The 66,257-nt window shown below is 44.5% G+C and overlaps 1 protein-coding gene across 2 annotated transcripts; it reads right to left on the reverse strand.

Moving 5' to 3' along the window:
* Window positions 1-14,556: 14,556 nt before the first annotated feature.
* On the reverse strand, window positions 14,557-45,679 carry PMP22 (peripheral myelin protein 22). Of its 2 annotated transcripts, none has more exons than XM_083725942.1 (5): window positions 45,355-45,679; window positions 41,890-41,990; window positions 40,533-40,632; window positions 22,367-22,507; window positions 14,557-16,333 (listed from the first exon to the last, which is right to left on the reverse strand). In XM_083725942.1, the coding sequence occupies exons 2-5, from the start codon at window positions 41,965-41,967 to the stop codon at window positions 16,167-16,169; spliced, it is 486 nt and encodes a 161-aa protein (XP_083582068.1). In that variant the 5' UTR covers window positions 41,968-41,990; window positions 45,355-45,679; the 3' UTR covers window positions 14,557-16,166. The 2 variants fall into 2 exon arrangements, with proteins under 2 accessions (XP_083582068.1, XP_083582067.1); XM_083725941.1 differs by lacking the exon at window positions 45,355-45,679 and adding an exon at window positions 43,794-43,939.
* Window positions 45,680-66,257: the final 20,578 nt, after the last annotated feature.

A 66,257-nucleotide genomic window follows, 5' to 3' on the forward strand; every position in this document is an offset into this window, starting at 1 on the left:
CTTTCCTCCCCCCATCCCCTATGATGGGATAGTTGCTTAATTAAATATTCAGCGGGGGTGGATTGAAGAAACAACTGGCTGCCAACCGCAGCTGAATCCGGTAACAATATTTTGGGATATCTAAAACTTCAAGGACAGAGTAACGTCTTTTGATTAGTCACATAACAGTGATGCATATTGATTGCATGGGAAATGGATAGGATACCTTCAATAAAGCAACGGAAGAAAATCTGGGACATGATGTGAAAGAAAAAACTATGGGTGGATGCTGTGTTACTGAGTCCTGGGCCTTCCTTGCAGGAGACAGTCTGCTAATTCGTAAGCAGCAAGCTGAACACCTTTTATCCCAGGGCTGCTGCTGCTGCACCATTTGCTCCAAACATGCATTTCTCTATGACATTGCAAAAGATTCTGGGGTGCACCTTCTAGATCATGTGCTTCTTCATTGGCACCATGGGCATGGCCAGGATTTTTGTCAAGGGAGGCAGGCTTTTGTTAGGGGGGGAGCAGAACATCAGATTTGTATTGTTTTTGATTGATTGGGGGGCAACTGCCCCCCTGCCCTCCCTTGGCTCCGCCCATGATTGGCACCCCTAAGCTCTTCCCCACCACCCCACCCCAAAAGACTGCTTTAGTTTTTTGTTCACCTGGGCCAGACTTGGATAAGTTTCTCTGGATTCTCTGCAGTACAAATATTTTAAAAACAATGTCAGTGAACATCCCTTTGCAATTTTGAGAATCAAGACAGGCGTCTGAATTAGGGTGATCGATTACACTCCTAGAAAAGCAACCCCAATTCAACTCTTTTCATCACCTAGAATAGATTCTGCCGAAAGCAGCTGAGCTATTTCTGATTTTTTTAAAAAAATGGTTTCCTAAACACAACAGTTTTTGATGGGAGAGTTAAAGAAGCAAACAGCACACCGCCAGCAGCAACTGGGGGTGTTGTGTTTTGGGGTGGTCCAAAATCCTATTAAGCTCCCTGAGTTTGTCCCCCCCTTTCTCTTTTAACACTGTTTCTAAAGATGAAAAGTGTTCTTTGATGGATGAAGCTGTGAAAATGAGTGAATTTCAAACAGAGGCCATTGGAGGGATGGGAGGTGGAGAGTGGCAGGCAGGGCCTATATGCAACTGAGTTTTCTTCAGATATTATATACCCATGGGATGCTGTAATTAAGCCATCTTTAGGGGCAGGGGTTGTCTCCTTTCTTCCACCTGGCCTCCACTCAGCCACTTCTCTGAAATACTGGAATCAGGTCTTTATAGATAAGGTGGGGGGAATGGGAAAGGGAAAGGGCAAAGGCAGTTATAGATAGCAAGTGACATTGATGGATGCAAAATGGGAAGCAGAGATCAAAGCCAAGAGGGCTGTATGACCTCCTGCTGGTGGGATGCAACAGCTAATGCAGTGTGGCCTGAGCTCGCTCTCTCCCTCCCTCCCTAAGCGATGGCATCCAATCAAATCTCTCTTCATCAACCCTGCAAGCAGAGCTTGTATGGATACCCTGAGCTCCAGCACTTTGGACTAGACTCAGGGTAGGACACACAACCCCTTTCTTTCCCCCACAGTGCATATAGGATATGTGCTCCTCAAAATTTGCTCCCCCCATGATTACAGCAAGAATGGCTTCTTCCAAGTCCCCCGCTATAATAAATATTAGTGCAGGTCACACAGCACCATGGCCAACCACCTACTAACTAACTTTGCTGTCAACATGTATTGGGCATCTGGGCTGGGATTGATGGGTTTCATCTTGCCATCAGCTTTGAAGTGCTGCAATTCCCATGCAGATCAGCGACCAAGAAAATTGTAGGAGGATGAGCACTGAAGGCAGAAGAGTTAAGGAAATCTGGGTGGGAAAATCCTGACTTCCTGATGACTGTTTTTCTGGCAGCAAGGCACATGATACATGGCTTTTATATCCCAACATTACTACAGGGGAACCTTGGTTCTCAAATGCCTTGGCTCCCAAACAAATTGCCTACCAAACGCTGCAAACCTGGAAGTAAGTGTTCCGGTTTGCAAACGTTTTTCGGGAGCCGCACATCCAACCCGGCTTCTGCTTTAGTGCAGGAAGCTCCTGCAGCCAATTGGAAGCTGCGTCTTGGTTTTTGAATGGTTTCAAGAGTTAAAGGGACTCCCGGAATGGATTAAGTTCGAGAACCAAGGGGTCACTGTATTGTCTTTTTCACCTGCTGTCATTGTTCCCATTTTCCGTTCTCCTATTAATTGCTTTTATTGTTTTGCTTTCCTGTGTTTGATGAACGGTGTAAGCCACCTTGCTTGATTCTTATCAGACAGTGATGGGTAAGTATGCATGCATACTTACACATATAACCATTGCTTTCAAAGCAATTTCAGTGCCAACATTCCTACTCCACCCCCCAAACCCTGGAAACTGTAGTTTGATATCATGCAGAAAATCAAAGCCAGATTTAGAGGCCAGTGATAATAATAATAATAATAATAATAATAATAATAATAATAATAATAATAATAATAAATTTTATTTATACCCCGCCCTCCCCAGCTAGAGCCGGGCTCAGGGCAGCTAACACCAGTAAAATGACAGTAAAAACATAATAGGGGGGGACAATTTAAAATACAGGTTAAAATGCAATTTAAAATGCAGCCTCATTTTAAAAGTAGCCCATAGATGAAAACCATAAGGGGCGGGAAACATAAGGGTCAGACTGAGTCCAAAGCAAAGGCCAGGCGGAACAGCTCTGTCTTGCAGGCCCTGCAGAAAGATGTCAAGTCCCGCAGGGCCCTAGTCTCTTGTGACAGAGCGTTCCCCCAAGTTGGGGCCAGTACTGAAAAGGCCCTGGCCCTAGTTGTAATCACCTTGTAACCACCTTGGATGATGAGTTTGCTGGCTTGTTTCTTGTACTTGTTAGACCCCTTCCTTTCTCCTACTGGTGCTCAGGGTAGCTAGCAGGATGGCATCTTCACTTGTAACGCTGGCAGCATTGACCTGCCTGACCAGTGTTGCCTTAACAGTCATCGTTTTATTTAAATGTGAGAAAAATGTGTGCAACAGCAGTGCTGCTTCAACAAACTGTGTGCACATGAGTGTTCGTGATCAGATCTAAAGGTAAAGGTAAAGGTACCCCTGCCCGTACGGGCCAGTCTTGACAGACTCTGGGGTTGTGCGCCCATCTCACTTAAGAGGCCAGGGGCCAGCGCTGTCCGAAGACACTTCCGGGTCACGTGGCCAGCGTGACATCGCTGCTCTGGCGAGCCAGAGCCGCACACGGAAACGCCGTTTACCTTCCCGCTGGTAAGCGGTCCCTATTTATCTACTTGCACCCGGGGGTGCTTTCAAACTGCTAGGTTGGCAGGCGCTGGGACCGAGCAGCGGGAGCGCACCCCGCCGCAGGGATTCGAACCACCGACCATTCGATCGGCAAGTCCTAGGCGCTGAGGCTTTAACCCACAGCGCCACCTGCGTCCCCAAACAAACTGTGTGCACATGAGTGTTCGTGATCAGATCTACGTGTGTGCAAATTTATTGTTTTATATGACAGGAACAAAACATGGCATGCAAATCATGTATCAGTGTTGTGAAATTGGTTTCAAATAGTACTCGAAAAAGAAAGCTGAAACAAAATGGCAGAGGGTGCAAAAGATACTCCTCATATGGGGCACCAAATAGTCTAAGGCTGGACCCACTGAGAATTATTTTGCACATCCCGATCCCAACTCCCAGAACTACAGTTCACATGATTATCTAATGAGAGGGAATGAGGTGAAGCCTTAAGGCTGCTGTGTAGATTTTACTTTAGGCATCCTCTAGGAAGAGGATGCTAGCCAATCAGGGCCTGGGGAAAAACACCATTAAAGGTGTTAAGGAAAGATGTAAAAGCTCTGCTGTTTGGGGGAGCACATTAACAGGCACCTACCTCTGGTGCCCTGGGGTGTGATATTACAAAACAAGGGTGCTTGGGGAACTTTTTATGAATACTGAATGCATTCAGCCACTCCATTCCCCCATTTCCCTTTAATTGTCTTTCCTTTATTGATCCTTCATGTAGCTGTTTATTTTTATTTTTATTATTATTATTTTGAGAAGCCATTTAGATCAAGCCATTGGCCAGAGAAGCAAAATGTTTTCTTACCGAAGGAATGCTATGCTTCCTGCATCGTGGTTGATTTTCAGTGGCAATAAACCCTATTGGTGAAAGTGCCACCATAAAATTTTATGCCACATGAAACAACAAGGGTGAGAAAAACATCCTGCTAAAAGATAGCGATAAAAAGCGTGTGTTGTTGTAAGCTCATTTTATTTGCCTAATAAAAACTTGAGTAAGCTTTAACCAACGGAGTCAAGAAATTGCACTGAGTGGGATGCAAGGTGCCGGTGTGGAAAGTGGGGCACTTCGTCTTTCCTGATTTTGTTTGGCTGATTAATTACGTGTGGCTAACAAACTTCGTTGCTTTGCTAATTGAATGCAATAAATCTTGTGCAGTGACTCATTGGCAGCATAAGCTGTGGCAAGGTGTATGCAGAGGACTTTGGATGGTGTACAGAGCAGCCATTGCTGGAGGTGTTTGTCAGGAGTAATGGGGAAATGGTGGCAAGGGCTCCTGAGTCTTGGGCAAGTCAAGCTGAATATGATCAAGGGTCTGGAAACCAAGCCTTATGTGAAATGGTTGGATGAAGTAGGGTTTGTTAACCCTGGGGAAGATAAGACTGAGAAGTCATATGATCACCATCTTTAAATATCCCAAAGGATGACATGTTCTGATAGAAGATGGATCAAGCTTGTTTTCTGCTGCTCCAGGGGGTAGGACTCCAACCAATGTACAAGAAATGGAGATTCTGGCTAAACATTAGGACGAATGTTCTGGTGGTAAAAGCCACCAGTTTGTCAGTGGAATGGACTCTGCTCTGAAAACAGACAATGTATGTGCTTTTGTAACCCAAGAAAATCTTTAATGAAAGCAATTTTTAAAAATTGGAGGTTGGATTCTTTCAGGGATTCAGCTGTGATTCCTGCATTGCAGGACATTGGACTAGATTACCCTTGGGGACCGTTCCAACTCTACAGTTCTGTGATCTTATGAAGAACCTTGTCCAGGGAACTGAAAAATGCCCATAGGACTGGGATAAGATGCAAGGAGGGAATTCATGAACATTGTTATTTATATAATATTTTATGGATTCGTTCTGACTCCGAAAAGCACTAAAGGACTTGCTACCAAAGATTTAACAGTGTGTGTATAGTATTGATAATGAAAACAAGAAATGATTTTCGTCTTCAGTTTGAGGACCTATCTTCCACAGGAGTGTCAGGTTTGGGAGGTGGGCTGTCAGTTTTCTGCACCAAGCCTCCCTCTTCCTCTGCCCCACCAAGATATCAGGAAAAGACTATACAAGGAAGGAGGACTGTCAATGGAATGAGGCCGTGTGAGTGTAAGACAGGTGGGATCATTAACCTAGAGTTGAGAGGAAGAAAAATGAAAAGGTGAAACTGTGTGCAGATGACAAATTATACTATGCCTAGAAATCAAGGTGCCTTGGCGTGTTTGTCAGTGGTTCTCTATGCCAGATTTGGGAAGTGGCTATTATCAAATTCTGCTTGCACAAAAGCTTTCTTGTAATGGTCCTCCACAATGGACAATGCTTGATCTCCTCACCCAACTTCCTTCTTTGTTCCCAATTGCATGGAAAGCCTCTTTATGTACATCTGGGTAATAGGCACACACCTCACTTCTCTGTGCACTGTGAGAGGTCCCAGGGGATGTCCCTGTGTTGGTGTGTGACGTCCCCCCTCTCCCCAAGCACCCTCTCAACTGATGCCTCTGATTCCTGATATCTCCAGGTAAGGCTGGAAACAGTTGCTGTCTGGAATTCTAGAAGGCCACTGCCAGTCAAGGTAGCCAATGATGAACTGGATGAACCAATCATTTGATTCAGTACAAGGCAGCTTCCTATGTTCCTATCCAATGAAATGATGGACAAAAGAAAGGAGGTGGGGCCACACAAGAAAACCAACAAGTATAACCCAAGGGGAACGCTGGAGCTTCAGTGTACTGTTGAAAAGTTGTCCATATAAGTCACCTGATACATTTTGGAAATACTGTGATGTACACCAGTTGTTAGAGAAACAGACTCAGACCAGAGTTCATATCCCTCTTCAGCCATGAAACTCATTGGGTGACCTTGGACCTGTCACTGTATCTCCTCCTAACTTACCTCACAACGTATGAGGATAAAAGGGTCTATGTGATAGACAGAGTTGTGTAACCCGTCCTGAACTTCCTGAAAGAAGACAGGGATACAAAGGCAATAAAATTATACAGCTGATGTTCAGCCACCTTCCTCGGGGACAGTGCAAATGAATAACGTATATGAAATAGACATTAAAATGAAAGCAACATCTTAAAGCAAATCAATGAATGTCCAACTTCAAAAGGAAGATAAATACAAATGTGGTGTGTCGTGTCATATATGTATATTTCACATGTGTTGTTCATTTATACTGTCCCATAGGAAGACGGTTACTGAATGCTTTGGACAATTAACATGCAACAATAAATTACTGCTTTTGAGCACAAGTTTGAGGTTTCACTTCTCCTCATGTGCTTTTTTGTTTTCTAGCACTACACAGTCTTTTCTTACCCAACGTGGATGTTGGGGAGGAGGTGGCAAATCGGACTACATAAAAGGAAGTTAAAGAACAGGTTACCTACCACTGGAATACTGTTGCACAAAATGGGTTCTGAGAGATCTTCAAACACATAAGGTACAAGCAATTGTGAGTTTTGATTTTTAAATGCTATTTTATGTAAATGGGTTTACATATCTAATGATATTCATTACCAAGACTTCTAAGGCAACTCATGGGACTTGTGGCTCCTTAAAGACTAAGAAATCAGAAAGGTTTTTTAACAGATGTTGGATGGCCAGATGGTCTGGGAATTAGCATGTTTTTACATGAGTAAAATGCATCTCAGGGTTATTTGTGGGGCCTGCCTGGTGTTTTTACATGAGTAGAATGTGTGCTTTTATTTAAAATGCATCTCTGGGTTATTTGTGGGGCATAGGAATTTGTTCATTTTTATTTTTTCAAAATATAGTCTGGCCCTCCACAAGGTCTGAGGGACAGTGGATCGGACAGTGCTGAAAAAGTCTAGATAACCCCAGTGGCATAGCGTGGGGGGTGCAGGGGGGGCCGGCTGCACCGGGCGCAACATCTGGGGGTTAGGGTTAGAGGGCGCAAATCCATGGTTTAGGGGGCGCAAATTACTTGCCTTGCCCCGGGTGCTGACAACCCACGCTATGCCACTGGATAACCCTTGGGGCTCCTTCCAACTGTGCAGTTCTATGTTTCTGTGAAATGTATTGTAGCATAAAACATCAATGGACTCAAATCTATGACACAAGATGCATGAAAGGAAATTGTAGTTGGCAAGCGCATAATGGAGAAAATAGTACGGTGGGAGTTGAATGGCAGTGAGGCCAAAAAAAAAAAAAATGCAGCCAGTGATTATTAGAGCTGAATGAGCTTAAACAAGCCACATGTTAGTATCTTACAATAGTGGATCAGTGATCATTTCTGAGATGATTGTATTAATACCTGGGAGCAGCCAGCATGGTGCGATGGAGTAGGGGCAGACTTTGGTCATCTTTGGTAATATGGTAATATGAGTGAGGCCAACATTTGGCACCCCCAAATGGATCTTCTCAGAGCCAGAGTGGTGTAGTGGTTAAGAGCGGTAGATTCGTAATCTGGGGAACCGGGTTCGTGTCTCCGCTCCTCCACATGCAGCTGCTGGGTGACCTTGGGCTAGTCACACTTCTCTGAAGTCTCTCACAGAGTGTTTGTTGTGGGAGAGGAAGGGAAAGGAGAATGTTAGCCGCTTTGAGACTCCTTCGGGTAGTGATAAAGCGGGATATCAAATCCAAACTCCTCCTCCTCCTCCTCCTCCTCCTCCTCCTCCTCCTCCTCCTCTTCTTCTTCTTCTTCTTCTTCTTCTTCTTCTTCTTCTTCTTCTTCTTCTTCTTCTTTTGGGTGACCTGTGCATGGGAACCTCCTGCTGCACCACCCTAAATCTGGCACTGCCCTCCTACCAGAGAGGGTGCACTGGCAGAGCCAATACAGTGATACCTCGGGTTAAGAACTTAATTCGTTCTGGAGGTCTGTTCTTAACCTGAAACTGTTCTTAACCTGAGGTACCACTTTAGCTAATGGGGCCTCCCGCTGTTGCTGTGCGATTTCTGTTCTCATCCTGAAGCAAAGTTCTTAACCCGAGGTACTATTTCTGGATTAGCGGAGTCTGTAACATGAAGCGTATGTAACCTGAAGCATCTGTAACCCGAGGTACCACTGTACAGGTTTCCTGTTAGGGTGCCTGTGTAACCCCAGCCTCATGACTACCCTGCTCTGCTCTCTCACCATCCTCATAAGCAATGTTACTGTCAGCATGGCAGTTCCACAGCAGGAGCCCACTGCTCCTGTTTACACCTGTAGTAGAGCAGGGAATTAGTCACAAGAAACATAGCGTTGGAATCCTGGAGTTGGAAGGGACCTAAAAGAGTCATCTACTCCAATGCACATGCACACACACACACACACACCCCAGCAATGTAGGAAACTTAACTAGCATACCCATGACAGATGGCCACCCAACCTCTGCTTGAAAACATCCAATGAAGGAGAGTCCACAACCTCCAGAAGGAGTCTGTTCCACTGTCGAACAGCTCCTACTGTCAGAAAGTTCCCCCTGATATTTTGTCAGAATCTCCTTTCTTGTAAGCTGTTGGTTCGGGTCCTACCCTCCAGAGCAGGAGAAAACAAGCTTGTTTCCTCTTCCACGTGACAGCCCTTGAGATATTTGAAGATGGCCATCATATCTCTTCTCAGTCTCCTTTTTTCCAGGCTAAACATACCCACTGAGTTAGATTGGCCAATGGTTCCACTCTAAATAAGGCTTTTCCCATGTTAAGAACATAAGAACAAAGCCATAAAAACAGTGGTGCCTCGCAAGACGAAATTAATCTGTTCCGTGAGGCTCTTCGTATAGCGGTTTTTTCGTCTTGCGAAGCAAGCCCATTGACAGCTTAGCGGATTAGCGCTATTAGCGGTTTAGCGGCTTTTAGAGGCTTTTAGTGGTTTATCAGCTTAGCGGATCAGCTGATAAGCGGCTTAGCTGCTTAGAAAAGGGGGGGGAACCTGCAGGAACTCGCAAGACATTTTCATCTTGCAAAGCAAGCCCATAGGGAAATTCGTTTTGCGAAGCGCCTCCAAAACGGAAAACCCTTTCGTCTAGCGGGTTTTCCGTCTTGCGAGGCGTTCGTCTTGCGGGGCACCACTGTAGTGGGGAACATCTTATAATCTGAGAACTATTCCTAAACACATTCATTTCTGGATACACTGCTGACAGAAAAAGGCCTTCTGTTGCCTCATTCAGGCTTTTGCTCACCTTATTTCTTTGTGACAGTGTAGTGGAAATGTGGAAGACAATTGTATTTCGAGGAGTTAGGTGGCATGTCGCTTTCCCTTTAACATCCCCGGTTTGAGGTCTGCTGGATTCTTGTGTTTCACACACACCTGTCTGGGGTTTATTGGGTTCTTCTTTGTTGCAAGTGCTGGCTGGATGCCGGATGCAGGTAGTGGGAGACTCTCAGTCACTCTGTATTAATCATGAGTAATGCCAGGTGCACTTGATTACATCAAGGCAGGTTATAAAAGCCATAGGTGGGAGGGGCCCGGGGAACTTCTGCCCAGATCAAAGGACCTGATGCTGGGAGACCTACGGTCAGGGTCTTTCACCTGCTGCTCTACCTGGGGCTCTGGGCAGCTGAAGGGGAGATTGGGTAGCCCCTGTCAGGTATGTTTTATTTTATGCTTTGTATGCCTGTGGTTTGTTAATAAAACTGTTTTGGTTCCCCTTCACCTCCTCATTCCTATTGTCCTGATATCCTTGGAAATAACTGCTGTATTTGGCAGCACAGACAGCAAAACACACACACACACACACACACACACACACACACACTACAAAGCATTTGCTGCTGTCACTCCTTTCACATCCACTGGGAAGTCTTCAGAGTCAAAGAAATAGTAATTCAATTACAGTGCCTTCCATATGTGTCTACACCCAGCTAAATCTTGCCACCATGTGGCCAAACAAGGAAGTACTGTTGTTGAGGTACACATGCAACAAAAATGAAATTAAACAAACACAGAGCATTGCAATTATATGTTGGCATTCATAAGGTGGTAAATGAAAGACAAAGGTATTTTCTCAAAACGTTTTGCAAAAGGGTTTATTGTCGAGTGCAGGAAGGAGTTGTTAAACTAATTACTTTTAGGACGCAGCATGCATTAAATATTTTCCTCCAATAGGTCTCTTTCTTCCTCTGTGGATTGTTTCTCAACATATTGATGCTGTTTTCCTATCCGGCTGCTTTCCTAGGCAGTTTTGCTATAATTTAGCCATCATGGGAGTGCATTGAGGTTCCTTGGGTTCCAAACGTAGTTGCCTCAGATCTGCCTGCACATGGCAAGATCTGTTCAAGTGTCTGGTGGCCTCACCAGGAAATTAGGGGAAGAAATTGCAGGGACAGTGCAATGTATGTGAAGGTATGTGTGCATATATACATATAATTACCCTTATTTTCAGTCCAGAACTGTAGTCAAAAAGGAGAGTTCAGTTAATCTGACCTGGTATATACAGAGCAGCTGTTAACATCTCCACAATCAACTCAATATTCAGAAACCTGGCCACCCTTCTTGCTTACCCAATATTATTCCATATTCATATTTCCTTATTCTGATTAATTCTAGGTTAGTACCAATCAATAGCACCAAATACAATCAAGTACATTAAATGATAGCGTAAATATAATAAAGTGTAATGTAGGCCAAGTTTCTAAATACAATTATTAATCATCATTATAACTCAATACCGTTCCAAGTTAGTTGGAATGTGTTATCACAGTTGATATCTAATCCATATCTATTTCCCATAAGGTTTATAAACAATACCCAATTATCATAGAATTTGAGGGTTTTCCCTGCAACTGAATGTACTCTGCAACCTTTCTATGTTATTCCACATTTTAACCAACCACATTTTCACTGTTGGCGTTTCATAGACGCTCCACTTCGTAGCAATCTTTTTCCCGCCAGCCAAAAATAGGAGTGGCATACTTTTTTAAAGTAGTGAGGTGAATATGGGATGTGTGTGGAAATGTGGCCATAAAGACTGAGTACAGTGGTACCTCTGGTTACGTACTTAGTTCATTCCAGAGGTCCCTTCTTAACCTGAAACTGTTCTTAACCTGAAGCACCACTTTAGCTCCTGCTGCCGCCGCGCCGCAGCTGCGCAATTTCTGTTCTCATCCTGAAGCAAAGTTCTTAACCCAAGGTACTATTTCTGGGTTAGCGGAGTCTGTAACCTGAAGTGTATGTGACCCGAGGTACCACTGTACACTTGAGTGGACAGCCCTAATGGGGCTTTTCAGTTTGGAGAAAAGGTGATTAAAGAGGGGTGCAGGATAGATGTGCATGCACGATGTGGATAAAGCAGATAGTATCCCGTGAACCCCAGTCTCCAAGGGGTGAGAGATTTAAGGGGTGTGAGCACATACCTTGGATTGGGCTTCCTCAGAATGAAGCCCATCGGAGGCTGTGGTGTCTTTTGGATATATAGCTTTATTTACACAGGCTGAGCATAAGACCGAAGTGTCTGCAGTTTTATTGCTCCAACAGATCTTGCTCCCCTATTTGGTTTCCAGCCCTCCCTCCCTCTTGCAAAGCCATAGCTTTGCTTGCAACACAAAGAGCAAGTTGGGCCTCTCTGTGTCTTCCCAGCTCCAAAGGAGATCAGAGTTTGAATCCTGCTCAGTCTGACGGTGCATCCCTGTTCCTTGCTAGGAACAGGTGCACACAGCCAACACAGGGTTTAACCCCACTCTGCTGCCCAGCAGATGATGACATGAGAGATACAAATCAATGTATATGTGAAGTTAAAGTTGTTACATCTTACATCATGAAGACAGGTGCAAAAAGAGTTCATAAAACTTCCCTGCAATCTTCTTATCCTTCTATAGCACACCTTTAACTCTCTTGTCCAATCACCTCCCCAATTGGTTTCCTTTCTCATATGTTTAAATATATTTTTATGGTTCATCTAAATGTTTTCAGAGATACACTGCTCATATTATTTTCACGTCCCTCGGCATCCACTTGCTTTTCTTGTGCCAACATTGTGTTCCTTGTTGTTCCCATTTGGGCAAGAGCTCCATTTTCTGAATGAAGCTTACTTGCCTCTAATAGCTTCCTTGACTCTGTTCATTAATCATGCTGCTGTTTTCTTGGACTTCATAGGACTGCTCTTGCCCTGCTTCTCTTATTTAAATAGCATGTGAGCTTCCCGTGGGCATTTTGTTGGCAGAAGCAGATTTAGGGCAGTGCAATTGGTTGTGCCACACTGGGTGCCAGGCCTAGGGAGCACTGCAGGGCATTGCAACTATGACACATAGTGAACTGAGCAGAACATAAGGCGAGAGGCAGAGGCCCTGAATATTGGTGTTGTGCAGGGCACTGCTGAAATTTGAAAGACCAAAGTCTGTAAAGGAGTGGATTCATATTTCCAGAAAGCTTAAGCCATTTCCCTGTGGTCTTATAGCTCCCCCCCAAAATATGCATTAAAAACAAAACTATTGTAATGTTTAAAAGCTCAAAAGCAAAGCCCATATCCTTTCTTCCCATTTCAAATTACATCTGGAAGAGCAATTGCTGGTAGTGCCACCTTTCACCACGAGGTGGCAAAGTTTCACCATCTTTCCCATTGATAAATAAAGACTTAGAGTTGCTAAACTGCTATGGCCAAGCATAAAGGGGTTTGTTTGCTTTTTGCTCAAGCATAAACATGCTTTTTCTCTGAGACACCAAGCACAATTTTCTTCAGTGTAGCAATGTCTGTAATCCAGTCTAGTGCCTGCAAAAGGTGTATTGAATATCAGCCAAGCTTTTCCTCTGTGGAAATTCACAGATCAAACATTTCTGAATGAAAAGGGAGCATTTGAAAAGCTTCCCTCAAATGCATGAGGCTCTATAATTTCCAGGACTGTGCATGTAGGGCAGAGATTATGAGGAAGAAAGATAGTTTCAGGAATTCCAAGTTCAGCCAAGATTTAAAGAGCAATTTGAGTGCATTGTGGGGAAATCATTCTTTGCCCAATCCATTAGCAGATGTTTCAAAACCCAATGACATGTTGAATCTCCAGTATTTGACTCATAACTTGCCAGGGGCTGACAGGAGTTACGGTATAGTTCAGTAATATCTGGAAGGCCAAACGTTCCTCATACAAGCTGTTAACCTTTTTTCTGCCCATGTGATATTGAGTACATGCTTACTTTTTCTGACTGCCTTATAACATTGTAATGCCAACCAGCCACTTGGAACGTCAAAGCTGAAATCCAACTTGCCCCAACCAATTAACTCCAGATATGTTGAGCTCCCATCAGCCTCAGCCAGTGTGAGGGCAACAGAAAGGCCAAAGGCCAAATGGAGACTGTTCGTCTAGCACACACCCCCTAAAAAAAAAATCCATCTCAAAGTGTTCCATGCCACCTGTACCACAGCAGATTGTAAGAGAGCCTGAGTGGTGAAAGTGCTGGTGTTTTGGTGAGGCAATGTTCTTTCCATTTTGGCCTCTTAAGTCAGCTGTCCCAATTTAAGCACAAAAACAGTGAGTGGAGCATCACCAGTTTTATTGACCAAACTCCACCCAGGCAGCCTGGTTCACAAAGATGTAGGAGGAGCCCAACCAACCCCATGTGGGATTTAAGTCATGACCTCTTGGCCCCCAACACCCCCCAGAGAGGTAGCCTGCTTCAGCGGCCATATCAATTTCCCATTAAGATCCAGCATCACAAAGCAAAACGACTACAGTCATCTTTAGGCTATAACTCAGAATACAAAGGGTTACAGCAAACTTTTTCAGCACAGGGCTGGTTCACTGTCCCTCAGATCTTGGGGGGGGGGGGGGTTGGACTATATTTTGAAAATAAAAATAAAAATGAACGAATTCCTATGCCCCACAAATAACCCAGAGATGCACATTCTACTCATGTAAAAACACACCGGATTTAGAAGCAACTGGGCTGGATCTGGCCCTCCAGGCCTTAGTCTGCCTACCCATGGACAAGAGAATCATCCCATAGGGAAGGAAAAGAGGTCATACTATAAGCAGCCCTGAAATGTCTACCTTGTGTATCTCTTCTACCTGGCTTATTGCTTGTCTTCAGTGTTGGGGAATGCAATGGGTTAGAGAGAGAGATTTTCCTATGGAATGATTCATTGCAGGCAGCTAATGGATATGCTAGCCCCAAATGGGGGTAACCAACAGGTACCTTCAGATTTTGCTAGATGCCCATTTTCATCATTCCTGATGATTGACCATGGGATTTCTAGGCCATCGTTTGGAGGGTACCACGTTGGTTACCCCTGCCTTAAATAAATACATACAGCATCTTATTGTTCTAACCACATATACCTGCGTCCTCCCCAAAGATATACAACCAAAGGCCAAAGCATGTGAGTTATTCTGACTTTTATTTTGTTGCTTCTTAGTCCACACAAGTTGGTATAAAATCAGAAAAGCAAAGCAAAATAATCATATAATAATGTCTGGAGTCTTAGCATCAAAAGGCACCGCTTACACATCTACACACGGCTGCCAATACAGTTCATTGCCAGACACACTTTTTTTTTGGGGGGGACACAGAAAAGGGTTACAGAGGAGCTGGAAGAAGGGAGGGATCCTCAAGGGGCTAGAAGGTTTACTTACTTCCCTCCCGACCATGAAGTAAAAGGAGTGTGGGGGGGGGGGGAGAGAAATACCTTGGTTATAAATGCTTTATTAAAAAATAATAATAGTAATAATAATGATGATAGCAACTTTCCTAAGTACAAAAGCAGTTACAGGCTGTATATATTACACAAGAATTATTTATCATTCCTATTCCTTGGTTTATCTCAAAATCGTTATCTGACTTTCCAGTGAGTAAGGTTAAATGGCTTAGCGATATAAGGAATGGTAAATAGATAGCACCATTTCACAGATTTGGTATTCAATTTTGTAAAAGGGGTTATGGAGAGGAGAGGGGTGGGGTGGGGTGGGGGTCTGGAACTTAGAAGGGTTCCTTGCTTTCCCCTACTTTAGCTTATTCTTTCTGCCTATTGTCCCACAACGGACAAGGTTGGGGGGGGGCGGGGCGACACACCCATGGCTAGTTACAAACCAACATGACGGACTTCTTTTTTGTCCCGTGTCTCCTCCAATGTTTCTTCTTCTTAGCATCGGTGCTCATCTTGGCCATCTCAAAGTACGGAGAAAAGGACCTGATTTAACATATGGAAAGGAGCACTAGCTCTAGAGACCTCCTTTTCCAAGAGGGATTTATGAAGGACTGGCGACATTTCTGTGCTCCCAGGAGCTCCAGTTGTCCTACGAAGAGGGGGGTGGGCAAGGTGGTGATATTATGCAGCTTCTGGTTGCATTGGTGGGACTATACTTCACATACGACACCACCTCTTGACTAGCATCCCAAGGGGTTCCAAAGCTGGGCTTGCCCAGCCATGCCTTCCTCATCATTGACATTCTCCTCCCCTCCCTGCCCTCTACGTGGCCACTGCAACCCATCTTTTAGTTAATGTGAGCATATGAGGGGCATAAGCAAACATCAGTGCAGTGGGCGGCATATCACACCTGTCTGAGGGCCAAGCTGATGGCTCTCGACTTGTCATGTGGCTTGGGGATTGGAAGTGGAGAGCTATGGAGGAGGGATCCATTTGCTTCCACAGCAAGAGGGGAGGGGGAGCGGCACTCTGATTATGCTGTTAGGAGTTAAAGAGTCCTTAGGCACTTTCTTTAGGCTTTAAACATGGCGGCAGGTCAAACAAACAAAAGCAAACAGTACTATGTACATATATGTAAAAAGTGTTATAAATAGGTTTTTTTAAACCATAGATACTATATACATCTTCAATGAACACAGTAACCCTTCTTTCAGTTTGGTTTGGTTTCTTTTCCTTGTTGATATTGTTTTGGTTAACTTCCTTTTTATTTGTTTGTTTCCATTTCCTAACTCATCAAGGCCCCCTTGTCCTGAGTGCTGTAGTCTCAGCGGCCGCCCTCGACACATCATTCGCGCTTCCTCAGGATGACGTAGATCACCCCACTAATGACGGCCAGCGGGAAGGCCACCCAGGCCAGGATGTACGAGAAGCCAAAGGAGAGGCTGTCTACAGGGGGATGCCAATCTGTATGTCTCGCTGTGAAGATGGTGGCCCCGGACATCACGCATAGACCTGCGAAAGAGAAGTCAGCAAAGAATGTAAGCAAGCCAATCCAGGTCCAACATGGAAGATCAAGCTGGGGTGTGTCTGTTATAATGAACATCTCTCCTTCCCCACCTAACTCCTTCTGGACTTCCCTACTACAATATTTAACAAGAGCCATCAGCTTGGGGGCCTTTAAACAAATTCATGGAGGACAAGGCTCTCAATGTCTGCTCGCCACAGACCTTGACAAGATACGCCTCCGAATGCCAGTGGCTGGGGAAAGAGCTGTTGTGCTCATACCCTGCTTAGGAGCACCTCAAGACACCTGGTTTGCTACTGTGAGAATAGGATACCAGACTAGGCAGGCCTTTGGCCCAATTGTCAAGAAATTTCAGGCTGCAAGCAGGTGTGAGCAGCCATTTTGCCCCTAAGGGCCAACTGGGCGAGTGCTTGAGTATGTGCGCATGTGCGCACATGCTCTTCTGGCTTTCAACAGATCTCCCTGTTGAGGAAGAGAAACCCAATAAGGAAAGAGACTTTGAGAGCAGGATCACACAGGTGTCTGCCAAGAAGAGCCTCACTTTCTTTTGCAGTTTTGTATTCTTCAATATAAGGACCTTAGTTTTGTTTGTTTTTAATCCGCTTTGAGAAGAGAATTAAATTCATGCAGGATCAGCCTATCCTTCTATCTCCAGAAACACCACATCTTGGATTTACTGTGGTATACAGTACCTAAGTTTTCCTATTACACTGAGCTAGTAACTGCCACCTTAAAAGTTCCTCTTAAATGAAAAAAAAATGGCCACCAATCCTCTTTTTTGAGCTGGAGGAGTCTGCAATGCCCAATCAAGGAAATTGGATCAGCCCTCTCTTCCTACGAAGGACTGCTCCATTGCATTTCAACAGGTACGATGGTCTGGCTGAGGCCCTACTCTATAATGTACTAGGGAATAATTAATCCTGCCTTGCTGCTAATAATTAAAGCAGAAGTTTGTCTTCTTTTTCCCCACTCTGCTGCCTCCAATGCCCTAAGCCCCTGTGATCAAAGCGTGAGCAGGTCAAACCAGGCCCCCTTCCTGCACTAATGCCTCTAAGTTCAGCATCTTTGTATTGCCACCTCAGCAATACCAGCTCTAGAACTATTTCCTCCCTCCTCCTGAAAAGCTCAGCACCGGCGACTGCCAGGATTGCACAATGGCTCTTCTATTCAGTGCCCAGAACAAGGCCTTTTCATTGCTCCCAGCAATTCCACAACCTGCTCAATGTGCCACCAGAGTAGTCTCTGTTCCAAAGCCCTGTGACCTCAGGACCACCTACACCTAACCACAGTGATATTTGAGCTGTTCTTTCCCTCCACACTGCCCCCTTTGTTTGCACAAAAGTGCAGGAGTGGGAATGTGTTGAATTCAGAAGCTGCTGATGCAGCTCCCATTCTCTGGGCCATCAAGAGGACACCCACAGCCACAGCCACCAGCCCATGGACTGGGAGCATAAGCAATTGTCTCTCACTTTGGGTGGGATGGGGTGGAAAAAAGAGCAGAGCAGTCGTGCCACAAATCACCTACTGGCACTAGACAAGAGAGTGTGGATTGTGCATGGGAAGAGCTGGGAAGGAGGAGGAGGAGATGGTGGTGATTTTGTTTCTGCTTGAAGTAACCAAATTTCTTCACTGGACCTCCAACAAGTGTGGAGGGTGGGTGGAGAGAGAAGGCACTTAAAGGGGTAGGGAATTAATGCAAATGTCTTCTGTTCCCATCTTGCAAAAGTAAATGGAAAGTCCGTTCCTAGAGACAGTTATCTGATGCAATCTCCATGGGCGAACACCCACCGGGGGGAGCAAAGGCCACTGGGTTCATCTCTGAACCAGAATAGAGCTGAAATTCCAGCGCTCATTTGCATCTCTAGCAAAAGGAGGGCACACGCAGAAGAAGTTGGAAGCACTATCCTATAGGATAGGAGAGGAAGATGGCACCGGTCAATTGATTTGGGCCTAACATAAAATTTAGCCATTCCAAATAATTCCCCCAGCCTCCAACTTTGAGCATTGGAAAAAACTTCAAAGCAACATATTTGAGCCACTGGAAACACCAGGATAAGTTTTGTATGACTGAAACCTGGTGCTATGGAACGTTTGCATTCAAAGTATAGAACTAGGAACCCAAACACAAGTGTTATTTTGAAAATCAGTATCTGCCATGCACACAAATGGATCTTGTAATCTGATCTACTTCTGCATGTCTCTGCAGGGGGGGAAAAAACCCCTTCAGATTTGATACAGATTCATAACATACTGTATTCAAATGCTGATGGCATCAATCGGTCATTGTAAAAGTAAAAAAAAAAAAAATCTGCATGAAAGTTACTGAATTTGGCATGATAAACCTATTATGAAAGCATATGCTCAAAACTCAGATTTTGTTTTCTAGTTACAATACTGTGTAACCATCATGTACTCTGAGACTGAGTTCAGTTTTAATTGCATTTCCTGGATATTTCACTTGGTTAGAGCATGGTGTTTATAATGCCAAGGTTGCAAGTTTGATCAGCTGCATATTCCTGCATTGCAGGTGGGTGGACTAGATGAACCTCAGGATCCTTCTCGCTGAAAGACCCACACAAAGAACAGAAGTACACCTAATATTACCCAGACAGTTCCCTGTGATCAGCACCCTGCTCCTTCCAAAGATGCTGGAAAGTTACACATTAAAACCAGGCATATTTAAACTGCAGTTTATAAGCAGCACAGGGCTGAGTCACAGGAAGGAAGGTTGCCTTGGGGGCAAGATCATCTGCAAAGAAAGTGATTGACGGCTTGGGAAATGCTTTCTCATGGACTGGAGAGCAGGGCTGGCTTCCAAATGCTCCACCCAACAGAAACAGAGGTTCCAATTGCTCACACTGAATTGGCTGGAGAGAATCAGGAAAAACACGAACAGGAGCAATCTTTATGCTGGCTGCTGAGGCTCCTAAATCTTCACAGCTACCAGCAACGGTATATACAAGGTATGGATTAATGTCCATAAAGCCCCAGGAATGTTATGAGGAAATGCAACCCTGACTTTGAAAAAGCAAACCTTTTCGGAGGAATGCAAATTAATCTGAGCACAAGCCAAAACAGCTCCCACTCTGGAGGCTCTTAAACAGACTCTCTCTCTCTCTCTCTCTCTCTCTCTCTCTCTCTCTCTCTCTCGGAGCCAGGGTGTGGAATGCTCACCCAATGCTAGGCTGAAGTGCAGTGAGATGAGGCACAGGAGAAGCTGCCGACACAAGAACTATTCAGAAGCACACAGCAGCTCCCTTTCAAGCCTGGCGCTACAGCAGTCAGAAATACGGACTGAGTGGGTGAATGGCGGTTGATGGTACTTTGGCCCTGGGAAAGTGGCTGGCAAGTATGCCACAAAAACAAGTCCAAGAGATGGTGTCATTGCAGAAGGCAGTACATAAGGCAGTCCTGATTATCTTAGGACAGTGATGGCCAGACTTGGCCCTCCAGCTGTTTGGGGACTATTGAAGAGAATTCTTCTCTTCAAGGATCTGTGCCGGCTGGGATTGTGATGAAACATCATCTATGTGTTGCTCCAGGTTTTCAATCTCTAAATGATACCTCTTCAGAAGGGCACCCTCATTCATAATTTCATTTATTATGGGGCGATTTTTCATATTTTTTGCTGTACTCGCAAACTGGAGGGTTCTAAGAAGAACTGGAGTTTCTTCGACGAATGTCAGAGTGACTGTGCCAATTTCCACCCAGTGATTTATGGAGAATCCATGTCAACGTACTGTCTCTGTAGTTAATGTTGTTTTTTTTCCCCTCTGGGGGGAAGTTAATGTTGGTTTTTTCCCGCTCTGGTGGCAGATGACAGAAACTATGACACCACGAGACCGGTGTAAAACAAATCAAGTAAAGGTTTTCTTACAAAAAGAAAAAACAACAAAGCTTGTGGGTGTTTTCTCCCTGCAGGCAAAGTTCAAAGTGCAACTTTTCCTCCTTTTGTAGTCATGACCAGCTGTACCCAATCTGCCCAGAGCTCACAGAAACAGTTCTTAAAGGTACAAACATCTTTACTGTTTCTTTGCAGAATGGTTCCCAACAAATGTAGGCTCCAGTCTGATCTTCACAAAGTTTATTGATAACTTGTCTCAAGATGGAGAGGCTCCGGTTTACAGGTGAAACTCGAAAATTAGAATATCGTGGAAAAGTTTATTTATTTCAGTAATTCAGCTTAAAAGGTGAAACTAATATGTGAGATAGACTCATGACATGCAAAGTGAGATATGTCAAGCCTTTATTTGTTATAATTGTGATATTATGGCATATATAGCCGATGAAAACCCCAAATTAACAATATTAGAATATTAAATGAAATCAGCAAAACAAGGATTGCAAATAGAGCAATATTGGACCTCTGAGAAGTAGAAGCATGCATATGTACTCAGTACTTGGTTTGGGCCCTTTTTGCATCAATTACTGCTTCAGTGCGGCATGGCATGGATGATATCAGCCTGTGGCACTGCTGAGATATTATGGAAGACCAAGATGCTTCAATAGCGGTCTTCAGCTCTTCTGCAGTGCCCAGTCTCATGTCTCTCATCTTTCTCTTGGCAATGCCCCGTAGATTCTCTATGGGGTTCAGGTCAGGTGAGTTTGCTGGCCAATCAAGCATAGTAATCCCATGGGATTGAACCAGGTTTTGGTACTTTTGGCAGTGTGGGCAGGTGCCAAGTCCTGCTGGAAAATGAAGTCAGCCTCCCCATAAAGCTTGTCTGCGGAAGGAAGCATGAAGTGCTCCAAAATCTCCTGGTAGACGGCTGTGTTGACCCTGGACTTAATGAAGCACAGTGGACGAACACCAGCTGATGACATGGCTCCCCAAATCAACACAGACTGTGGAAACTTCACACTGGACTTCAAGCATCTGGCATTGTGTGCCTCCCCATTCTTCCTCCAGACTCTGGGTCCTTGGTTTCCAAATGAGATGTAAAAGTTGCTCTCATCAGAAAAGAGGCTTGGGACCACTGAGCAACAGACCAGTTTTTTTCCTTTAGCCCAGGTAAGACACTTCTGACCTTGTTTCTTGTTCAGGAGTGGCTTGACAAGAGGAATACGACATTTGAAGCCCATCTCCAGGATCCGTCTGTGTGTGGTGGCTCTTGATGCACTAACTCCAGCCTCAGTCCACTCCTTGTGAAAGTCCCCAACATGTTTGAATGGTGTTTTCCTGACAATCCTCTACAGGCTGCGGTCATCCCTGCTGCTTGTGCACCTTTTTCTTCCACACTTTCCCCTTCCGCATAACTTTCCATTAATGTGCTTCAATACAGCAATTTGGGAACATCCAACTTCTTCTGCAATTACCTTTTGAGGCTTTCCCCTCCTTATGAAGGGTCTCAATGATGGCTTTCTGTACAACTGTCAGGTCAGCAGCCTTCCCCATGATTGTGCTTCCTACTGAACCAGACTGAGAGACCATTTAAAGGCTCAGGAACCCATTGCAGGTGTTATGGATTGAATAGCTACTGCACCTTTTCACAATATTCTAATTTTCTGAGATTGTTTTTTCCAGACAATGTTCCCTTTTTCAGCAAGATCTGCATTCTCTCTGGCAGGGAGCAGGTATACCTGCACGTAGACAGTTACGGCGCCTTCCTCACACCATGCATAATGTTGTTCAATACAATCAGAGAATTCTTGTTGCTTACAATAGTAACCAGCCTTTTTCAATAGTAAGCATAATTATTAATAATTTAAATTATTAAAATTCAATTGCTATATGTGCTGTGCTGTCATCTAAATGATTTTAAAAAAAATATTAAATATCCTATATTCTTTTAAGTTGTCTTGCCCTTTCTTTCTTTCTTTTTTTAGAATGTTGTGTAAGAAATTTAAGAATAATCCTATATACATGCAGAGCACATGACAGGTTAGAAAAACTCATGTTCTGCATCTTAACTTTGCTATTCTGGAGTCTCCCTTGCTTTCCATCATTAACCAATGCTCCATCTTGGACAATTTCCCGTGGCAATGTTCCAGGATATGCAATTCCACTCCCCTTTACTTACCAGCAAGGATCTGGAAAATGCCAGTAAGGTAGAACCGTCCGCCCTTAGTGAGAGTGAAGAGCTGGCAGAAGAACAGGAACAAAGACAATACGCTGAAGATGATGGAAAGGATCATCAGAGCTTGGACACCCTGCAGCCATTCTGTAAAAAAAAATGAAGACACACACAAAAAAACATTAGGGCAATGCAGACCAGAGGTAGAGGTTCTACAAATTTATCTGTGCAAGGGCAGAAAATTCCCTTCTCTGGCTGCTGAACATGAGATCCAGTGATTCTCTTTGTATGAAAGCCACAGTGCAAATCTATTGACTATCATAAACGTATATATATAAATCGTAGCCAACATGGTGCCTCCAGAGACTGTTGGACTACAGCTCCTCAAATCCCTCACCATTGGCCATGTTGGATAGGGATAATGGGAGTCCAAAAAACATTTAAGAGGGCATCAGGATAGTTACCCCTGCTATGTGTTAATAGAAGTCAAGCACTTTCAGACTCAGCTTGTTGGGGCACATGTTTCTTCCTGAGAAGGTAACCAAGCAGTTCCAGAATTAAGGCACCAATAGAGTCTCTTGCAAATCTCATCTCAAGCATACAAGGAGGAAATTGAAGGGTGTTTTATAAGTGCTGCTTCTGGGGTGAGCAGAAACTGAGCAATTTTTCTGGCCATTTGTGCCATCTCCAACCAAATCTTCAGTGCTTTTTATCCAATTTCCAGAGGGTAAACACGGAAAGTACGACAAGGAGACCACAACTTATTCACTGGCTCACAACTCTCCCAGAACCTAATAATGAAGCAGCTGTTCATAGCCCCCTTTCTATCATTTCCAGAGCTAGCTTGCCTGCAGCTCTTGATATTTTACCTATTTGGCGAGGTTGGAAGGTCCTGGCTGAGTCAAACAGAACTAATTGACACGATTGCCCTTTTGGGATGCAAAGCAGGGCCAGCTAGAGACAGCTAGAGGACCAGATTCAGCCTGCAGTCCGGAGGTTCCCCACCCCAATTTTGTTACATTCCAGAGCCATTTGCTAGGCACTATGCCCATGACCGATGCAGGTGGCGCTGTGGGTTAAACCACAGAGCCTAGGACTTGCTGATCAGAAGGTTGGCGGTTCGAATCCCCACGTTGCTCGGTCCCTGCTCCTGCCAACCTAGCAGTTCGAAAGCACGTCAAAGTGCAAGTAGATAAATAGGTACCACCCTGGTGGGAAGGTAAGCGGCGTTTCCGTGTGCTGCTTTAGTTTGCCTTAGTCATGCTGGCCACATGACCCGGAAGCTGTACGCCGGCTCCCTCGGCCAACAAAGCGAGATGAGCGCCACAACCCCAGAGTCGGTCACGACTGGACCTAATGGTCAGGGGTCCCTTTATCTTTATGCCCATGACCCAGATTGCTAACCACAGCACTTCATCTGAATGACCTGCAGTTGCTGGGAGAATTGCAGTTTCCAAACCACTGATCTTATCAGTGGCTTGAGGAACTGAACACTTGCAATTTCTCCATGGCAGCAGTGTTTGCAGCAATACGCTGGCAAGAGGGTTTGGAAAAGCAGCTGTGCAATCTCCAGAGGGGGTAAAACAGCAGCTATTTAGACATAGCTGCTGCTTCGACCGGGGTGCTAAGAAAGCTGCAAAAGTCTGAAATAACCAAGCATCGTTAAGTGACAGTCCTGCCCCCATTTGGAACCTAAGGCGAGGCACTTGCAGCCCAGCTGTCAAAAGTCAGGAGACTTACAACATGAGCTCAGTCAAAAGGCCATCCTTGATGTCTGAGTCAGAGCTGAACTATTTGCATGCCTTGTGGGTGGGTAAGTGTCCTTGCAAAACAAACACTACAATGAGCACTCCTAATACCACAACAGCGCACTGCTTCACCCCAGGAACCTTTAAGTTTCTCTATAACACAGTTTACTCCTGCAGGCATAAAAGGGAGACGGCAGGGTTGGCTTAACCTGGTGGAACAGCTCCACCTATTTATAGCCCCCAGAAAGTTAGCAGACCAAGCAAAAAGATTGCTCAACTTGCACATGCAACAGACGGCCTTTCAATGACTACGGCTCTTACTACTGCTGTTATGTCTAGGAGGCATAGAAACCTGCAAACTGGTGGTCTGGCTATTCTAAGACAGGCTCTGAGAATTTCATCACAGCCCTAGCTTTGCATACTTTGGAAGCAAGAGGGGCTTCAATGGAGCATCCTTTAGATGAGAGGCTTGTGTGTTGTCAAGTCTGTACCATCTGCTGTTTCTGTTTATGGTACCCAGGTCCTCTCTGCCTTAGAAGAGTTCCATCTTGACCCACAATGTATCCCATCTTCCTTAGGAAAACATGAAAGATTTGGGCATTGGGAATCTAGGTACATATTTTATCTAATATTGCCATAGTTCTTTTGAAATTACAGCTTTTAAAAGAGGTTTTGGCCATAGCACTTGATTTCTTAAGCAGAAATTTACGATATCCTGATTATTCCCATGCAAACACCATATTACCTTTAGTTTTAATTTACTGTAATCATCTCTCTCTTTCAGCCCCCATTTCAGCTACAACATAAGCTTCTGCAAACTGAAGTCCTGAATACCCCCAAAGCTCAGGTTTTTTAAATTCTTTTCAATAAATGCATTGTTTATTAAGAAGGAACATAGTAATATTTACTCAGTATATTTAGGCCATAATCCCAAGAGCATTTACTTGGAGGCAAATTCCAGTGTTTCAGCATTGAAACTTTTGTATGTTTTCAAGAAGGCTTGTAATTTTTTCTTGATTTTACTGTTTTATTATTTGGGAACTGCTTTGAGGGGTTTTGTTTTTTTACAATCAAGCAGTGTATAAATTTTATGAAATAAATCCATAAATATTTCCATTTCACCACTAGAGATACTGCTGTGCAAAGAAGTTAGCTGGCAGCTCAGAAGACAGACTTCAGTTAGGTAGCAGTGGGAAAAGTAGGGCTTGTACTACTAGGTAAGTCCAGATAAAAATTGTGAATATTGGGCATTCACTGTTCTTGGTGAGTCACTAGTGTTCCCATCCTATGCACTCTTATTCAGTTTCAATGAGTCTTATTTCCAACCTAAGTGTGCTTAGGATTTTGCCCCAATCATGTTAGATATTTTACAGACGCAAGGGCCAGCTGTCATTCCAGTATCCCAAATAAATCTCAACTCCCACACGTACATCCTGCTCCCTTAGAACTTCGTCTGGAGTCATTCATCCAAGCAGACTGTCTATCACAGGAGAACGGCCCACACCAAAATTAGTGGAAGCCAATTCAAACACTACCGAGGACAAATATAATTCGCTCTTCCAACAATACCCAGTTTTCAAAAAATGTGTCCAAACCACAGGGATATTTTCTATCAGTATTTCACATATGATAGTATATCTGAGGCTTCTGGTCCATTAAGCTCAGCTTTGTCTAGACTTAGTGTCAGTGGCTTCCAAGGACTGAACCTGGGACCTTCAGCATGCAAGGCATGTGATCTACCACTGAGCTGCATCCCTTCTCCCAAAAGATGTGACACAACGTTACCTCTGATGGAATCCCAAGTCTTCCCACGGGCTCCCTATTTATTGAACAGGAGCAGTCACTCTATTCAGTGCCCAGAACAAGCCAAATGCTGACGGGTGGGTGCCGCTGCTGGTGAAAGAGAAGTTCTGGAAGGATTACAAAGTGTTGAAATGCAGAATTTCCAGAAGAGATTGTGACTCGCTTCACGCACACCAGCGTAGAAGCCACTTTTCCATGATGTGATGGGGCAGGGGGAGTGTGAGAGAATGATGCAACAGGGTGGGTGGAGTGGATTGTGTGGGGCTTTCCTACAACTTTGATGCCTGAAGGTGGGGCACCCATTTTATGAGCAAGTCCAACATGATCTGCCCCACCCACAAGTTGCAACTGAACTCCACAGCAGTGAAGGGGAGAGCTTTTACTCTTCACACACAGACACACACAAACCCTTTGAATAAAACTATCCGAGAGGAAGATAACATTTTGGAGATCATTTAGGTGGTCTAATGAGAAACCCACATGAAGGGTTTTGAATGCCTACTTATTACTTTATTTCTTTTAGATTAAAAAGAAAGAAAAAGGAGGAGGAATGAGAACGATATGCACTGTGCAGGTTCTTTCAAGCCTTTTATCATTGTAGGAGCTTTCAAGAATGTAGCCCCAGGCAGATAAGAGCTATTACAAGTGTCACTAGTGTAAGCAACTAATAAATAAATGCAGCTGTCTCCAGACTGCAGGCTCTCGGAGGAAGAGCGCTGCAGTTGGAGGACTTTACAAGTGGCCCAGTTCATTTACTGACATGGTGTGCTTATTTCCCCCCAGGCACCAAGGGTCAAACACAGAGCAGAGCAGCAGCAATAGCCTAGTGGGAGCCAGTGTGGTGTAGTGCTTAGAGCTGGCGTCAGCAACCTTTTACAGCCATGGGCTAGTCCACCGTCCCTCAGACCATGTGGTGGGCCGGACTAAAATTTTTAGGAATGAACAAATTCCTATGCCCCACGAATAACCCAGAGATGCATTTTAAATAAAAGCACACATTCTACTCATGTAAAAACACAAGGCAGGCCCCACAAATAACCCAGAGATGCATTTTAAATAAAAGGACACATCCTACTCATATAAAAACACGCTGATTCCTGGACCGTCCATGGGCCAGACTGAGAATGCGATTGGGCCACATCCGGCCCCTGGGCCTTAGGTTGCCTACCCCTGGGTTCGAGTGTGATCTTGGTCCAGTCACTGCCTCTCAGCCTAACCTCCTTTGCAGGGTTATTGTGAGGAATAACTGGAGAGGGGGAGAAATGTGTATGCCACCTTGAGCTCCTTGGACAAAAAGGTGGGGTGTAAATGCAAGAACTGAACTAAATGCTTTGAAAGCATGAATGCACATGGAAGATAGACTCATCCCTTATGTACCCAATTGATCACTGAACTCTGCAAGTGGGGGAGGGGGGTTGCTTCTGCAGGCACCATCTTATCAGGAGGCCCATTCCTGATTCCTCAGTGTAGGAATCTGGCCTTTAGCATGGCCACACCTACCCTATGTAATTCCCTCCCTTTGAACAGTAGATAGTTGCCGACCGTGTTGCCTTTTCACAGGCCCGGCTGAAGACCTTTCTCTTCCAAGAAGCCTCTTAAATAGAGATATTCCCCAGTCTGGATCTGTATGGAATTGTTTTTCTAAAATATGGGTAGGCATACTAAGGCCCAGGAGCTGGATCCAGCCCAATAGCCTTCTAAATCCAGACCACGGATGGTCTGGGAATCAGCGTGTTTTTACATGGGTAGAATGTGTCCTTTTATTTACAATGCATCTCTGGGTTATTTGTGGGGCATAGGAATTCATTCATCCCCCCCCCCAAAAAAATATAGTCCAGCCCCCCACAAGATCTGAGGGACAGTGGACCATCTCCCTGCTGAAAAGTTTGCTGACCCCTGGTCTAAAAGATTTTTTTTCTGGTTTTATCGCTTGTTGCTTGCTACCCTGGGCTCCCTTTTGGAGGAAGGGCAGAATGTAAGTCAAATAAATGAAGTATAATGGTATTGATTTCATTCCCTAGCAAATCTGATGCAAGCAAGACCTGAAGTGGGAGTAGGTCTGGGGGAAAACCTCTGCCGGAGATCTCAGAAAGTCTCAGCTAACTAAAGTCAACAATACTGAAACAGTAAAGGGCAGCTAATTCAGAGCATGACCCGCAGAGCGAGCAGCTTCAGTTGATGTACACCAGTGTGCCAGCTGACTGCAGCACATGACAGCGAAAGAAAAACTCCTTTAAATCTTCAAGGGGCAGAATAATAAGACTGTCAGAGCAAAAGAACTGGCCTCGGAAGATATAAGAGGCATGTTGATAAGATAAACACAGTACAGCAGTGAGGCAACGGTAGGTGGAAAGAATGTGGCATGCTTGGACTGATGGGGATGTCAGAGCAGCCCACTAACAATGGATAGAATCTTACATATGAATGGAAAATACATAGTAAAAATTGGCATAGACTACATCTGGTAGCCCAAACAGGCTTTTTTGGGGAGGGGGTAATATTAAAATAAATGTAACAATATGCAGAAAAGAAGTAAACACAATTCCACAGCTAAGCTATTCAGAATAAGATAAGGATGCGGTGAATTCTCTCCAGGGATGGATGATCTTACAGGGTTTGGGACATTACCCTGCCTGAGCATCTAAACCATCACAAGAGGGCTTCAAGAGGAGTTATGAAAGGAGACCATTTTGATGTTGTATGGTCTCCATTTATATGCTTTATAAATAAAAATTGTGCACTGCACAGGCCCCCAACAACACATGTCTCTGTGCGGTGTGGTTACCTTATTGATATGTAGCTCTGACCTCAAAAATGTCACTTTGTGGAATCCATTTTATTATTATGCTTGCAAAACTATACCGAACATTTGGTTTGTTTTATTCTAACTGCAATATTGTTCTCCACACCATCATTGGTCTTTGTTTCTTTAGTGTTTGTATGTTGTTTTTGAAAACATAATGAATACAGTTTATCTTGGGTTTAACTACTTAATTTGTTCCAGAGGTGCGATCTTAACCTGAAACTGTTCTTAACCTGAAGCACCACTTTAGCTAATGGGGCCTCCCACTGCTGCCGTGCCGCCGGAGCATGATTTCTATTCTCATCCTGAAGCAAAGTTCTTAACCCGAGGTAATATTTCTGGGTTAGCGGAGTCTGTAACCTGAAGCGTATGTAACCCAAGGTACCACTGTATATTTAAAAAGAAAAGAAAGACAGACCGATAGACAGAAAGCTTGCAGTGAAGATTTTCCTCACCAAACCTAGCCTTTGCATTAAGAGGACTGATTTTTCACCACTGTTTTAACCACACATTGTTAAGGTTGCTAGTCCTGTACACCTTTCCCCCATTCGTGGAACACAGAGAGAAGGGCCGCAGCTCAGCAGCATGTTTTGCATGCAAGGTACCAGGTTAACTCCCCAGCATCTCCAATTAAGACTGGCCAGAAAACCTTGGAGAACAGCTACCAGGCAGCATCAACCACACTGGGATAGAGGGAGCATTGGTTTGGCTTGCATGTTCTTGACTGAACTTGCAGCCTTGCGGAAGCAAATGAAAATGCACCGTTTGATGAGTGGGCTCATACATGTTATTTGCCCCCCAGCAATCCAGTTTTGAGATTAGCACTTTCAAGATTGCCAAGCAAAAAGATCACACACACAGCCCATATTCACAATGTAACATGTACTGTAACAACGCTAAGTACATGTGTTAACTGAAATAATATTTTCCTGTTCTCTAGGGGTGTGTAGCAGCTTCAAATGAATCCCAAGCCAAACCCAAAGTCTTTGGTGGAGTTCTGGGCTTGGCAAACTTAAAGATAAGGTGTTCCAAGTTGAAGTGAGAACCCCACCCCTAAAGCACCTTGTGATGAGCCAGTAATTGGGCACCACCATCACCCAAAAAATAGAGCTAGCCAAATTAAAGAAATGGCAGGGAGAGAAGAGGGAGGAGAGAGAGAGAGAGAGAGAGAGAGAGAGTTCTGTTGTCAAGCATGTAATCCAAGGAAACAATTTTACCCAGACCCTCCAATCCCAGTATTTTGGGGGAGGAAACCAAATCCATCTTAGTTTTCCTCAAATCAATTTTAAAGATGGAGCACAAAAACCAGTGGGCCAATTTGTCAACAATTTGGCAGCTTTCTTATTTAGGGGCGCCCTCTCTCCTGTCTGCTCTTTTTAGACCAACTGTCCACAAAACACTAGGGAAGCAGTTTAGACTAAGGCAGGTTGTTTTCCAAAGGAGCACATTAGTGCTCCACTTCCCTCGCTTGTCTCCCCTGCATTATAAGCCCTCTTGACAAAACCTGGCTCTCTTGCACTTGCAAAACAAAATGGCAAGTGGCAGGAATCAGTCATAACTAACTGGTGTGGACTAACCTTGTGGATTTGTGTAACCCAATCTCACAATGGTGCCACTGAGCTAATCTTGTACAGGGCAGCATCTGACTATAGCTGGGCGGCTGGATGGGGGTGAGATGAATTGAGAGGAGGCTTCAAAAATAACAGCTGGGAGGTCTTTTGCCATGGAGGGACCGAGTCACTGAATTTTTCCTGGACTGCGCCATTTTGACAGCAGGTAGGGCATCACATATTTCAGGGGTGGGAAAGATTTGGCTCCCCAGATGTTGCTGAACAACAGCAACGATTTATTACTTGTACCCTGCTCATCTGGGTTGCCCCAGCCACTCTGGGCAGCTTCCAACAGAATTTAAAGGAACACACGATACAATTCCCGTCATTCCTGGCCATTGGCCATGCTTGCTAGAACTGATGAGAATTGTAATTCAGCAACACCTGAATATCTGAATGCCTCCACCAGCACAAATCCCACCTAAAGAGTGTCAGCATGCTGAGGAGGATGACACATGGTGGGAGCTTTAACTTAAAGCACTACATTACCAGGATCATATCATGCCCTCACAATGCACCACTGTATCCACCGCAGTCTCCCAACGGTGCCTTCATGCCCCTAAATACCATCAGCAAGAGGCTGGTCTCTAGCTCAGACTCCCATCTAGGTATATTCCAAGAATGATGTAAGACTTTTGCTATCTAAGCAGGCGGAGAGAATTAGATGTGGGAGGCCTTTCAGTTGCCTGTTTTGATCTGTAATTTTAGCAGCATTTTATTTTTCCTAGATGTATTTATATATTACAGTCATGAGGTCCAAGCCAAAAGGGCAACTGTGCCATTTAAAAAGAAATAAAAATAAGGGCGCTATCTTTTTGTTCTGTTTGCTATCTTGCAGTACCAGGCTCTCAAACAGGTTTCACTGAGAACTGAAATTAACAGACTAGAATTCTTTACGAGTGAGGAGGGGGCAGAGAAGCCATAAATTGAGATTATTCTAACGAAGGAATGACAAGAATGCACTTGGGCCCTCTTCATGCAGAGGCTGCTTGCATTTGCAAATACACAAGATTTCTAGTCAATTGCAAAGCTTTTTGAATTTTTTTTTTTTGGGGGGGGGGAGAGGTGCCTTCACTTGCATGTCTATATGACTCACTTACATGCTTCCTGCCTGGTGGCCTCTCCAGCAAACAAGGTAAGCATTCCCAAAGAGGAGAACATCCCAAGGAGATGTTTGGCATGCCTTACATTTTTCTCCTGCCTAATTCTAATGCCCCTTGGGCTCCGTTGCAATGCTTCAGGGCATTTGCAGAATACTTCATGGTACTCCTAGGAGACACAATAATCCTTGGCTGAGAAAGCATCCCACCCTAAATATCACCACACCCTAATTTATAGTGCTGCCACTGACTTTTCCTTACCGGGCTGGACATGCAGCCAATGCTTTGCCTGAAACAGGGATATTGTGATGGGAGAATCTGCAAACAAAGCAAGGCTGCTGAAACCCCATTTCTTGAGGTCATGGGTGTGAGAAACCTGTGGCCCTCCTAAACCACAACTCCCATCTGTCCCAGAAAGCACAGCCAATGGCCAGGAACTGTGTGAGTTGTAGTTTAGCAACACCTGGTGGGCCAAAGGTTCCTCAACTCTGGTTCAATAGCTCCAGGGAACTAGGCAACAGGGCACTGATAGGTCAAGCAGAAGAATCCTGCTTCCCACAGCGACCAACCAATGCTTCTGGGGAAACCGCAAACAGGACATGAAGGCAATAACCAGCACCAAGATGCTGAATACATCCCTCATGCAACTAATAGCCACTGACAAGACTTTTCCTCCAGGCATTTGCCTGGTCTTCCTTGAAAGTCATCTAAGCTAGTAACTGGCACCCAATCTTGTGGCATCAAACTCCATAAATTCATCATACATTGTGTAAAGATGTGTCTCCATCTGCCTGCTTGTATTAAGCACTGAAGCAGTCAGCTGTTTCCTTATATTCCACTCTCAATTCCGTGATGTGTAGGACTCCAGTTCTGCACAGCAGCAGTGTGGCTAGATTACCAGGGCCATGTGCTTGCCAAATTTGTGGCAGTGCTGCTCTGCCTTTAAACAGTTACAGAACAGAGATTCAACAGGTGCTGTTTCACCATCCCCACATTTGGGGGGGAGGGCACAAGAAACCTGTCAGGAAAAATATTATCATCCTATTCACCGGTAGAAGCTAGCCTAATCCTGTCCTGTTTGCATCCAGAGTACAAACTAAAGCAGATTCAGGGGCTGAAATATTTCTATTTAGGGCTATGTACCATCATCACAACAAATTCCATTCTAAACAGGTTCTGTATTCACAGCAGCAGACTGTCATGAAGAAATTCAAATAGATGCAATGACCTGCAATGAAATTGCACCTGATAGATTTCCGCTTGTTATGCAAACTATTAAAGGCATAGCATGTTTATCAGGGGGCAAATATGGCAAAAAGCTTCATTCAGTCCTGTGCTCAAAGTGCAGAAACAGGGTTAATGAGAAGAGGTAGCACACCTAGCTCCATGGTCTTGTCAAGGCTTTGAAGACCTCAACAATCCCAAGACTCTGGATTCTGCAACCATGCTGGGAAAGTAAGAACATTGAGAAGAGAAGGGTGGGTGGGTGGGTGTCTGTGTCCCTAGAAATGTAATTTGAAAAATGCTATATGGGCTTGATCGAGAGGCTATACTTCACCAACTGCAGCAGCATCACTTCAACAGAGAATCTGACAGATATTCATTTTGGTACGAGTGGGATTCAGTCTTGAATTCCTTAGATAAGTCCGCACGAGGAATGTCTGGCAGAACAAACTAAACTATGACCAGAACATTTGAATATGCAATGACCGCATACTGATCAGCTAATTGAGGAGTTATCCTTACTGGGGGAAATGTGCTCAGATCAAACAAACTTGTCCCAGACATGAAAGGCTAAGGGAGGAGGGCATTCTGCTTAATTCTGCAACTCCCCCTCCCAGTGTAGAATTCAGTCTTCTGGCAATGTTCTGCCAGAAGCAAGGATACCAATTGTGTTAGATGAGGAAAGGCAGGTGTAGGCTTTTGAAAGACCACGGTCAGCAACTTGCTACTTGCATTGCTACAGCGGTCCTGCTGGGTGTTGGCAACTGCCTCAGTTTCCCCCTCTTATAGAATAAGTACAATGCTGCCACTGGTGATGTTTTGTGGGGAAGGGTGGTTTCAAAAAAGAAAGAAAGAAAGAAAGAAAGAAAAGGTGTGTGAATGAAAAGCACAACTGGTAAAACCCATTACCTATAGGGCTCAATAGCTAAAAATCCTACAGGCCACAGAACCGGAGACAAGGTGGCGATATTATTATTAATGCACACTCACAAACTACTCATGGCACATTTGTGGTTGACAAGGGAAACCAAGAAGGCATATCTGCAGAGAAATCACTTGAAACAGTTCCAGGTTCACAGCAGCTTCTTGAAAAGGGGTCCTCTTGATTCCCTCAGGAGCTTACCAGGACGTATATGGATCCCACAATTGCCCCTGGGAATTCTGCCAGCTTTGCATTGGGGAATGGGCTGTGGTGTCGTCAATACCAGATCTATATCAGCTTACACCACATATGAGCTGGCAAATGGTACAGGTACTTCTCACAGAATGAACTGCAATCCTACCCCCCTTAGTGTTGGCCATGAACTGAGCACACTAAAACACACCTAACCATTCCTCGAGGCCTTTCTGCACCACACCTATAGGCATCTAGAGGCCTGCTCTTCTCCAAGCCTCCAAATGAGAGGCTATGCTTGGTAAGCATGGAACCACATCCCAGGATGTGAGGACTGACTGGTCACTGATACCCATTAAGTGAAGCAGGGGTGATCACCTCCCTCTGTGGTCTGTGCAATATGTACACACACACACACAATGGCTGGGTGCACTGTCATGTGTCCCGCATGCGTTGGGAAGGAGATGCTATATGTCTCAGCAGCAACCAGCTCTCAGGGTGCAGGTGGGGTTTGGGTTTATTACAGGGCGGAGCAGAAAACATGCAGCATTCTGAGGGACTTGTGACATTCTAGCCTTCAATACAATTGCAGCCTTAGCATCAGTACAAGATTGTGAGCCTCATTGTTGCAGCTGAGAGCGTAACAGTGTCAAAGTGAAGCTGACGAAGTAACAGAAATAAGGAGGCAGAGAAAAGGAATCCAAGTTTTGTTATGGGCCACCCTCCTGTTCTCACAATTTACTTATCCAAAACAAAAGCCAAGTGATAGCTCAGTCAGTAGGGCATGAGACTCTTAAGCTCAGAGTTGCGGGTTCAAGCCCCATGTTGGGCAAAAGATTCCTGCATTGCAGTGAACTAGTTGACCCTCAGGGCCCAACTCTGTAATTCTTTATTATTTAATTGTGGTTATCCTTTGGGATAAGAAATGTACCTTGGAAAGTAGTTAATTCATTCCGGAGGTCCGTACTTAACCTGAAACTGTTCTTAACCTGAAGCACCACTTTAGCTAATGGGGCCTCCCGCTGCTGCCGCGCCGCAGGAGCACGGTTTCTGTTCTCATCCTGAAGCAAAGTTCTTAACCTGAGGTACTATTTCTGGGCTAGCAGAGTCTGTAACCTGAAGCGTATGAAACCTGAAGCGTATGTAATCCGAGGTACCACTGTACTTCTTTCCCATAAGTTAGTAAAATCTGGAACATCCACCACTATAAATTTACATGGCTAATAATAGTTTAGCCTTTCCCTGCTGTGCTAACAGGCACCCCCAATTTGCAGGACATAATTAAGAAGGACATCTTTTATTGGAAACACAAACACAGCCAAATTCCGCCATGCATGAGCGACTCTGAAACGGCTTGCCTACTCTGCACATACAGCTATGCCGAAACTAATGCCACCGAATGCTGATTAAGGATATCGCTGCAGCCGTGTAAATCTGCCACATTGTTACACAGATGTACCCAGGCGCTTGTATATGGAGCTGGCTCCACTAGGGGCCAGCAGAGAGGCACAAAACAGCACAATCCACACACACCCATTTTCCGGAGTTTTCTCTTCTGGGGCAAAGAGCAGTCATGGGCCTTGAAGCTTTCGGCATAGTTTAACATTCCAGCAGAAGCCTCCACGCTGAGCTCCCACAACAGCTACTGGGCATCTAGGGATCTTTTAAACCCAGGGTATCACAGAGCTCCAGCATGAAATATACTGCAGCGATTTAGAAGGTCACACCAGTTCCTCCATAGACTTTCCACAGAACAAAAGCAGCTCATTGTTTGCAACACACAACATGCTCCCATTCACTGGAGTCAAAGATTCTAGAGAGAAAATGCTGCCAGAAGTATGTTCATATGGACATGCCACACAAGTGAGAGAAGAATAAAGGTCCATATTTAAAAACAAAAACGAAAAACAAGCAACCAGTCACTGTCCCAAACTATGCAAGTAGGCAACCATGTCTCACCTTCCCAAGCCTCAGGTCTTCAACTCATCTTGTACGTCAGGCATGGGAATCTCTTGACGTCCTCAAGACATTGCGGGACCCCAGCTCCCATTAGGCCCAGTGATCATGTCAAATGGTCAGGGATGATAGGAGTCAGAGTTCAACTACACCTGGAGGTCCATAGGTTGTATGGAAATACCAACCAGTTTTTAAATTCTGCTTCTATCCTTTCCCCCTTATTCTTCATATTTTATATACCAGTTAATACTGTCATTTCCAAGCAGGGATACATGAAGGATACAATATAAAAGCAATAAAAAATCAGGGGGGCGGGGACCTCACTTAAAATGCCCACTGATTTGTTTTCAGAAGTCTCAAGCTGTAATGAAACCATTGCTTGGGTTTTTTTTAAAAAACAGATTTCATCCGCATGCCTCACACTGAGCTACATCAGGGTGAAATATCATGATCAATATCATCTGTGGTGCCATCAGGAATAAAAGGGATTTAGGGAAAGACCCGTCCCATCTTGTTAGGAGTGCAAAGGTGGCCCAGGGGACTTTCAGAAGTCTTCAATAAGTGCCAGAAGTTGACATCAAACAGGCACCTTCCCTGTTCAACTGGCAGTGAGTTCCACAGAATTGAACCCACAATACTGAACACTCCTGTTGGAAGTGAGCTATGCATCTGAACCATGGAGAATCACTAACACTGACTCCCCTGAAAACCTTAATAATCACACTGGATATAAGGTACTGAGCAGTCTTCAAGGTATCCTGGACCAAATTGTTAAGGAACTTATAAATGAATACAAGAAGTGTGACCTTCCACAATACTGCCACATCACAATTATTCTTTAATTCCCTGAACGCCTACCTGGCTGATGTGTGGAGTGACTGCACTCCAGTTCCCATCAGGCATCAATTCCTAGATTTGCTTCACCATTAATGTTGATTGGCCAGTCCCACCAATTGTCACAAAGCTCTCCTTCAACCCATGAGATTTCCAGCTCCCATGGAAACACCAACTATCACCCTACCGGAGTAGCTGTTCTAAACTAAGAACAAAAATGATGGCCCACTGCACAACCACAATTTTAATATTAACTCTTAATTGTTACATAAATAAATGTCCAATTTCAAGGCACTGATTTGAGAACATTTCAACTCTATTCAACTTTTGAAAAAAATATGCCTGGAAGGGATACAGAAGTGGAGCAATTCACATTGCATGACTATGCCTAAAGAAATGCTTTGGGATTCAACTCCTAGTGTCTCATTGAGAAGATACTCAAAGTGGCCAAGTTATGACTGGAGGAAATCTGCTCTTCAGTAATTATGATGGAATAAGGAACATCTGTAATCACTAAGTGCCCTCAAAGCCACATGACCTTAGGAGACAATGTGATGTAGGAGGCAACAACTATGATATGGATTTGGCACTTGGTGCCATTTCCTTAGGGCATCCTCAAAACAGAAGCAACCCACAAGTAGAATGGTGGTTGATAGCAGATGCACAATATCTTAGGAAACGCCATCTTTGCCACACCCTAAGAACAAACTGGAGAGGTCACTGCAATTTTGAAACACTAAGGCCCAGCGTCAAACAGCCCAATCCTATGCATGTCTCCTCAAATTAGTTCTCAGATTAGGGAGAAAGGACTGCAGCCTACAGCAGCTCCCACAACTGCTAAGAAATTCCAGGACTTGAGCTGGGTAGAAGAACAATCTTAGGAGAGTGATTATTTACAAACTGAAATGGAAAAGGGCTCAAGTTTGGGTCATAACTCCAAAACGGTTTCTCCCTCTCCACCTTCTTCCATAGGCAAAATTCAGCTTCTGCTTACATCATCTAGGTTTAAGATTTTAACTCTGGAGAATGGGAGGAGATGCTTTGCTCCCACACAGTGCAGCTGCAAATCTACAAAGATAGTGTTGCTGCATCATACCAAACATTCATCTACTCCAGTGGCCAACAAAAGCTTTTAGAGGCCTTATAAGCAAGGCATGACTATGATCCCAATGGGAGAGCTCTCCCCCACTGATTGTTCCAAGCAGTGAACTCAGAGGTTCCATTTTTAGCTACCATGTCTAACATAATAGCAAATGCAGGTGGTTGTGTGCCACTGCCTATTGCTTAGGGGGTGCAAAAAATATAAGGGAGTGGCTTCTACATACTCAGAGGACTCCCCAGATATTCAGAAGGTTGTGAATCAAAGTTTAATAGTCAATTAATTCATTTAATAGAAAGCAAGTTACACTCCCTCCACGCCTTCCTTATGGGAGAAGAGCCCTGTTAGATCAGACTAAAGCAGTGGTGGCCAAACTCGGCCCTTCAGCTGCTTTAGGACTACATTTCCACTGGTCCTGTTAGCTAGGGATGATGGGAGTTGTAGTCCCAAACAGCTGGAGGGCCAAGTTTAGCCACCATGTGACTAAAGGATTCCTAGTCCAGCATCTGTGGTGGCTGGTGCCCATTGGGACTGGTGGGGCGGAAGGCAGGGAGTCCAACAGTAGGTGGAGCCAGAGCCGACGAGTTCTGCCCCCATCCTCCTCCCCACTGTGTTCTACAATGGCAACGTTGAAACTAAGGAAGAGGAAACTGACAGCCAATGCCATCCTCTGGGCTGAATGTAAGAAAGAAGGCAAAGAGGAGGGAGCTGGCTGAAGGGAGGTGAAAGGTGATGGGGTAACACCCCACTTGACAGACCAGCCTCCACTGTTGAGCATTCTGTAGATCATCAGTGGGCTTGACTACTCACAAGTAGGGAAGCTCACAAGTAGGGCAGGAGCAAAACAGAACTTTCCTGCTCATGAGCCCTGGCAACTGGTCTTCAGAGGAATATTCATACTCATATTCAAAACAATGGAATGCAGCCATTATTAGTTTTATCCTCCATTAACTGGTCTAATCCCCTTTTAAAACCATCCAAGTTGGTGACCATCTTTTGGACGCCATGCCCCACCCTCAAATTCTTAAACATTTATTCAGATGAAAAGATCGTCCATCCCCTCATCATTTTAATTGTGGAGGTTTTTGTTGTACCCTCTCTAGCTCCATAATTTATTTATTTATTTATTTATTTATTTAAAAAAATTATATGAAGTGAAGAAAACAGTGATACAAACTTGCTCCAAAATCTAAGCTGCCATCTTTTCATCCTATCAACTGGATTCAAATGAGTCTTTGCTACCTGCGTGGTATATTGCTGTCATAAATTTGAGTAGATCATCAGCGGTCCTGACTACTTCCTTGTTTGCCTCTAGTTCCAGACAATTCATGAAACAAGTATAATAGCTATGGGGTCAATATATCTGTTGCACCCATCTGTCCATTGAGAAAACTTGATATTTATGCATGTTCCCAGACTCCTGCCTTAACTAGTTACTGGCCTCTTAGCAAAGAATTCCTTTTTGTAGGAAGAATAAAATGCTGCAAAAGAATCATGGTTGCCTGACAATAAGCCTTTCTCCATAGCATTCACATCTAATTAGTTAATAATAATGTCAGTGGTTTAAATTGTCTTGAGTGCAGAAGATTTATGATTCACCAACTTCTGAATTATCCAACTCCTGAGTTGTAGAAACAAGATACCTCTAGCCATTAAGCCATGGAAGTATTTTGCTACAAGCCAACGTGAGATGTGTGAACAAGCTGTATGCAGTGATAGTAACAAATACAAATCAACTGCGAGCAAAAAAGTAAGCAGAAATGTTTGGATACTTAGACATGAAACAAAAACCAGCAGCAACTCTGTGGCAAGTTAGGAATGTTGCCAACTTACATTTCCACTGGGACTTTCTTGAACATGAATCCTCATTTTACCTGCTATTAACAGCTTCTACAGCTTAATCCAATGCATGTTCACTGACCAGTTAAGACCTACTGTGTACTATAGGGCTTCCTCAAAGGTAAGTGTGCACAGGACTGCAGCCTTAATGTGCCAAATATATTACAGTTCTTTCTAGCTTATCTTCAAAGCACAACCGTGATCCAGCCTGTAGAATATTCCGACCCACAGAGCTGTCCATTATGCCACTAAGAGTGTGCCACCTATACAGGTTTTATTCACAACCAAGACTCAAAACACAGCAAGTGAGGCTAGATTTTAAATGTTGACATAAGCTTATGTCAAGTAGTGAGTGGGTGGGTAGGTAGCCAGAGTACATCACACACAAGTTTATGTTCTAAGCAGCCATCTCAGTATTAACTATTCATGGATAATAATATTTTCTTCTGTATCAGAAAGCCAGGCAACAGAAGGGGAAGAGCCATAGCTCAGTGGTTGACCACATAATTTGCATTTAAAAGATCTCGGGTTCAATCCCTGGCATCTCCAGGTAGAGCAGAATCCATGAAGTCCTGAAGATGTGCTCCAAGGGTAGACAATACCAAGCCAGATGGACCAATGGACAGACTCAGTATAAGGCAGTTTCACACATTCCTGTAAGTTCACATGATCTTAATGGTGGGCCAATTCTTTCTTTCTCTTTTAAAAGAATGTTACAGATCAGACTCTAGGTTTTCTGAAAGGTTGGGCAAGAAGTCAGAAGATGTAGGTCCTTAGAATCATAGAGCTGGAAGAGATCCCATAGGCCATCCATCTCAGCAAAAGCATCCATGGCAGATGGCCATCCCTTGAGCAACATGGGCTAAACAGTGAGGAGACCATTGCAAGACACACACACACTCACACTCACTGATGGGAGTAGGGTGCAGGATTTCACCCAAACTGCACTCAGAGCAGGCCCTGAGGACTAGCTCATTGTCAAATCTATTTCTAAAAAGGTATCATAGGAGGCAAAGTGAAGAAAAGGTGACAGAATCCTTACCATCTGCGGACGTTTTGGCACATTGAAACGAACTCAGGGACCCCTGGAGGGTGCAGTTCTGCCAAAGGGCTGATGTGTGCCCATCCCAAATGAGCCATTGCTGAAAGGGAAGGACAGAACACAGTGAGAGGAGGGGAAGTTTAAAAGGAGCAGGGCCACATACAAACTAAGCACTGAGAGAAACCATGTACTAAAAGTGATCCATCTCCTGGTGCAAATTCATCTGCATGTCTGTTCTTGCTTTGTCCTTAAGGACTGAAATGAAGCCCTGAGCAGTAAAGAGGCACTTTAAGCTTTCTTTAAAAAAAACAAAAACCTTTGTGCATAACTAAAAGCTTATTTCCGGGGCGGGGGGCACACAAAAATAAACACAATCCTATTTAAATTAACTTAAATAAAGAAAAAGTGCTTCTTACTTTCATTCTTTGCATCCATTGCAAAAGGAGAGAGAGAGTTCAAAGAAAAAGCAAACACCTCTCTCTTTAAGCTTTTGCCAAATTGACAGGGAAAGGGAAATCCAGTTCCCCAAGCTTCACCTCCCACTCCCAACACATCCAATGGCTGTTTTTCCTTTTCTTTTTTTGTAAGACCTTATTGAAAAGCATGCAAATGAAACAAGCTGCTCACAGGATTGATTACAATCAGGCATTCATTGACACACCTCTGCCTAAGGTAACAGATTAGCTAACAGATATGGAAATTTGAATGCATCCAGCAGCATAGTAATTCTTCTCCTGAATGCTGAATATGTAGTGGCTGACTGTATAGGCAAGTCACTTGGTGGAGAGGAAAATGTGCTCTGTAGATTTTCAGGCTCTCTGTCTTCCCTAGAACTTAAAACCAGTTCTGGGACAGAGTCCTGGCTCAGATTTAACAAAGCTTTGTGGCTCTCCTAGTTTGGCTTTTCTTTTTAACTATCAAAGACTAACATTATTTATAACGGTTTCATATGCTTCAAGATGCTCACACACTTCAGAAACCTGATCTCCGAAAAAAACAAACGGTTCTTCAGCTATTCTTGCGACGCAAACAATGAAGTCATTGGGGGGCCATTTTGGCTGCAACAGCTTCCTTTTTCATGAGAAGCCATTGGATCTCCATCGTGATCAGTTCCATCAAGAAGCATTGGGGTTGCAAACAAAAACAGCCTAACCCTAACATGTTTGCTCAGACCTTTCACTGAGTTCAGTGGAGAAAGTGCAGTTTTAAATGCAAAGTAAACTTCTACAGATTCCAATGGAATTGCATCTACAGGCAGAGAGCATCACGACCAGAGTTCAAAAGCTCTGGTTCACCCTCCTGCCCTTTAGCAACTTGGAAGGGAATTGGAAAACAAATGAGGAGTGTTTGTACTTACACTGACAATTGTAGAGACGAAGAGAAGGACAAGCACTGAAACATGGAGCACAATGATTCCCAACAACAAAAGGAGCATTTTGGCAAAAGTGTTGGATAGATCTGGAAGGGAAAAATAAAACACAGAGACACATTTAAGTAAAGGGAGAAAGGTTACCAGTGAACAGCCTTCTACATAATCCTGGGGTGATGAGGCAGGTCTAATTTTGAGACACCAACAGCAGAGGGTGCCTCTGAGACAGAAAATATACACCATATGGTTTGACGAAGCTAAATAAATACATGAAAAAATAATATACATCATATATGTGTGTGTGTGTGTGTGTGTTGTGTGTGTGTGTGTGTAAGAGGGGGCAGAGAATGTGCACTGAAGGTGGAGGCAGATGGGTAGTTTTCAAACTTCTTGACTAGGAGATCTAGCCAATAGGGGCAGGACAGGGAGTAATTAATCTTGCATGTCTGAAGAAATTCAACCAATTTGGCAGGTTTGGAAAGTAAAGGGTGAGATTTGAAATAAACCAGACCCAGAGCCTGGTGCAGTGAACATACCCATCAAAAGGCAAACAGAGCTGAAGGGGTCAGAATAAATGATCTGAAACTCCCCTCCAACCTCTCCCTAAAATATCACATCTTGTAGATTATTTCCCTTTTCAGGGCTGGATTCCTTCCTCTCCCTGTCCCCACCCCCCCCTCCAAGATTTGGAAAACTTATGGTGACTATTGGCATATGGAAAAACTCAAACGACATCACATTCCTCAAAGTTTCCATTTTATTGCGGGGGGGGGGGGAGGCACTCTGCTCCCAAACAGCCAGCAGATGATGAGGTGATATATACATATATCAAGTATCTGTTTTCTAAATGAGTGCTTAAGAAAGAGCTCCAAAGCAGAAAAGAAAAGAGTCTAAAATAAAGCAGGAAAACAGCCACCCCGCTTGGACTAGACCTCCACTGGCTCAGGAGGCGGGAAATGGAAACCGTTATGCCACAAAGCCACCATTCTCCCTTGAATAATCAACATTTGGAGCCCATTAAACCACCAGCACCACAAACTCAGCCAGCCAGCTATCTCCCCCACAGCTTCTAAATAGAATGTGGAAACTGTACAAAAATACAGATATTGCATGAAATTCACAAAAACCATGGTTTCCCTCTTTTTTGGGTGTATGGGGGGGGGGCAAGATTCCTAGGCGGCCAATTGTGGGAGAGATGGAATTTGGGGATCAGGCACAACGATCAAGTCCTGCGGATTCGGAGGGACCAGGGGATCAGTTATTTGAAATACTGTTGTAAAAAGTTTGGGTGGGAGGGATCTTTATAACCAAATGGGAGAAATCTCTCTAGGCACGTTTTCTTTCACAGAAGAGCGCCATGCACTCTCTCGCGTTCCCCTTTACGCACACTTCAAAATCTGCCAAGCGACTGTTATGAGGAGTGGAATTCTTCCAGGGCCGGCGGGGGGGGGGGAGAGGAGGGGGGAAAGATCTACGTGCTAAAATGTTTCAACCCGTTTCTAATTATATCAGCCCCAGCCTGGAGTAGCGGACTTTCTCAGCGGCGCGAAGCCTTGGGGAGAGCTCTCCACCCCACTCTCACCGCTAGACACAATAGTCCTACAAAGTGGGGTTCAATGCAACAGGTATCAACACGCAGCGAGCCCCCGATAAACTTTCCGGGGAGCTGGGTCGAGTAGGGTCCCACATCCAGGGGTCGAAGGCTAGGTGGGGCTGCTGCTGCTGACGTTATAATCCAAATCTAGAGTGCGCGCACGGACTGTAGAGGGGCCATGGGTCCGGTTGCGAAGAGAGGTCCCAGGGGGCGCTTCAGTGGAAAAATCTCTTGCTCCCCTCCACCCCAAATATCTATCTGTAAAAGAATGCGCTGGGAAGACAGGCGGGTTACTTACTGGTCTGCAAAAAATTAAAATAAAAGCTCGCGCTCCCTCTGGCAGGCGACCTGGCCACTCGCGCTCTCCGACGAAGACTGCGCGCCGAGTGCGGGCGCCCGCGTGCCTCCCCGTCCGAAGATCGAGTGAGCCCGCGAATGGGTGGGACCCCAAGAACAACGCCCAATGGTGGCCGGGCGCCAAGCAGGGCGGGTCCAGGGCGCCGGCGTAAACCGACGGGCAGGAGAAACGGGCGGGCGTCTATAAATACTTTCGCGGACAGGAAAGGAAAAGGGAGAGCGCGCGGACGATCGCTTTGCCAATGGAGCGGCCGCCTTGGATCGTGGGCCCCAGAAATCCAAGCCTGGATAACTACAGTTTCTCTTCTGGGTTTTTCTTTCTTTCTTTCTTTCCTTCCTTCTTTCTTTCTCATCCCCAGTGGAAAAGCGTAATGCAGGGGTGCCAACTTGAATAAAATATTGGGGGGGGGCATTGATTACAAAATGAGGGACACCCACACCATAGGAATAGCAATGCCCACCAACTCAAATATTTTAGGGGGGGGGCAAAGGGACTTCAGCCCCTACGAGTTGGCTGCTATGGCGGAGGGCATGGGAAAGATCGTGGCCCCGCGGTACAAGCACTCTCCCCTCTCCGGTCCTGGGAAAACGATGTTCCTTGCTGAAACGCAAGGCGGGTCAAGAGGCGGCGGCGGTGGAGATCTTCGCGTCCGGTCGTCCTCGGATGGCTGCGGATGCAAATCCCTCGAAGAGAGGGGCGCAGGACGGGGGCGCGATGGCCAGGTAGGCGCAGCTACCATGGAGCCGCTGGTGGGCTCCGGGGATCCAGAGGCCTAATGTGCCTAGGGAGCTCAGCTAGGCACAACGGATTCAGCACAGTCCGTCCACGCCAAAGTCCATTAAGCGTTTCCTTTTCCACACGTCCCGTCCCAGTGCTCGTCTCACTGGGGTGGGATGCGGTGCGTGGCACACAACACACGCGCAAGGCGTTCCATCGGTAACCCCGAGAAGAGACCGCTACCCTACACTCTCCTTATAGCTGCTCTTGATTCGATTTCTGGCTTGTTCCCGGGTTTTTTTTAACCGCTCTGCGCCCCCCCCCCCCCAGCTGATGCGTGCAAGAGCAAGCTGCGTCCGATCGCTCCTGGGCCAGAAGGCTCAGGTTTGTCCCGGCCACCCTCACCCCAAAACCTGTTGTTGCCTATGTTGCACGCTCAAACCGATCACACCCAGAGAGAAATCCGACCGCGGGGGTAGCATACCTCACCCTTTAAATTGATTGTATTGCTAGGATTTCACACCTGACAGACGTCTGCCACCTGTCTTCCTACCACCTCCACCACCACCACCTCCCGCCCATAGTAACCGGAGCAGTGGGACTCTAGAGTGTTGTATCGGTGGCAATCCGAATTAAGAGAACAGCCACCGCGTTTCTCGAAGTTGTGCTCCTCGTGAATCTTTGACACCCCCAAGCCTGTAAGAGGAAAGGCTGTCCCAATACTGATGTCTGCTAGAGCTGAGCGTTTATTAATTAATAAATAATAAAAACAATAACAACTTACCAAGGCCAAAGAGCTCGCTCTTTTTTCCAAGCAGTATTCCTTAGAAAGCGAGAGCCAGGTGGGATTAAACTCCAGTTGCTGGATCTCGGACAGAAGCAGATCTGCCTCTAAACTCCTGTGCGCGCCGAGTGAGCCCTCGCTGGTTGCAAATCCTTTACTGCATCCGCAGGTCTCGTGCTCGCCCCGTTTATTCAGCCCCCGTTCCAACGCCCAGATATGTCATGGTGGCCTGAGAGAGAACACTCTTTACTATTTAAAGGGGCAGCGCCTCTCTATCTTTATCCTCCGGCAGGGAACATCGCCAGCACGCAGGGCCTATTTAGGGTGAGCAAAGGATTACTCCGCCGCGAGGGAGTGGCCGGCTTGACATCTCCGTGGTCGGAAGCCTGGGTGAAAAGTCCGGAACGATGTCAATCATTCCGTTGGCAGCTGTCGTTCAAAGACCGAAGCAAAAGGAGAGCGGACATGGTGTCCTGGGACTCAGTGCTAAAGGTGATGGAACCAGCGGCTCTGATTTTTCCCGTGCCATACAATAAGTGGCTTCACTGAATAGATTTGCAACATCAGTTTAGCTCACCTGGTTGTAAGGATGGGAGATGCATAGCCTTTAGGGACTTTCCCCGCTTTGCATTTCGATCGCACAAGGGTTTCTCCTCCAATCCACAGTGCCATCATCCCTGAAGACTGGCTGTCCTTGGTGGAGGTGGGGCAGATGTGTGTTCCTTGGGTACTCATCCTTAACACCTGTAAGTTTAGTTACAGGAGATGCCTTCAGTCAGACAGGAGAGAAGAGGGGAAAGTCACATTTACAGGGATCCTCATTCTCCCCCTCCTCCAAAGAACCATCAAAATGCAGGCCATGCCTGCTGCCATGTGAAAATCACAGATCTGTCCCTGCCATGGAACATCATGTATCCTCTGGATTTGACAATGGAACTTGCAGATTCTGTTTAAAAGCCATCAAGTTTGGAGGGTGTTAATTCGGAATTTGTTAATTCCACTCTACAGACTGCATCACGTTTATTTATCCTAGGAACAACTTATTGAAGGAGGCTTATTTCTTCGTTGCTGAGGAAGATGGACAGAAGATAGCCAACGCTTCCAAAGCTAGGATCTGAACCCAGGTCCCAGCCCACTGTTCAGTCCATTTGTGACCAATTTAAGGTCTGATATGAAAAGTCCTTTTAGATAGCTAGCTTGTTCACTTAACTTCAGAAGATGAAATCTGGTTTGGTTCATCTGTCTCTACCTGCATCTTTTACATGCATCTTTTACAAGGGAGGTTTGTTTTGCTAAATGTGTTTTCTGTCCAGCTTCTAGGCAAGGGGAACTTTTTATTTTTAATATCGCTCTTTTGCGCAAATGCATTTCTGTCTAAAAGAGCTGTTTTAATTGTAAAAATAGAAATACCATAAATTGTCCCTTCAGCACCTGGTTGTGGGAAAAGGCAGACTGCAGCCTTTACTTTGGGCGGATGCAAACAAAATGGAAGTAGAGGGCATGGAGGGAGACAGCATCCAGCAAAATATCACCATGGGCAAGGCTTTTTTTCAGCCGGAACTCACAGAACCACAGTTCCGGCACCTCTCAGGTGGGCACCAATGCCATTCCAAGAGAACAAGGAAGGTGTTTCTGTTGATTTCCGGTACATCTTTTTCTATAAAAATAGCACTGACCACAGGTATATATTTTTTAAAAACCCATCACCAACAAACAGGCAGTATCCCAATCAACCCCACCCCCAAGCACCACATTTCACAACATAGAACTACTGTGAGTAGGGGCTGGGCACACCACATTGGGGATCCCATAAGGGCAAACTCATCCTTTCTTTCCACACTGTGGCTCCAGTCCAAATCACCAGCCTGGCCAGAACGGCTTTCATTTTATACCTTCTGAGCTTGATGAGGCATGTGAGCCTCACCTGTCCTGAGCCTACTCTAGCTGAGGAATCACATACCTCCTCCCCGAACTAGCAAGCCCCACTTGGGCTGACAGCTGTAAGTTCTGGAATCCTGAGGTACGTCCCATTTTGAGGCAAAACAAGAAGTGCCACCCAGCTCTGCTGCACCACCACCCGTGGGACGCTCACCACCACTGCACCATCTGTCGGTGGCACTGCAGCTGTACCACTAGCTGAGTCACCTCCGCCGCTTGTTGAGAAGCAGTGCTGGCATGGGTGCCAATTCCGTGAAAGAGCTTTCAATATCTCACCCAAATCTCATGAGATCATTTGCTCTCCTTGACATCTTGCAAGACTTTGCAGGAAATCAGCACCTATACTGGCACCGCTTCTCTGGCAGAGGTGGGGGCTTGACAGGAGGTGACTATGAGGGTGCTGACTTGGGGGCTTCTAATTCACACCACTTTATGGGTGGGCTGGCTTTCCCTGAGGTCATTATGGGCGTCCACACTGGTATCTGTTTACCTGTAAGCACAAACCTGTCTTTCTTTTTTTTAATACAAGTTTCTCAATCTAGCAGATTTGCGCAAAACATGAGCTCTGTGTGTGGGTGTTGCTCCAAGCCCAGGAAACCTGAGATCCATGGGTATTTGTTTACATGTGCACATACACCTTTTGTGATCTACCATGCTTGCAAAAAAGAGCAGTCCAAAAATAAAAATAAGTTATGCCTCACTCCAAACTAGGTAAGGATTTGGAGTTGTTCACATGAAAGGCTTCCTGTCGCTTCATTTCCTCCCCCTTTCCTCCCCATCTCCTGTACCCATGGGTGTTGCCGGGGGGGGGGGGAGGGCAGCAGGATCCACAAATATTATTCAAAAGCATTGAAAGTACTCAATTATCTGAGGTTGCCCCCCGCCCCCTGCAGAAGCCTGTCCTGTGCAATGTCCTATTTATGGGGTATTTTTTATCCGTGTTTTCCTAAGAAAAGCTCAGCAACCTTGATTTCCTAAAAAAAAGAAAAGAAAAAAAAGCTCAACAAAGCTCAACAACTGGATTTCCAAAAAACCACAAAACCCCTAACAAAAATCTTGGCTACTCCCATGCTTTTTGTTGCCATCCAGAACATGATGGATAATACAGTACCAGCAAATCATGTAGGAGAAGCCAGAAATGGAGAATCATGCTGAACAAATGGTATGGTGGCCTTCACATTTGTTCCAGCTCAGCAATTTTATGATGTGCAATAGTCTGGAAGACTGCAGTGCTATGCATGCTTATGTGGGTGGGAGTAAGTTTCACTGAACTTACTTATAAGTAAGCACCAGCAGAGTTGAATGACATACTCAGGGATATATACTCATGGGGTATGCCCCAATGCAATGAGTGACACTAGGAAAGCAGGTGTTTTTGGATTTTGCCTCCCCCCTTACCTTGGAAACCTAACCATTTTTTTGGTCAATGGGAGTCCTCGGTAATATTTTCTTATGTCCTCTCTGATCATACATTTCAGTTCACAATTTGTTAGGATCTTTGGTTTAAGTAAATTGCTAGAGAGACAAATGAGGAGACACCCAAGTGCCATGGAAAATCCAGCAACCTCAGTGTTGCTTTTAGTGAATTATTATACAAATCAGAGTTTTCTTAGGGTGTGCATTTGAATCATGTGTTCATCAGGGTAGAAGCAGGTTCTGATCTGAATTTTTATTATTATTATTACTACTATTCATATTTATTAAATTTGTATACTGCCCTTCATCCGTAGATCTCAGAGCGGTTCACAACATAAAAATGCAAGATTAATGAATCCAAAAACTCCCCCAGCACTACTATCTGAGATCTATTTGAATAAGAAGCTGCCTCTCTCCTCCTCCTTTCCCTTCACACACACACACACACCCTTTCACTTCAAGTATTCCATCCATAAGGCATTCCAAACATGGGCATGTGCTCTCCAGGGGGAAGAACTCAAGAACTCTTAGTTTCTAATGATGTGCAGATAAAGTGAAGTTTGTTTCAAAGACTGAGTAGGCACTTTGTTCCTTATGTACAATGCCCACTTTCTTGGCGTTAGTGTTGTGCAGAGTAATTGGCCTCTAACTAAGAGTCCTGAGCAGCTGCTTGAAAGCGAGGGAAGAGGGACTGCTGTAGGGCAGCCTCCCCCAACCTGGTGCCCTCCAGCTGTTGCTAGACTACAACTGCCAACAACCCTGTCCCCCCTTGGCTGCGCTGACTGGGACGTCCAGTAAGATACCAGGCTGCTGCTGCTGTAGGGGGAAATCAGCTGAGATTGTTTTGTATGTAGCATTAAGACATGTGAGGAAGGCATTGCACAGACTTACTAGAATTTAATTCCTGGTTGGATATCAATATTAAATGTTTAAAATAACCACGCACACAAACACACCCATATAGCTATCTAGGGCACAATCCAATCCCCAGGCACTGTCTGATAGGACTTAGTGAAATGCCAGGCTACCACTGTTTTGACAGCCCTGCCACTCACACCGTCCAGGATAGACAGTAGAGAGGCAAGTCAATGTCCTAGCTTGGAGCTAGTGCAGCAATCACACCCAAACCAGGCCCGTAATTCAGCCCTGCCCCATCCTGATATGATACTTCTGCAGTGTGATTTGCCATTTATTTGTTTGTTGCTTTTGTATAAGGTACTCAACGACATACATTTTCTAGAACAGGGGTGTCCAACAGGTCGATTGTGATCTACTGGCTGATTGTGGGGTGTCCCTGGTTGATCCTCATTAATCGCAGGACCCCAATCACCCCCCATTAAAAAAACTCAACAACTTCGGCTGATGCTCCCCCCCAAAACTCAACAACTTTGATGGGTAGATCACTGCCAGTTTTTTTATAGTGGGAGTAGATCGCAGTCTCATGGAAATTGGATGTGCCTGTTGTAGTGTATGTGTGTGTGTGTGTGTATGTGTGTGAATTTTAAAACTAGCAAATGAAAAAAAGAGGGTACAGCTATACAACATAATATAGACCAGGCATTGATAGACTAGATAACTAGATCACAAGTTATTTATTGGGTCAGTGTGACTGGCTGTTAACCAGAAGGTTGGTGGTTCAAGCCTACCCAGGGCAGCTGTGGGCAGGATTCCTGCATCGCAGGGAGTTGGACTAGATGACCCCGTGGGGTCCCTTCTAACTCTACAATACCATTATTTTTTGAAAAGGGTGAATAAAAAGGTCTTTAACTGGCAAAGGAAAGATCGTAAAGAAGACGCCAGCTGAGCCTGTGTGAGAGACTGTTCCATGGTCTGGGTGTGTCCTCCTGCCTCTAAAAAGGCCTCAGGCTACTTGGTGGAGACACTTGGAGCAGCATCTTAATCCGGGTCTCTAGGATCACTTCAAGGCTGCATGACTCAGTGACCAGGAAGAACCAATGGCAGGTGTCTATCTATAGCTCCAAGTCACTGATCCACCGATATATTCAGTCTTGTTTGGATTCATTCTCAGTCAGTTCACAGAACTGCTCCTTACACCAGGGGTAGCCAACATGGCGATATTGTTGGACTCCACTTCTCACCATCCCTGGCCAGCATGGCCATTGGTTCGGGAGATGGAAGCTGTAGACCAGGTTCGCCAACCATGGCATGCAGTCCTTGAGCAAGCATCAGAGTGAAATGACACCCCACCACCACCACTGCCCCAGATGTTAAGGATAAATAGATGGTGGTGTCAGTGGTATACTGTCCTGTCAGAATCCATATCACTGTATGATTTCAACTTGGAACTTGAGAAAACACTTGGAACAGGAGACAAGGCTAGGTGAGCTCCCTGAAGGACTGAAAAGGGGCCTCTTGGGGAAAATAATGGACAGTATTGACTTACTGAATCTAGGCGTAGTTACGAAGACGGGGAAGAGCCAAAACTTAGGGGTTTCAGGTTCAATCCCTGGCATCGCTGCATAGGAGTAGGAACGCCTCTGTCTGAAACCCTGGCGAGCCACTTCCACTCAGCACCAACAATATTGAACTAGATCAGGGTTTCCCAACCTTGGGTCTCCAGCTGTTTTTGGACTACAGTTCCCATCATCCCTGACCATTGGTCCCGCTAGCTAGGGATGATGGGAGTTGTAGTCCAAAGAGAGCTGAAGACCCAAGTTTGGGAAACCCTGAATTAGATGAACTAATGGTCTAACTTGGCATAAGACAATTTCCTATGTTCCTATGAGGGTGGAAAAACCTTTTTTTTAATTAAAAAAACAAACTGCTTCCAGTCTTTAAAAATGATGTGTGTTGCAACAACGTGCTTTGACACACGTTGAGGATTGCCAGCATTTGGTTTCCTTCACCTCCCACTTCATGTACTTCAGGCCTTCCTTCCATGAGGGAGCTGATTCAGCAAGTCGCAGTGGGAAAGCACCCCACTTACCACGTTACAATAGCCTTCGATCCCATTTTGCATGTTACCTTTGACCATTTCCCCCCTCTTCCCTCCATTCGCAAGAAAAAGCCTATGTACACAAGCTATTTCATCTGCGAGCTGACATCTCACAGCTGCAGCAACTTCTATGGCCAAGTCAATGCTGGCCTCATCATGAGGCAGTCTGAAATCTTCACCTCATCAGGCAGCTAATTTGGGGCACAGTTTAAAGACAGCCAAATTCTGGGCCAAAATATGTTGTTCTTGGCCTAATGCCTAAAACCCTGAGTTCAGCCTTGTTCTAGGATTATTCCTGGGTTAAGGAAGCTCCAAAATGTAACACAGATTATTTTTTAGCTGGATAAACTGAGTTGCTAGCTCATATATTACCAGTGTACTTCTGGGCATAGTTATGCAGAGGTGGGCCTCATGGTATTCAGTGGGTAAGTGTGTTTAAGAGTGCCTCAGTTTTGTTCCAATGAAGCACCACATTTTGAACTCTGAATACTTGCTCCTCAAATAAAAACACCAATAGGGAATGTCCCAAATTGTGAAACATTTAGATCCTAACGGAGGAACTATGCATATGGCATGTGTGCTGCAAAGAGAGGCTACTAGGTCTTGTCCTTTATCCAGAAGAAATTGGCCAGGGCGAACTTCCTTTCTTCCCCTTATGCCAAACACAGCTTTTAAAGTGAGAAATATGCAAAACCTAAACACAAGTTCAGCGTAGCCTGGGGCTAAGGAAAACTCTTCTGGCACAATCTTATAGATTAGGAAATGAGAAGGAAATGCATACATGAGATCCCATCCCACCTGCTAGCCTGTCTCAGACAAAAGGTTTCTCTCTCTTTTTCTGCCTTGAAAAGCAAAGTGATCCAAGCAGACTGGGGCCCCTGGACATATTTATTACGCATGTGGTTTCCATTATAGCTCCAGGGATTTTAATACTGTGCTGCCTCCAAATATTTTTAATCATGTGAACAAGCCACAAGGAAAGCTATTCTGCCTGCCTTCAGCAGTGAGAATGCATTAGGGGGCATGGCTGTTCCGATTTTACACTGGCAACAGAGACATGCTTACATACCCAGACACGTGGAAGAACCAATTTCTCTAGAATTACACTTTTCTAGAGGTTTCCCTTTTCTTTTGCTGTTCATTGTGCCCGCATAAAGAAATTGGCATCAAAATCCCAGCCCATATATGTCGCAGATGGGAGTTTGCTGGGGAAGTAGTCCCATTCATGCACACAAGTTTTTCACAAGATCCACAAGACGTCGTTGGCATCACAATGTCAGTCTGTACTTTCTCTTTACATTTCATCCACGTTTCCCCTCAGTGCGGAAAAATAACCTGTTACATAGTCACAGTTGCTGCTGGTGCAGAACTTAGTGAAAGGTTGCATGTGTGTTTTCAGTGGGCAGTATGCCATGTGTATGGTGACGTTTTTGGTGGGTGGCAGATGCACCCACCAGCAACGAGGCATGGAGAAGCTTTCTCCACACAGTCCACCGGAGGGATTATCTCAGAAACTGCAATTGCAGTACATTTATTGATCCTTAAAAAGCTAAAAGGACCCCTGACCATTAGGTCCAGTCGTGACCGACTCTGGGGTTGTGGTGCTCATCTCACTTTATTGGCCGAGGGAGCCAGCGTACAGCTTCCGGGTCATGTGGCCAGCATGACTAAGCTGCTTCTGGAGAACCAGAGCAGCGCACAGAAACGCCGTTTACCTTCCCGCCGGAGCGGTACCTATTTATCTACTTGCACTTTGACATGCTTTCAAACTGCTAGATTGGCAGGAGCAGGGACAGAGTAATGGGAACTCACCCCATTGTGGGGATTCAAACCGCCGACCTTCTGATCAGCAAGTCCTAGGTTCTGTGGTTTAACCCACAGTGCCACCCACGTCCCTATATTGATCCTTAGGAATAAATAAATGAATATTTATTTTCCCTTGCAAAGGGAAATGGGTGGCACTGTGGTTTGCCAATCGGAAGGTTGACAGTTTGAATCCCCGTGAAGGGGTGAGCTCCTGTTGCTCCGTCCCAGCTCCTGCCAACCTAGCAGTTTGAAAGCATGCCAGCGAAAGTAGATAAATAGGTACCACTGCGGCAGAAAGGGAAACGGCATTTCCGTGCGCTCTGGTTTCCGTCATGGTTGCACTAGAAGCAGTTTAGTCATGCTGGCCACATGACCCGGAAAACTGTCTGTGGGCAAACACTGGCTCTCTCAGCCTGAAAGCGAGATGAGCGCCACACTCCATAGCTGCCTTTGACTGGACTTAACCATCCAGGGGTCCTTTACCTTTACCTTTTTACATCACTCTTGCACAAACCTTACACAAGTCAGATAAACATTTCCCTTGCACAATACCTTAGTTTAATTTTTTTTTTGGGGGGGGGGAGAGACCAAATGGAAATAAATATCGCCTCCCTCTCTCACACACACAAAATCAGAAGCCTCAATTTTGCCCATTGAGAATTTGATAGCTATCCAATGAAATTGCCATATAATGGTTAGTGCAAGGGCTTCCATCTGTGCAATGGGACTTTTGCTCTGTCGCCTCTGCCTGGGTGCCCACTTCCATCTGCTCCAGAAGGTTGGGGAAATCCCCAAAACAGATGTGGGGGACACAGAGAAAAAGGAGACAGAGATGAAGTCTCATTGTACAAGTGGAAGTTTTTGCACTAACGGGACAATTTTGTTGGACACAACCCAAGGTTTGTTCTTGTGCTCTTGCACATTTCCTGTGTGTCCCTATGATCTATTCATAGACCCAGTTCAAGGACACCTGAATGACCTGAACTTGTGCAGATCCTTCAAGGATCTATCTCTACAGACAGAATGCAATGGCAGAAGAAGACTTAGCACAGGCCAGGGGCTGTCCTTTTAATCTAAAAGCAGGGTCCTTCCCATCCTACACCCCACCTTCATTAAGAAATGTTATGTGTAGGCTGGTTTACCCAATAGGGCTTTCTTTCTGCTTACATGAAGAGTCCTGGCCATCCTTCAGTAAATGCCAAGAAGGAAGAATGCAATGTGGGAAGTGATCACCGATTGCTGCCTCTGTTATTCTAGTTGCTGCTATCCAGGGAATTGCCATAGGCTCTGTAATCTTACCCAGCTCACATGCCATCCTTCTCTGAATGACAGAGCTTGTGCACCAAGAAGGTTGGGGCTTGTATACACTATATAAAGACGGAAACATTATCTCATGAAAACAGCTTGGATGCAAGGAAGGTGCTGGCCGAGGGCTTTGGGAACATCCTGCACAGAAGCACTTGCACACATCTTCAAGGTGTGCAGAATGAACGCATCTGACCCCTAAATGTAGCCCAGAGGATTGGGTTTCATGCGTTCTGTGGAAAAATAAGTTTTAATGTAACAGCCTTGTTCAGCCACCAGAAACTTTGGAATGGTTTTCTCATTTCCTCTGCTGAGAATTAAAACCATGCAAAGCAGGGGGATGGGGAGGGGGGATGGAATGTGCTTGAGGAAGGGGGGAGGGGGGAGGCAGAAGTCTAGATTGAGGTCAGAAAACATGGAATTCATAAAGGGCTTGGAAAATGGGTGGATGTGAGTGGAGATGGAGAGCCTGCGGAAGTAGCTTTTGTTTAGATAGCTGGAAAGGCAGAAATGTACCGTATATTGCTGTACTGTGTTTTTGGATGTGAAATCCAAATGTTGATTAGCCTGTACTCTCGATTGTTGCAAAGTCTGTTTGGGAACTGGCTCAATATCCCTGCGAGAGCTCCCCTCCTCTCTGCCTGAGATGGGATGCCTCCCTCAGTCTCACCAGAGCAGAGGTGAGTCATTTGCTCAGCACTGAGAGCTTCATAAAGTTTGCATATTGTTACAGAGATTTAGAAACTGTTAACACAATTCACATATTTTTTTGTTATTGGGCAGTCTATCAATCAATATGAAAAGAAAAGCATTAATGTCCGACTGAGAAATTGTATACCCCCTCCTCCCCGCAAAGAAAACTAGAAACCTGCGTTAGGATAATTCACTTCTTATGCAAGCCTCATAAATTAGTACATGTGTTGTTGATTTTACATCTTTGAAATGTAAAGACAACTAAGAAGTTCTGCAAAGCTATGGCCATCATTGTCTGCTATCTAGTTGCTGAAATAAAACTGGAGCTTGAGAAGATGGAAATAAGATCGTATGAATATTTAAACAAGGATCCCAAAAAGATTCATAAAATGGGACAGTAAGACATTCATTTGAAATGGTTTTGATATCTAAAGGTCTTGGAAAAGCAGTTTCCTCAATAGCTAAGTACAGTGGTACCTCGGGTTACAGACGCTTCAGGTTACAGACTCCACTAACCCAGAAATAGTACATTGGGTTAAGAACTTTGCTTCAGGATGAGAACAGAAATCATGCGGTGGCAGTGGGAGGCCCCATTAGCTAAAGTGCTGCTTCAGGTTAAGAACAGTTTCAGGTTAAGAATGGACCTCCAGAATGAATTAAGTTCTTAACCAGAGGTACCCCTGTAACAGAATTACTGAAGAGGAAATTCATTCCAGTCACTGACCTAATCTTAGCTAGGTGCCCACAGAGTAAGGACAGCTCCAAATGATGCTATTTATCGTTTGACTGAAAAGTCTCCCAGGTTCTGCCCTTTCCTTGAAGGGTGAAAACTCTGGTTGGAATCCTAGCAGTCCTTCTCCTCCTCTCTGACAAGCCCTTGCAGGTGAGTTGCCAGGCCAACACAGAGATGTGGGTCCCTTGTCAGGTTTTTTGGGGGTGGTGCAGGCTCTGAGGGCATGAATTTGTGAGGCCCTGATTCCCAGGTCTTCTGTTCAAGAACCCCCAAACTGATGGGCTTGGGCTCAAAGTTTGATCATGATTCTGCGGTCTGGGTTGGTTAGCAGTTACTTTGCCACTGGTACTGTTCTGATTGGCTCCTTTCAGACAGAGACAGAGCCCAAGCTGCTGCTCAGTTTGGGGTGCCTGAAAACCACCTTGCACCTTGTTATATCTCATGCTTGACCAGCACAAAACTAATCATGATCTATTGAGTATTCTGCTGAAACACCAGTGAAGTAAACTGGATAGCTCAGTCAGTACATACCCTGCAACATTTTTCTGATGAAAATTGGGATGTCGTATTCCATCATCATCATCATCATCATCATTACCTTCTCCATCTGACTGAGTTGCCCCAGCCACTTTGTGCAGCTTCCAACTTACATGAAAACACAATAAAACATTAAACATTAAATCTTCCCTATACAGGGCTGCCTTCAGATGTCTTCTAAAGGTTGTATAGTTACTTATCTCCTTATCTCAGGGGTCGCAGAACTCTATACCCTCCAACATTTCTCCGATGAAAATAGGGATCTCCTACGGAAATGCAGGGCATTCCAGGATCAAATCAGAAAGTGGGATGGTTTCTGCAAATCTAGGACTGTCCCTGGAAAATAGGGACACCTGGAGGTCTGTCAGTAGAGCATGAGAATCTTAATATCATAGTTGCGGGTTTGAACCCACGTTGGGCAAAAGACCCTCACAATCCCTTCCATAATTCTATGATTCTAAGGGAGATCATTGGCTCATTCTCTCCCTCCTCTGACATCTTGGATGCACTGTTTGAGTTTTACAAGTGGTTTGGAATTGTTTGAGTCAAACAGGAAATTCTGTGCAATTTGGAAGGCCATGGAAATATACTGTGGCAAGATTATCTATTGTTGGTATGAAAGTGGGCTGGGTATTTTGGTTGCAGCTAGGATAATGAGGGTGATAATGACTCAGAATAATTTCTAATGTGGGTAGTCTTGCTATATATAGATATGACAGGCTGCTGTACAAAGTGGGATTGCAGCAGCAGGAGTGGATATCCTTCAGTCTTGTGGGTTTTTTTTAAAAAATACCAGATTCAAGGGATGGAGATGGAATTCATTCAGTCTGCTTTCTGCAGCGGACTGTCCCAATCTGTCGCTCTCAGACTCGCTTGGGGATGTAAACACAACCAGGTCACCTGATGCTCTAGATTTTGTGATTTATAACTTTGAGATTAAAATCATAGAATCATACAATTGTAAAGAGGAAAGGGAACATGAGAGTCATCTAGTCCAGCCTTTTGAAATGCAGGAATCTTTGACCCAACATGGGGCTCGAACTCACAAGCCTGAGGTGAAGAGTCTCTTACTCTACTGACTGAGCTATCTTTTGACTTTGGCATACAGAAAGTGTACATAAAACTGCACATTTTATAAATGAGAACAGAATGTATATTTTGTTGAAAATAGGGTACTTTATAGAAAAAATGCCTACAAAAATGTGCACAAAATGCATGTCATTTAAAATGCAGCAAAAAAACAAACCCCTGCACAAACCAAGATAGAATGGACCTATGACTGATTGCCATCAAAACTGAAACATGACAGAATCAGGCTGCTCAGTTCATCCCCACCAGAATTGCCCATGGTCCTCTGTTGTGTTTTAAAGTTATAAATACACCATGATCAACTCCCACCTGGGAACCAATGTCCCCACTGTGGAAGGACGTGTGGGTCCAGAATTGGCCTCCACAGTCACTTACGGACTCCTTGTTAAAATCCCTGTTTATGGAACACAATCTTACTCAGCTATGAGTGATCACCAAAGAAGAAGAAGAAGAAAGTTATAAAGGAAAGTTATAAATCAGGATGATGATGATGATTTTTAAAACCTTCAATTTACAATGGTTTTGTGGCTTTGGGATTCTAGCCTGATTATGCTTATGCACAAGCCTGACAACTTTCAAATAGTTCCATTATCATCGGAATTTTCTTTACTCAAGTTACTATAATAACAAAAAAGAAAACAGCACAAGAATATACCCAAATGACAGACAAAATAAGCCAGCAGGAAGGGTGGGGATATGGTTCTGGGATAAAAGGGAATTTCCACAAACTAATTATATCAGCCTGGCTGGCTGTTGAGAAAGTTTGCTGTCCTGGTGGCAATAAAAACAGCCTGGGAATTCCAGGAATTGTGACAAGAAGCAGAACAGGAAAGCTTAAAGAAAGGAATTCTTAATGGAGAGGGAATGCAGAAGATTTGGAAAACTGAGGTAGATGTGCACAAGGATTTTTTAAAAAGAGTTATTTGGGAACTAATCATAATAAGGAAATGGTGGCCAAAGAAACATGGCAGTAACTACTGAGAGGCTGGCACAGCTAGGCCCCCTGAGTGATAGGCTATAAGATCCCCATCTTTCCCCATTGTCCACTCTTTCTTTATTCATTTATTTCACTTATAGTCCATATTTTCCCTCCAAGGAGCTCAAGGCAGCATACATGATTCTCCCCCTCTTCACTTCATCCCCACAACGTCCTTGGGAGTTAGGCTGCTGTAAGGTAGCTACTACACCTAGACAACTTTATTTTTTCCCCTTTTTATAAAATGAATTAATCACCTGTAATAAACATAATTTAAATTACAATAAACACCAACAATATCAGCTAGTCTGTCATTTCTTGGAAAAAGGCTTTACAACAGCCTAACAACTCTTAATAGTGCAGGAGCCCCTGTCCTTTATTTCAACTTAGCTAACCTACTTTGGCCACCTCATGAGAAGAGAAGACTCCATGGGAAAGACCCTGATGTTGGGAAAGATTGAGGGCACAAGGAGAAGGGGACGACAGAGGACAAGATGGCTGGATAGTGTTCTCGAAGCTACCAGCATGAGTTTGACCAAACTGTGGGAGGCAGTGGAAGACAGGAGTGCCTGGTCCATGGGGTCACGAAGAGTCAGACACGACTAAACGACTAAACAACACAAACCCACAGCATAGATTAATCAAATTTAGCTGGTTTCTTGGAAAGTGGGCTGCTGTTGCTTACTGAGAGGTAGAGGGGCGAGGTGATAGAGAGGCTGGTGTGGTGCAAACTCACTGGCAGGAGCACTGGATATTTGTTGTGTTCCCAACCTCCATCAGCCCCAGACAGCATGGTCAGTGGTCAGGGATGATGGGAGTTGGAGCTGAGCACTTTCTGGAGAACCCATCCCTGTTTTGCAGCACCATAGCTTTGAGCGGGCAGATGGTTATGTACATATTGACAACAACTTCCCGAGGGGTGGCTATGTTATTATGTTGCAGCAAAAGCAACAAAAGGTCTTAGAATCATATAATCATAGAGTTGTAGAGCTGGAAGGAACTCCACAGTCGTCTAATCCAATCCCCTCCAATGCAGCAATCTCAGCTAAAGCATTCATGACTGACGACTGTCCAAGAAGGAGGGCCCACCACCTTCTAAGAGTGTTCGTTCCACTGTTGGACAGCTCTTATCATCAGAAAGTTCTTCCTGATGTTTATTTGGAATCTCCTTTTTTGTAACTTGAATCCATTGGCTCAGGTCCCACCCTCTAGGACAGGAGAAAACAATCTTTCTCCATCTTCCACGTGACCGCCCTTAAGATACTTGAAGATGGCTATCATATCTCCTCTCAGTCTCCTCTTTTCAAGGCTAAACATACTCAACTCCCTCAACCTCTTCTCATAAGGCTTGGCTTCCTTTATCATCTTGGTTGCTGAAATATACTTGAAGGCCTGTAGTGATTTCATGCTCTTTATTGCAGCTTATAAAACAGTGTTTGAATTGCCCCCCAAACCTCAGGCTTTTATATACATTATTTACACAAAGAGTCCTGTCTGATTGGCTTATTCTGCTTCCCACCTGGAGCCTTATTGGTCTTTTCCTGCAAGCTAGTCAGTTGTTGCATTCTAGGATCCTACTTGCCTATTGTTCTAGGATCCAAACATAGTACATAACAGTTGCCCTCCTCTGCACATCTTCCAGCTTATCAATATCCTTCTTAAATTGTGGTGCCCAGAACTGGACACAGTCCTTGAGTTTTAGGGACAGAGGCAGGGGACCAGAAGAGTGACCCAGGAGATGGGACCTGTGATTTGTGGGATGCGACAACACCTGCAAGGCAAGAGCCAGAGGGATAGGAAAAGTCAGAGCAGACTGAGGCACAGGAAAGCATGCAGGACGTGATGGAAGATGAAGGGAAAGTTCAGCCAGGGGAGGAGTTCATAGATTCCCCACTTTGCCCTGCCCCACTGTCTCCTAAACCAGGAGGGGCTTGAAGTGGGAAGTGTATATAAGATGACAGAGGGGTGGGGTCTCCCAGCTGCTGTAACTGTTTCAAAGGGTCTATACCTGTGGACAGCAGCCTAGAGGCTGTAAGTGTGCATGTGTGCATGTGTGTATCTGGAGCACCATGGAAGCTGCTGTGTTTCTCTTAACTATAGTTAACTATCAGACGTGTGCCTTCCTTATCTGGGATGTGACTGCTGGTGTCAAAAAATGCTAGTGGTTTGGATTCAAAATTCCCATTAGTAGAAAATCCCCACTGAAAACTCAGTTTCCTCCTTCCCCCAGAAGCCTGTTGTGCCCATAAAAAACCTCCTCAGGAGTGTTGTAGGGGAGCCTTCAAAACAATGTGGAAGATATCCCTGGGGTTGTGGTGGGAGGACTGCCTTAGAAGGCAGCAGAGGACTTTCCATGGGATCCGAATTACTTCCACGAATGGAAGGAGCACTCTTGTTCACAGAAGGCCAACTCAGGAGCCTAGCCTGGAAATCAACTGATCATTCACAATGTGGACTGTAGTCGGTTGCTCCTGCAATCATGCCACTGTTTGGTCACACAACCCACTTGAAACTTTACAGTAATTCAGGGGTGACAAACTGAAATTGCAGAGTTTTGAGAAACTAAAAGATAAAGTGCGAGATTGGCTTCATTATTATCAAATAAGGGAGGCTTACAGCTTGGACAAAAAAATTGGTTTCCAGGTGGAAAAATCAAAATTGGAAACAGAACTGTTAGATCCCAAAACTAAGATATTATCAAGAATGTATAACTTGCTGTTGAAATGGAATACTCAGGATGAAACGGTTAAATCTGCTATGATAAAATGGGCACAAGATGTTGGACATAACATAATGTTTGCTGACTGGGAACAGTTGTGGACCACAGGTATGAAATTCACGGCATGTAATGCCTTAAGGGGACGCAGGTGGCGCTGTGGGTTAAAGCCTCAGCGCCTAGGACTTGCCGATCGAAAGGTCGGCGGTTCGAATCCCTGCGGCGGGGTGCGCTCCCGCTGCTCGGTCCCAGCGCCTGCCAACCTAGCAGTTTGAAAGCACCTCCGGGTGCAAGTAGATAAATAGGGACCGCTTACCAGCGGGAAGGTAAACGGCGTTTCCGTGTGCGGCTCTGGCTCGCCAGAGCAGCGATGTCACGCTGGCCACGTGACCCGGAAGTGTCTCCGGACAGCGCTGGCCCCTGGCCTCTTGAGTGAGATGGGCGCACAACCCCAGAGTCTGTCAAGACTGGCCCGTACGGGCAGGGATACCTTTACCTTTACCTTTAATGTCTTAAGAGAGAATATTATGAAAATGATATACAGGTGGTACATGACACCAGTCAAGCTTTCTTTATGTATGGAAAACAGCAGCAAGAATTCTCATCGCAAAGTATTGGAAGATACAAGATCTACCCACCTTGGAAGAATGGCAGATGAAAGTGATAGACTATATGGAATTGGTGGAAATGACTGGCAGAATCCAAGACCAGGGAGAAGAGTTGGTGGGAGAAGATTGGAAGAAATTTAAAAACTATCTACAGAAACATTGTAAAATTAATGAATGTTAAAATGATGTTGGATTGAAATGAAATGGCTTTAGCAACAAAGCTAAAAAGAATATGTAAAACTGGATTGATAATCAGATGAAGATACGAAGTTTTAATATGTTATGATATAGAATTAAGATAAAAACAAAGAGGGAAAGGATTTGCTGAATTTACTATGTGAACTGGAATACAAAAAAGGGAGGTGTGAGGAGGTCAGGAAACAAGTAATTGAAATATAAGACACAAAAAGATTGATCTGTTTTTGTTATTTTATTTTTCATGTATTTTGTATTTTTCTTTGTATTTTTGTATCTTTTTTTCTTTTTCTTTTCTTATTCTGTAACTTTCTTTTGTCTGTAAAATTTCAATAAATATCATTTTTTTAAAAAAGAAACTTTACAGTAATTCAGTAAATGGGCATGACATGTTGAAGCAAGACTGACGCCAGCTTACAGCAAGGTCAACATGAAGTTTCACTGAAAGTATGAATGCAAGGGAAAAGTAAAAACTAGACGGTTATGATTTATTCTTTAAGGGAATGGCTAGTGATAGAGGAAGAGACTCTGGTTGGAAAGAATGTGGAATTCCCCAAGGAATAGGTGGATTTTTATAATGGATGAAGCATCTGCTGGAGAAAGGAGGCAGGGCATACTTTGCTGAAGCATCGGAGAGGTTGCCAAAAAAGAAAAGAAAAAAGCAGAAGTGAATTTGAAAACAGTTGTTTAAACAAGCATGGTGGACAAATGCTGCCATATTGAAAATGCCAAACAGGCTGACATTCCAAGCTGAGAACAGGGACAGGGCATTCTGGTAGTAGTACCATCAAATTTTTATCTACCTCTCCATCCTATCCCCATGCTACAATCAGCACTTTTTTTCAGGAGGTACTTGTTATGTACTAAGCTTGGATCCAAGAACACTAGGCTGGTAAGGATCGTAGAATGCAACAACTGATTGGCCTGCAGGAAAAAACCAATCAGGCTCCAGGAGGGAAGCAGAATCAGCCAATCAGATGGGATTCATTGTGTAAATAATGTATATATTAGCCTGAGGTTTGGGGGGGCAATTCAATCAGTTTTACAAGCTGCAATAAGGAGCATGAAATCACTACAGGACTCTGAGTATATTTGGGTACTTCAGAGTACACAGCACCGGAACCTCTTTTTCTTTTTGTTAAAAAGCTTTGGCACTTACTGTAACAACTTCATGGTGAGTCCCAGAACCTATTTTTCTATAAGAAAGCACTGGCTACAATGAATGCCTAGCAGCTCTCCTTCATATTAAACAGGAGTCATACCAAGCTGGACCCAGAGAGTTCGGGGAATGAACCTGGGAACTTCTGCCTTCTGAGCATGTGTCTTACTACTGAGCTATGGCTCTCCCTTGAACATGTTTTCCAGAGAAAGAGATCTTGCTGTTGTTGTGCACCCGCTTTCCAGAGTGCTGGTGAGACTTGTAGGGTCAGTTTCCTTTGAAGATGTAGGGCTTTGCGAAACAAGATGGTTCTCCACAGATTTAAAATTGATACAGATAAATTAAGATATGAGAGATTAGGAACCGCATAGGGTTAGAAGGAAGTCATCAAATAAATCAAGGCAACAAACCAGAAATCAGTGACAGAAAAGGAAGTGAGAGTACTGAGGATAAAAAAGATAAGAAGACAAAATGAGTTCTTACTGGAAGTAAGTGTTTATAAAATTATCAATGATGGTTTGTATTCCTTAAATAACTGTATGTACTGGAGAAGATTGTTCATGTATTTTTCTTTTTTTCTTTTCTTTATTATTTTTTTCTTTTTTCTTTTCATTATGGCTTTTCTTTTTTTGGCTCTTTTTTCTTGTATTAAGAACAATGTGGTTTTCTTATGTGTATTCTTCAATTTGCAAATAAATAAATAATAAACTAGTCCCAGAGAAATTCAGCGAAGATCTTCAAATAAAAATGATGGTCTTTGCCATCTGTTTGTGTTTACAGCTGCTCAGTCAGATTGAGCAGCAGTTCTCAGCCCTGACATCCTCCTCTCACCTTGTGAGGAACTGCTTGCTTCTTAAACTGCAATTGTCCCTAGAAATTAGAACAAGCTGGGGATCTTTTTGCTTCGTTTCCTTATGGGTAGGTACTGGAGTGGCAGGTATGCTGGATGAAGGCAGGGCCAGAGCCACCTCTCCCTCTCCCTCTCCCTCTCCCTCTCCCTCTCCCTCTCCCTCTCTCTCTCTCCTGATTCCTTCCTTCCTTCCTTCCCTCCCTCCCTCCCTCCCCCCTCTCTGTTTCTCAAATTTCCTTTCTTGTTCTCTCACTCCTCCCCAAGTCTTTAAGATAGCCAGAAGCAAACGAGGACAAGTTTTCTGTGCCATTTATAGCTGAATAATAACAGCACTTCCAGACTGTCACTGTTTTCAGGTGGGATTCAATCACACACCAGCAAGTTCAGGTTGCACAACTGCAGTTGACTGGGAGGCCTTGGGCAACAAACCTGAATCCCCAAACGATCAGGCTGTTCTGATAAGGGAATCAATAGAAAGAATGCAGTAGAAAAGTGTGGGACAACACTTGCTTTGACCTACGTTCTGTCTAGCCTCCTTGCCAACTAATCAGAATGAATGCTCATTAAATAGCCAACATCACCAAACCCTCTGAAATCAAATAGGATGAATACTCAATAAACAAGTCATCTGGAACTGCCCTAAGAGGGAATTTCATCCGATTATACCTGCTGATGTTCCCTCTTCTAAATAATTACAGGAGCCCCATCCTTCTTTTCAGATATCTACATATCTTTCTACTGCCCACAAGAATGGAAACATTTAGCAACTTGGCCCATGCTAAATTTGGGAGCCCTAGTCCCCAAAGCAGTAGCAATGCCTGAAATTCCTGAGCTTAGGAAATGTCAATTAAAAAAACACATCCCTGTCCAAAACAAACAAAAAGGAACACTGCCACATATTGCTTCCATAATATCAGTTACCAGGAAAGTTAAAGGTCTAAATGGATTAGAGTGGTCTTAGATTTATTTCTGTGTAGGCAAGAGATTCTAAAAGGACAAGCAAAGGCTGAATACACACCATACATTTAAAGCACATTCCTTCAAAAAAACAAAAAATAATAATCCTGGGTACTAAAGTTTACCTGTCAGGGGACCACAATTCCTAGCGCCCTTAAACACCACAGTTTCCCAGGATTCATTGTGGGTGAGGGGAGAGAGGCTCACTTTAAATGTGTTTTAAATGTATGATGTGTGTGTAGACAAAGAGATAGTAGGAAGATCTTAATCCAAAGGAGGACATGGAATATTGGGCCAGACAGCCTTAAAGAGAAAAATCTGCCTTCAATATGAACGAGCCCTGAAGTTATGTATAAAACAGAGGGAGGCTATATTTAGTCAACAGGAGATCCAACTGCTGGTGCAAAAGGTCGCCAAGAATAATTACTTCCTGTTTGGACCTGCTGTCCCGATAGGATACTCTGCCAAAATGCAAAAATTGTGGGACAGGATCTTGCCAAGGGCAGTGCTTTGGCATGGCACCAGAGGGACAACAAGAGGCAATAAACAACAGAGGCGTCTTCAGACTAGACAACTAAATAAACATTTGTGGCTGTTCTAGGGTTTGAGCTTGGTAATCCCATTGAAAAGAAAAACCACCTGAGATTTCAGCCAAGAAGTAGAAAAGCAGAAATGTGTTTACTCAATGGAGTGGGCAATGGAAACCCAACTGCTCCATCCTTGGCCCCAAGTCACTTATAGATAGCTAAGACAGATACAGGACTTTTTATTCCAGTCAGAACTCATTGGAACTCAGTTCCAGCACCTCTCAGGTAGTCATCATGGTCATTATAAGAGAACATGGGAGGCATTCATAGTGAGCTCTGGCACCCCTTTTTCTAGAAAAATAACACTAGATAGACATGTTGTTGGACATATTGTGGCAAGTGGTGCTCACAGAATAGAGCCCAGTATATGCAGGTGTAACAA

The sequence above is a fragment of the Podarcis gaigeae genome, assembly GCF_964106915.1.
Source record: "Podarcis gaigeae genome assembly, chromosome: 2".
In the NCBI taxonomy this organism is placed as follows: Eukaryota; Metazoa; Chordata; class Lepidosauria; order Squamata; family Lacertidae; genus Podarcis; species Podarcis gaigeae.

What these genes read in the sequence shown, in the direction of transcription:
- PMP22 (XM_083725942.1), bottom strand. Translation starts at nt 41,967, where the DNA reads ATGCTCCTTTTGTTGTTGGGAATCATTGTGCTCCATGTTTCAGTGCTT. An exon ending in TCGTCTCTACAATTGTCAGT is followed by an intron (nt 40,633 to 41,889) that starts GTAAGTACAAAC and finishes CTTCCCTTTCAG; the next exon opens with CAATGGCTCATTTGGGATGG. An exon ending in TGCCAAAACGTCCGCAGATG is followed by an intron (nt 22,508 to 40,532) that starts GTAAGGATTCTG and finishes TTTTTTTTACAG; the next exon opens with AATGGCTGCAGGGTGTCCAA.